Source organism: Homo sapiens, chromosome 1 (assembly GCF_000001405.40).
Source record: "Homo sapiens chromosome 1, GRCh38.p14 Primary Assembly".
Lineage (NCBI taxonomy): Eukaryota > Metazoa > Chordata > Mammalia > Primates > Hominidae > Homo > Homo sapiens.
In genome coordinates, this window is record NC_000001.11 from 38,584,009 (window position 1) to 38,656,097 (window position 72,089).

Genomic DNA, 72,089 nt, shown 5'->3' on the forward strand with positions numbered 1-72,089 from the left:
GGTGCTCATTAAATATTTGCCAAATGAACAAAATGAATCACCTCATACATTCCCATTCACAATAACCCTTTCTTGTGTTAATTTCTACAAAAGAGTCTCATGAGGATGAGTCTCATGAAGTCTCAAGAGTCTCATGAAGGAAGATTCATCACCAATGGCATGTTCAATAGACAAGTCATAGAGGCAAGGAAGAGGCGGGAACTCACCCTGACAGTACCTGCCCTGCTGGGCACCATCATGTACATTATTTCATTTAATCTCTACAGGAAAGCTGTGAGGCACAATTATTTCCCCCAAATTTCAAAGCTAAAAGGGCTACATAACATTAGAATTCGTTGGTTGTAAGCAACAGGAGTAATGTTTACTAACGTAGGCAAAGAGGGAATTCTCAATAGGAGGAATGAGGTCATTCACAAGATTGAAGGAAAAACTTCAAAAAAGATGGAGAGCAGAGCAGCTGCAGAGACCCAGGCCCGAGGTGCCAATGGTTCCCACTGGCATTTGACCTGCTGTCTCTCTGTTCAAGATTCAGATTCCTTCCCAAGGGAGAGTCTGATTGGCAGAGCTTGGATCATGTGACTCCCCTTAGCCAGGAGAGGTGAGGAGAACTTGATTGACAGGCTTACAAGCACCGCACAGGATGGGAGATGGGGCTGCCCAAGGGAAATGGAGATGCTATTAGCAGACAAATGAGGACAGGACAAAACAAGAGCAGGTCACTTCCAGGGCTCACAGATCACGGATCCAATGCCCTGCTTGTGCAGAAGCTCAGAGGGGCAAGTGCTCAGCCCACGGTCACACAGGGCGGACACAGGTCCAACACATAGGCCTCCTGGCCCCAGACTTGTGTGAACGTCAAGTCTCACCAGAAGTGGGTATCCAGATCCTTTTACTTCAAACAAGCCCACAAGGAACAACTCTTGCTCTCGTCATGCTTGGAGGTCTTAGCACCACTGTGGACTTTCTTCCACGGTCTCTGAATCCAGGCTCTAAAATACACCCGCTCTAAAATACACCCACTCAAAGGCTCTTCTGAACTTCTTTAACTGCTGCACTGATGGCCACTGGATCTCAAGTGAGAACTAGCATTGCCGACTTCAGGAAGTGACTGTCATAACTAATTTATTTTCATGTCTGTTGTGAAGCCCTCCTGGGGTGGTATAATCCACAGATACAAGCCTGCTTCACCTCTACTAGAAGGGTTTTAAAAATGAAATTAGACATGTTTTTGAGGCAAAATCTCTCACAGCTAACTCCCTGGTTTGGCACAAATTCTCTTAGCATTCGTGACCAAAGGAGACTCCTCCAAACCATTTCCTGTCATCTCCTCTGAGCTGTCAACTTTGATTATTCCTTTCCTGGTACTGTGCCTTGTCTTATACTAAAGGAATAATAAATACCTCCTTTCCCTTTTCTAAATCTAGGACTACCCTGGCACTTTCTATTTCCTACTTTACACAAAACTTTTCAGAAGAAGCTCAAAGGCAATGGCAGCAGTTGCAATAATAAATCACTAGGGAATGAGACCGAGGCTGTTTCTAGGCAGTGACCCAGGAACTGGCTTGTTTGTCCAACATGTGGTGAGCCTACTATGTGCCAGGCCTTCCCCTGTTCTTCCCTCACTGGGCCATTGGCAGTCAGTGTCTTCAGCCATCAGTCAACCAGAACTGCTCTCTGTGGTCCCCCATGGAAGTCCCCTTTCAGCCCTCATTCCCATTCACTTCTTAGCAACGTTTCTTCACCTTGTTCTTCTGTATCCTCCTCACCAGAGCGCAAGCTGCCTGAGGGGGGGACTTTTGTTTTGATCACCACTGACATATCTGCCTCAGAATCCAGAATAGTGCCTGGCACATAGTAGGCACTCAATAAATAGCTGTTGTATGAACAGACGGATGAACCAATGAACCAATAAATGAATGGATCCCTCGTTTCCTTGGAACTCCCTAAATCCCCACACACCAGTATCTCTGGATTCTAGCACAGTGCCTGACACATAGTAAGCGCTTTAAAAATGTGCAATATGCTTGAATAAAATTCTCCTCCCCCTTCTCACTTTGCTCCTTCCCCTCCTTCCTCAGGAATTTCTTTGTCCCTCCTCCTCCCCTTGGCCCCTTATTAAGTGTCTACAGTCCTTGGGGTTTTGTCCTTGTTCCTCTGCAATTCCCACTCTGCAGAAAATGCTCTGTGAGTGATCTCATCCACTCCCACGCTTTCAGCTTCCATCCCCACACCGATGCATGAAGCTGAAAGTAGAAAAAAAAAAAAAAAAACTAAACTAAAAACCGAAATCATTGACTTGGAAGTCCTTAGGAACCTCAAAGCTTGGCAGGTTGAAGGTGTGGCAGAATAATGGATTGAAAATTTAATTTACATTTTGTTTTCCCTGATGTAAGAGAGTCAGAGAAATGATGCGTATTTTATTCTCTGTAATTTTTCCTCACCAATTCTAAGAAAGTACCCAGGACATCTTGCCTCGGGGACGGTGGTGTTGGCTAGACTGAGGGCAAAATTAGCCTGAAGCCTGGCACTTGCCTTTGAAAACAAACTCAGCAAGATAATTCTGGGTCAGAGTTTCTCAGCCTCAGCACTGTTGGCATTTTGAGATGGATAATTTTTTGTTGTGAGGCCATCCTGTGCGTGCCTACCATCATCCCTGGCCTCCATCTCCTAGATGCTAGGAGCACCCTTCCCGCAAGTTGTAACAACCAAAAATCTCCCGGCAATGCCAAACATCCCCTGGGGATGGGGCACAGTGGAGCACGGGGTGGGTGGGTGGGTTACGGGGAGGTGGGAGTGTCGATGGGGGCGGGGCAGGGAATTATCCCTGGCTGAGAAACACTGTGCTAGATAGATCATCCACAAAAGGAGAGAACAGGGGCCCGATGGAAACTGCCAACCTTGGGAATTGGACAGCTTCCCCTACACTGGGAATGGGGGACCCATGAGATTCCAGGAACCACAGTTGGTTCCTCCTTGTTATGTGCTGGGCCACAACCAAAACACAGGTTTCCTTTCCCAGGATCCTCCTGGCTTAGCACGGTCTCTAGTCCTTCCAAGATGGCAGCAGTGTGTAGAGGGAAGGCAGTCTTGGAGCTCTCAGAGTCATTTGGGGTGCTGACTTCCTCGGTCCCGAATGCCTGCCTGCAGGCTTCTGCCTGGTTCCCTGGCTGGGTCCGTGGGCCAGTGATTTCTAGCCTCCCTCTCCACCCCAGGGCTGCTCTTGGCTGCCCCCTTGCTGTCAGGAGCCCCTACTGCAGCAAGACACAGATCAAATCTGTGGGAAGTTTGCTCCTTGTTAGGATAACGTTTGACAAACTGCTTAAAGCATCCCCCAAATCCCCTCAATGTCTTTAGTCCTCTGAGGCTGAATCTTCCAGTAAAGATGACATCCTTTTTAGATCTCTGCTCCCTCCTTGTCAGAAAGTTGTACTCTATGGGCCAGGTACCGTGGCTCATGCCTGTAATCCCAACACCTTAGGAGGACAAGGTGAGGGGATCACTTGAGCCCAGAAGTTTGAGACCAGCCTGGGCAACATAGTGGAGCCCCGTTTCTACAAAAATAAATAAATTAGCCAGGCGTAATGGTGCACTCCTGTAGTCCCAGCTACTCGGGAGACTGAGGTGGGAGGATGGCTTGAGCCCAGGAGGTAGAAGTTACAGTGACCGGTGATTGCACCACTGCACTCCAGCCTAGGTGACAGAGAGAGACCCTGTCTCAAAAAATAAATAAATAAATAAATAAAGCTGTATTCTACATAGCACCAAAGAATGAACACTGCCCAGTGAACGATGATTTCAACTCCATCTCCTCAAAATTGTCCTGCACTTTACAGAAGCTCCTGCTTCACTGAGTCCTTATAAGTGAGTGACATTTTGCAAATACATTGGACTTCCCATTGGTTCCTCCCCAACAGCCACTGGCAACTGGCCAGGCCCAGAAATCCAGATGTGTCCTCTCCATCTGCTAAGTCCTGCCAGACATATGAAGGATGCTTTCTCTTTATCCTTTTCTGTCAGGAGTGTCTGGTAATCCCACTCCTAAACAACCCTGAACATCCCTGCATTTCTGCCAAGCTCTCTAAGGCATTCCAAACTCAGGGCATGCTGTCTCCATCACTGTTGGTTTGTTTGGTGTCCTGTAATGCACGCACATTCTCATCTTCCCAAATGTCTTATGTGCAACCATAGATGGAATTACATATGGACTCTTGGACTTGGGAATAATGCCATGAATTAACATTCTCTTCTAAAATGAATTAATATTTTCCCCTAAAACATTTGTTTATAGAGAATCTTTCTAAAGTGCTCTCTCAAAAAGTCCTGTAACTCTCTTCCAGGGATTCCTTTTTTCACAGCCCATTGATGAAGAGAAAACACGTTTCTCGTTGCTTGAGGTTTCCCTATCAATTTCTCTGTACAGTCCTCAAGTTCTGGGATCGCCAAAGTCCAGTGGGTTCTTCTGCCTCGGAGACTGCCAGCTGAGGCGTGTCAGAGGTCATCCTCCTGCGTCCCAGTTTTTATGTCATGGTAAGTACCAGCAAAAGGCCTGTGTTGGTTGAGTGATGGCCTATCTCTCTCTGCCCATTGCTAATTGGGGTGCACAGAGAATGTATGCGGAGACTGGCAAGATGCTGCCGCCTGTCTATGACCCGTGAAGGAAGGCTAACCCCGGACAGAGGGGAGACCTGGTCCCACTGCATGGCTCAGTTTGTCCAGAGATGCTGTGGTAATGCCTCACCATAGCAGGTCCACAACCTCTCAACCCCACCACCCACCCTGGGAAGTTTCAAGCTCCCACAACATACCCCAGGCAGGGTCATTCTCTGCACCTGGGCCACTGACATCAGGCCCCATCAGAATTTGTAAAGGAACATGGGCTAGGTCGTGGGCATAGAATGACTGAAACAATAGTGATTTCTATGTTCAAGATACTTCTTCCTTCATTTGCCTAGACCTCTTTGAGGTTTCACTGGCCTCAGAGAGAAGGCCTGGGATTACAGGATGGTAGCTTCCATAGAAGGGCCTTGGATCACAGGCAGGTTTGAACCTATGATTTCTTGGGCCTGTCTTGCTCTGGCCTTGGGCAGAGAACCACCCCCATTACTCACACATTGTGCCCCAATCCCACCCACTGAGAGGCCCTGGGACCTGGCTGGGAATCAGGAGCCCCACCCACCCCTCCCACCGGTGGGTAGAACATGCAAGCTGTTGTGTCACTCTGAGCTCAGTCCTGGCCTGTGTTCAGGGCTCTGGGCCAAGCCTCCAGGGGTTCAGTAAGCTGCAGACTCCCCCAGGGCCCTGGGAGTGGAGCACTGTCCTGGGCATCTGCCTGGTTACTCCTCTCACCTCCACAGCTTTGGCTTCATTTACATCACCCTGAATCTTGTTCTGAAAAATCTTTTACAGTAGGAAGGAACCCAGCCAGGGGACCTCTCTGGCCAGGGGCCAAACTCCAAATCAGAGCATTCAGAAGACTCTGCTGCTCACATCCAACCTGCTTCCCCTCTGGCCTGTGGACAATGACTCCTGAGGATCAAACCCACAAGGGAGTGTATTTCTCAGCCTTGGACTGGCCTTGTTCAGGTTTTCTCCTCTCTCCCTACACCCTCCACTCCCCCAGCATAGAGGTTCTAGCTGCCCAGGGCGGGCACTACACAGATGGACTAATTGGGACTGGCACCCATGGGTGTGAAAATCGTCAACTATCTATACTGATTAATGGGTTAGTGTCAACCTGGAGAAGAGTTTAAAGACTGCCCTCAATGTCTGTTTTTAATGTCCTAAACCAGCATACACTTTCATGGGGGGCAGCATCTGTGCCAGGTGCTGTGTATAGCACATTCACAGAATCCATCTCTCTGCGGCCTGAGTAAAGACATCCAGGGCAGACAGAGCAGGAGGCCAGGAGGGGCAGCAAGGAGGCCAGGAGCTAGAATCAGGACATGAGAAGACCTTACTGGCTGGAGCAATTGGACAAAATAGAATGTTCTGGGGACCCAGGGCAAATCCTGGACTTCTGGCAACACAGTGAACGGAGCTGATACAAAAGGGCCTCCCACCTCCCACAGCCACATAGATATGAAGATTGCAAACACATAGTTGAGATTAAAAGAAAGAACTGGGATCCCCAGGCCTCTGGTAGAGACCCCAAAGCCAAAGCTATAAGCAGAAACAGAGAGTACAGTGGTCCCAGGTGTCTTGGACCTAGTGACTTGGGGGGGCTGGGATTTTAATAATCCCAGGGGCTGCACTGTGGCCTTCTGCCTGCACAAGGTAAGAGCATCAAGGGTCAAGGAAAACTATTTCCATCAGTTCAAGGAAGCATCAGACAGATTTCTAGGCCCATGGATGGAAATAAATTGTAAGTCATCTGCAAGAAATCAGAATCCTAGGTGACTCTTCCGTGTAGGTCTGAATTTATATTCCCTAGGTGGTGGAGGAGCCCCAGGCTGCCCCCCGCCCCCACATACACACCCAGAATGATCGGAAATATAAAAGACATTCCACAATCCATGAGACAATCTGAATATCCACTAACAGGAGAACTACTACATTACAGTATCCGCATACAACATTTAGAATGCATGATATATAGCTATATGTATCAACATGGATAAATTTCTTTAAAAAACACAATTTTGAGTAAAAGGAAGCAAATTGAAAAGAAGTAAAAAGGATGATGCTTGTTCTTGTTTATGTTTTCTACATGAATTTTACAATTTCCTTGCCCAGTTCCCCATTCTCCTTCTCGCCCCCACAAAAAGAGCTATTGGTTTTTTTATGAGGATAACATTAAGCTTAAAAATTAACTTAGGCCAGGTGCAGTGGATCATGCCTGTAATCCCAGCACTTAGGGAGGTAGAGGTGGGAGGATCACTTAAGCCCAGGAGTTTGAGACCAGCCTGGGCAACATAGCAAGACCCTGTTTTCCACAAGAAGAAAAAACAAAAACAAAAACAAGAAAAGAAAAAAATTAACTTAGAAAAAAATTAACTTGGGGGAAAATGAAATAGTTATGGGGTCAAATTTTCTAATTCAAGAATATAGCAGACTGCCATTTGTTCAAGATTGTTTTAGTAGCCTTCCAAGCAGTTAAAGGTAGGTTTTTTGTTAAGTTTTGCTTTGTTTTTCATATATGCCTTGGACATTTCTTGTTAAATTTATTCCTAGGTGTTTTATCTTTTTGTTAATTTTGTAGCTAAGTTTATTTCTTCCATTATATCCCGTTATATTCATATATATATAAACAACTGGTCGTTTGTATGAATATAATGAAGGATGTAATGGAAGAAACAAACTTATCTACAAAATTAAAGGATATAATGGAGGATACAAGTTCATTTCTTCCATTATATCCTCCATTACATTCATATAAACAACTGGTTGTTTATATATATATATGAAAGTTAATGATTTATTTATGTTCATCTTGTACCCTGCTACCTTTCTGAATTTTCCTATTTTTGACAGTAGTTCCAAAGTATATCTTCCAAGGTTTTTCAGATATACAATTATATCATCTGAGAATTATAACTTTATTTCTTCCTTTATAATTTTTATACTTCTCATTTCTTCCTCTTATTTAATTTCATTGGTTTCTTCCTCTAGTACAATATTAAATAATAGTTTTGAAAGTGGGAATTCTTCTCTTGTTCCTGACTTTAGCAGGAAATCTTCCAGCATTTCCCCATTATTTATGATGCTGATTTTTTAGTTGAGAAAGATTTTTTCATCTTAAGGAAATATCCATCTATTCCTATTTTATTGAGTTTTTTAAAAATAAAAAACCAATGGTTCCTTTTCATAGATCAATCATTTTAATATAACAAATAATTTAAATTGGTTTCTTAATGTTAAACCATCCTTGCATTCCTAGAATAAATTCCACTTAAGTATGATTTATTATACTTTTAAGTGCTATTAATTTTGTTGCTAATGCCTTATTTTGGATTTTAAAATTAATATTCATAAGTGAAATGAGTCTGGCATTTCCTTTTGGGTTCAGTCTTCACTGGGATTTGTCTCTGATGTATTGCTTAATGTATTAAAATAATTTGGATTTTTTCTCTTCTTTTCAATGTTCTAGAGCTGAATCATTAATATTGGAATATTGGAATTATTTGTTCTTTAATGCAGAAAAAAATTATTTGTAAAACCATTTGGCCTGGTGCCTTTTGGAAGATAGCTCTTTGACAACTTTCCCATGAATATCAGTACATTTAAAATGCTTTATGTCTTCTGGAATCATTTTGGTAAATTATATTTTCTTAGATAATTTAATAGTCATTCTAGTTTTCAAATTTGTTTTTGTAGAGTTGAACGGTTTTCATGATTAATTTTGTCTCTGTGTTAATTCTTCTTTATTATTTCTATTTTGTGTATATTTGCCTTCTGATTTTTTTTATTAGGAATAGAAACTAATCCATTTTATTGTCTTGTAAAATATTTTTTCAATTTTATTTATTCTATCCTTATTCCATTTTCTGTGTTTTCTAATTCATTACATTATTCTTGGTACTTTATTCACTTTTTCCTCTTTTTTCTTTAGGCTCATTTTGTGATTTTTTTTTTTAACTTTCCAGGTTGGATGCTTTGTTCTCATACTTGTTTACTGAATTTAAGACCAAATATTTAAAACTATGCATTTTTTCTCTGGCATTTCTAGCTTTTTCCCACTACTTCTCCGTGATACCCCCATGCAGCAGGGGCTTTTTGTTATCTGATTTTGTCGTTATTTTCTACCTAATTGAATTATGATCTGAAAATAATCTCTGTACTATATTTTTTGAGGGCAGAATTTATTGAGGGAAAAACTGCTACAGTTTTCCTTTAAGTGCCCATGGAAAATCTCTCTACATAACTCTCTGTGATATGTATATATGTGTGTGTATATACATATATATGTGTGTGTGTGCATATATGACACATACATTATACCTTGCTGATTATATTATTTAGATTATAATTTATTTATATTTACTTTTAATCCACTTAATCTGTCAAACAGAAAAAAGTAAAATCTTCTACTATTAGTATGTTTTTCTTTCTCCTTGCATTTCCCATAAGTTTTATTGTTTTTCATGTAGATTCTACTTTATTTGGTACATAGATAGTTCATAACCTTTATATCTTCATTAAAGTTAAGTACATGTAACATAAGCATAATATTATAAATATACACATAAACATATATGATTGGAATTTGAAAGTTCTCTTCTTTGTCTCATTTAATGACTTTTTTTTCCCACTGGCATTTCCAGCTTATTCCCACTACTTCTCCATGACACCCTCAAGCAGCAGGGGCTTTTTGTTCTCTGATTCTCGCTTTGTTTCATGTGAAGGTGGCAGTCCCAGCACCTAGGCCTTACCATTTCTATTACCCTAGTTTCTGACGGCTGCCAAAACAAAACACTACAAACTGGGTGACTGAAAACAACAGAAATCTAGCAGTCGCAGTTTTGGAGCTTAGAAGTCTGAAGTCAAGGTATCAGCAAGGCCATGCTCTCTCTGATGACTCTAGAGATGAATCCCTCCTTGCTCTTCCAGCTTCTGGTGTTTGCCAGTGATCCTTGGTGTTCCTTGGCTTCTAGATGCATCACTCCAGTCACATGGCTGCCTTCTCCCTGTGTTTCTCTTTATATCATCTTCCCTCAATGCATGTCTGTTTCCAATGGACTGTGGGTTAGGACTTCACCATATCTTTTTTTAGGGCACGCAATTCAACCCACAGCACCACCCCGAGTCTGCTGGGGCAAGATGACAGAATGGTTACCAGAATCTGAAGACAGGATAGCTCTGTGGAAAGGGCTTCCCTAGAAAACACTGGCTTCTCTAAAGGGATTCAGGCCAAGCAGGTGACCAAATAGGGAAGAAGCAGAGGAATAAATAACCCTACATCACTTTCTTCCCCCTCTAGTTTCTCCCAACATGTAACATTGGGAAGCAGAGGACAGAGGGTAGTCCAATGAGGCAATTCACATGGGTCAGCTTCCCCAAGGCACAGGTCAGTCTGGAGCAGGATGGACGGAGGATATGAAGGGCAAACAGAAGTTCTCCAACATACTCACAATTTCCAAGTGCTCTGGGACAACTTTTTTCTCATGCATGTTCTTTATGTGTTAGTAAGTGATCTTTTGCTCTTTTTCATAGAACATCTTTGTATTGATGACATGTCAATTCCTTTGTATTACTCATTAGGGAATTAGTTCAGTTTCCTGAAAGAATCTTTCTCCCTGGGGAAAGAGGGTCAATAAACAGGTAGGTTCAAAGCAATGTTCCAGTGGTTGTTTTCACAACACAAATATTCTTCTCTTTTTTTTTTTGAGGCAGAGTCTCGCTCTGTTGCCCAGGCTGGAGTATAGTGGCATGATCTTGGCTTGCTTGCTGCAAGCTCTGCCTCCTGAGTTGACACCATTCTCCTGCCTCAGCCTCCCGAGTAGCTGGGACCACAGGCGCCAGCCACCACACCCGGCTAATTTTTTTGTATTTTTAGTAGAGACAAGGTTTCACTGTGTTAGCCAGGATGTTCTCAACGTGTTAGCCAGGATGGTCTCGATCTCCTGACCTTGTGATCCACCCACCTTGGCCTCCCAAAGTACTGGGATTACAGGCATGAGCCACTGCGCCCAGCAAATAGTCTTATTCTCTACTGCCACAGAGACAGACTGCTTCCTGCAAATATGGCTGTCTGTGTGATTCTTCCTGTAGCTGCATCTCCTTTGCTTCTTTGAACATACTAGATCCAGAGAAACTACTATTTCCACCTCAGCTCACTGCCTTTCCTATACTCATGGTTATAAACAAGAGATCTGCACGCTGCTTTTGTACCTTAGATCGTGACATTTGCCCTCATAAAATTAATTTTTTTCAAAGACTTTTGAGATCTCCCAGCAATGAGTCTTCTTATTGCTAAGACTTCTCTGTTCAGTTTTTTGTCTCCTCTTTGTTCATCGAAATGCTGCTTGGTCTCAGCTGGATTTGGCAGCCCTTTCACATAAATTAGAGTCTGGTGATTAAAACTGCCCTGTAGTTTCAATAAAAAGTGAAATTTACAGACTTTTATTTTTCTCCTTGTTGCTTTTCAATGCTTTCCTGGAGGAAAGGGAGAGAATGTTGCTTTATACAGCCACATAAATGAAGTCTTTTCCAATTGTTAAATAGTTATGATAGATTCAAATTGCTCTTAAAAGATTATTAGACCAAATCAAATATATCTGTGAATCACATTCAGCCCATGGTATGGGGCTTCTTCATTAAGGCATAGTGGTCAGTCACAAAGCTTTGCAGATGGCCAATCCAGTAGGGTGGACTGAAAGGTGCACCACCCCCAAAAAGATATGTCCACCGGGCATCTGTGAATGTGACTTCATTTGGAAGAAGGGTCTTTGCAGGTGTAGTTAAGGATCTAGAGATGAGATCATCTTGGGTTATTCAAGTGGGCCCTAAATCCAGTGGCAAGTGTCCTTCAAAGAAGAGGAGAATACAGGCACACAGAGGAGAAAGCAACATGAAGACAGAGCACACGTGGGAGTGACACATCTATAGGACGAGAAATATTGTCAGTCACTGGAAGCCAGAAAAGGCAAGAAGCCGATACTCTCCTAGACTCTCCAGAAGGAACCAACCCTGCTGACACCTTGATCCCAGAGCTCTGGTTTCCAGAACTATGAAGGAATACACTTCTGTTGTTTGAAGCCACCCAGTTTGTGGTCATTTGTTGCAGCATTCGCAGGAAACTAACACACCCAGTTTCAATCCTGCCTTCGCCACGTTCAAGCTATGTGACCTTGAGCAAGTCTCGAGATGCAGAGGAAGGAGGCGGCTGGAAGAGCACGACTGAATTCAAATCTCTGCAGGGTTATGATGGGACAGCAGGAGTGCCTGTGTCATGTGTGGCCACAGAGGACAGGGCTAAAACCGGGATGCCAGTTTGGGCTTCAGGTAAGGGAAAGACTTTCTAAAAGTCTGAACAATGCAGACATGGAAAGGTGATCAGCTCTGAGTGACTGCAAAGACACTGTCACTGGAGATAAGCACAGAGAGATGAGACCCACCTGCAAGGTGAATATTAAGAAGACAAGTTCAATTAGCTGGGTGTGGTGGCGGGCGCCTGTAACCCCAGCCACTCGGGAGGCTGAGGCAAGAGAATTGCTTAAACCCGGGAGGCTGAGGTTGCAGTGAGCTGAGATTGTGCCATTGCACTCCAGCCTGGGCGACAGAGCAAGATCCCGTCTCAAAAAAAAAAAAAAAAAAGAAAGAAAGAAAGAAAAGAAAAGGAAAAAAAAAGAAAGAGGACAAGTACGGGGTCAGAAAGACCTAGGTTATCATCTTGGCCCTGCTGCGTGACTTTTGACAAATGACTTAAAGTTTCTGGGCCTCAGATATCTCATCTATAGTATGGGGTCGGCAGCACCCAGAGTTATCATCAGGATTACATGAGAGCTACAAGGAGAAGTGTACTTCACTACGTACCGGGTACTATGCTAAGTACCCTTTACATGCACTTACCCATTTAATGATGAATGCTCCATAAATGGTGCCTTTTAATTTGGTGGTGGTGTTTTTTCATGTCATTGTAGACTGTTCTTGACCAGGAGGTGGACTAAATGTAGGGAATCCACAAACCCCACACAAGTTGATATGTATGTGTGCTTTTCCGCAGAGTGGATCCACAGCGGTCTCCCAAGTCTCAAAGGGAGCAGTGACCCTGAAAACCACAAAATGTTGCGCAGAGGGAATTGGATTCTGCGTCCCAAGAGACTCCTTCCAACCTGGAACTGAATGACATGGAGCAGATGCTGCTGTAGCCCAATGTGTGTCCAGGACAAAATGAGTCTGGGTGTCCTGTGGGGGCGCAGGGATACCTCCCGCTACATTCTCCTCTCTGTTCTCTCCTGCCTGTGAGCTGCAGGCAAATTTCGGTGGGGGAAGCAGCGAGAGAAGAAAAAAGCAATGTGCAATTTTGATGCACAAGGGGCAATTTCTAAAGACAATTCTTGGTGACCATAAACGCCCACCACCTCCGGCGGCTCCACCTGAAACCCAAGGAGCATCATTTTCCATTCTCGCTTCTGAGATAATAAGTTGGAGAGAAGCTTCATATTTCAAATCAAAACTATTTTCCAACTAGAGGAAGAGTGGAAACTTTTCAGGCAAATTTCATATGCAGTAACACAATTTCCTCCTGTTCCACTTCTTTTTTCACCTAATACATGATAAATATTCAAGATCTCCTTGAGGGAGCATGAGCGGAGAGCGGGGAGGCATAATCGTCATGGCTGCTCAGTGGTGGCAGGCAGTGGGGTGGACCGAGGTCCCTCTCTCTCAGGGCCTGCCTGGATACCAGCCTGAGCTCCTGGCTCCCTAACCTGCCCCCAGAAGAGCCCTCACTCCATCTGGCTGATGAGAATGAGCCCTGGCGCGGGCTTGAGGGAATACTTGAAAATTTTATTATCTTTTTTTCTTTTTTCTTTTTTTTTTTTTTTTTTGAGATGGAGTCTTGCTCTGTTGCCCAGTCTAGAGTGCGGCAGCGCAATCTGGGCTCATTGCAACCTCCACCTCCCGGGTTCAAGCAATTCTCCTGCCTCAGCCTCCCAGGTAGCTGGGATTACAGGTGCGACACCATGCCCGGCGAATTTTTTGTATTTTTAGTAGAGATGGGGTTTCACCATGCTGGCCAGGCTGATCTTGAACTCCTGACCTCATGATCCACCCGCCTCAGCCTCCCAAAGTGCTGGGATTACAGGCATGAGCCACCGAGCCTGGCCGAAAATTATGTATTATCTTAATGGCTATGAACAGTGTTCACTGGGAAAATGCCTTGAAGAGGTACTTGGGATAGACGATGAGACTTAACACAGAGATTATTAGTGACTTGGGGGGGATCCCAGGCCAGGGGACAGGGATAAGGGGACACAAGAGAGGCAACCCTCACCAATGGAATCTGTGGGCTCCAGCCACATGGTAGAAGGTTGATGATAAATAAATGGTGGCCTGTGGTTGGGAGCACAGAGGGCATCTCTCTGTTAAGAGATAACAATAGCTAGCTTCTCTCTACTGGGCACTTGCCATGTGCCTAGCACTGAACTAATGCTTTACGTGCACCACCACATTTAATCCTCATAGCACTGCTATGAGGTAGGAACTATCATTATTCCCATTTTACAAAGAAACCAGAGTTCAGGGAGCTTACATAAATTGCCTGAGATCACACTGCTAACAAAGTAAAACACAAAATACCACTACACATTCTATAGAATGGTACAATTAAAAAGACTCACCATATCAAGTATTGGTAAGAACTAGAGCATCTGGAAGTCTCATATATTGCTGATGAACATATGGCGCAATCACTTTGGAAAACTGGCAGTTTCTAATAAATTTAAACACATACTTACCCTATTACTCAGAATTCCACTCCTAGGTATTTACCAAAGAAAAATTAGTGTATGTATGTCCACAAAAAGTGTGCAAGAATGCTCATAGCTGCTTTACTCATAAGAACCCCAAACTAGAAAACTCCATCAACAGGCAAGTGGATAAATACCCTGGGTGCATACACATAAGGGAAAATTGCTTAGCAATAAAAAGGAGCAAACTAATCATACTTGCAGCATGGATGCATCTCAAAATCAACACGCTGAGCAATAGAAGCCAGATGCAGAGTGAGTACCATGTATTTCCAATGGCAAGAAGCAGACTCCTGGTTGCCCCAGGCTGGGGTGGGCAGGGACCACTTGCAAAGGGCAATGAGGGTGGTGGAAATGTTCTATGTCTTAATAGTGGTGGTAGTTACATAGGTGGAGACATCTGTCAAAACCCATCTAATGAACACTCAAAATGGTTAAATTTATAACATAAATTATACCTCGGTAAGGTTGTCTTTACAAAAATCTGAAGTCCTTACACCACGGCCTGTACGTTCCAACATCCCTCCTGCCTCCACCTCTCCCTCCACTCTCCCCTTTGGCCTTCTATTCTGGCCACACCAGTCTCCTTGCTGTTCATCAAATTGTCCAGGCACATCTCCCTCTCTAGGGCTTTGTCTGTGCTGTCCCCACCACCTGCAATGCTCTCCCCACAATGTCCACGTGACTCACTCTCTCACCTCTTGCAGATCTCTGTTCAAAAGTTACCCAGCAGTGTGGTCTTCCCTGACCCCAGCCCCCGCATAAAATAACACCCACTGCATACTTCCCTGGTCCTTTACCCTGCTTTCTTCTCTATAGCACTTATCACATCCTGGCATATTATACTTGTATTCATTTACTGTCTGTCTCCCTTTCTAGAGTAAGCCCCATGAGAGCTGGAACTCTGTTTCACCGGGCAGTGCTACTTTGAGGTCTAGAACAATCCCTGGCATGTGGTAGACCCTCAGTCATTCCACAGAATGAATGAATTAAGCCCTTCCTATCCTGCTTTCCTTCCCTTTTCCCCACTGATCTTCCCTTAAAAAAAAAAAAAAGAAAAATCATTTAATACCAAAAAGATCTCTTTCAGAGATATCCCCACTCTAACACAAAACAGTCTTTTCTTCTGAAAATAACAATAATATAGAATATTTTACTTCTCAGCTTCTATCATTTGCATTTGGGGATTTCACCAATACTCAGTAATACTCCAAGAACACGGAGTGGATATTTGTCCTACGTTTGTATAACTGAAGGACATCCAAAACAAAGAACCATTTTTTCCAAGGTGACTTCTGTCTTTAACACCAGAGACTGGTAGGAACTTAAATCTGCTAGCAACTTAAAAAAAAATGCAGTGTCTCTACAATACTTTTGTTCTGCCTCACTGATCACCCTTCTACATGTATATTTATTTATTTACATAATCAGGATTATACAGCATGAAGACATACTGTTCTGTAACCCGTTTTTCTCATTTAGCAATATAGAGTAAGTATTTTCCCATGTCATTAAAAATTCTTGGAAAATGTAATTATTAATGGCTAAGGAATGTTATAATTAATAATGGCTAAGGAATGGCTAAGGTATCTAGATGTACCATAGTTTATTTAAGCACTCTCTTACTGTGGAAGATTTTGGTTGCTTCCTTTTAAAAAAAATTTCAATTATAAATAATGAATGTCATTGGGTATAAATTTTTGCCTGAATTTCTAAGTATTTCCAGAGATGGAATCCTAGCTGCAAAGGATATGGGTGGTTTTTCTGTTAAGGTTTTTAATAAGAAGTCCCAACTTGTATTTTAAGTTTTAATACATAGTTCCACTTCTGTTTTCCAGAAGAGAGACACCCATTTAAATGACTAACAACAGGATATGAGAGCACTGTAAGGTTTGACCCTTTCAAGCAGTGGGCATTACCATTTCTTAAATCTTGTCTTCTATTTCTTTGATTATTAGCAAAGTGGAATGTCTTTTCACATGCTTATTTGTATTTCATCTTCTGTGAATTATGTTACTCTCCTGTTTTGTAATTGAAGTGTTAGTATTTATCTTAGTGAATTGTCAGAGCGCTCAGTGAATAATAGGGACATTAACAAAGAATCTTTGTTTCTTTGTTTGCTTGCCTTTAATTGTGTTTATGTTGTTTCTCAAATACACATATTTTTAACTCTCTTTGTTGTTAATGTTGCTTTGTTTAGAAAGTCCTTTCTCATCCCAGAATGGGTTTAGAACCCTGCTGACTATAAGGCATAGGTCTGTTGCATAAATTCTCTCCTTCTGTCCTCCAACCATGCCATGAAGTAAGCATTATCATCCTCACTTTGTTATTTTTTACTATGTAAAAATTTCAAACATACACAGAAGAAAATAAATATATTGATTCTGGGATTTGCCTCAAGATAATGGGGGCGGGCATGAGGGTAGGGAGAGGACCAATAAGAATGACCATGAGCTGGTGATGATTGTAGTTAATGATGAGTTCATGGGGGTTCTCCCGACTTTTGCAAGGTGATGTGACCTGGTTGACACTTCAGGAGGCCAAAAGGGGAGCTATTTCCTGGCCCCTTCCCTATGACAGGCACTGCCCTGGGATCCCTGAATCATCCTACTGAACCCCACCACTAAGGGGAAGGAATCATTGGTCCCATTCTACAGATGAAGACACTGAGATTCAAGGGGATGAATTACTCAAGGTCACGTGATGGATAAGTGCAGAAACAGGATCTGAACTCAGATCATCTTGACCCAAGTTTTATGTTCCTTCTACTGGGCCAGACTATTTCTTTGGAGGCAGAAAGTTTAATGAAAGAAAAGATAGACATCTTTGACAGAGCTTGGCTTAACCACACTCCCGGGAGAGGGCTCTGATTAGAAGTTAATCCGATTTTAAAAAAATAAGAAATATAATTCTTCTTGTTTGGCTGAATTTATGGACCAAGATTCAGACCTGCTACTCATTCATTTTGTCCATCATAATCTCAGCAATCATTCTGAGCACCTGCATGAATTGGTTTAAAATTCAAAACAAAAGTAGAAACAAATTAAAAGAGTTCAATACCAGTGATGCAATCAGAGTCCCCCCACCCAAAATGGCCCTCTCACTTTGCATCACAGACATTTGGCCAAGACCTTTCTTTCTAACATAACACTTCATTCACGTCCTAGTGTTCTAGTCAACTATTGCTACAATAATGCCGCATAAGAAACAACCCCAGAATCTCCGTGGCCTACAACAGCAAGCACACACTGCTCCCCCATGGTCTGCAGGTTGGTTCTCTAGACCCCTGCCCTCAACCCCCAGGGACACTCAAATACATAAGAAATTTGCCTATATATTAAAGCCTCATAGACACACACAGATTTTGATGAAACCAAAAGTATAACATGAATTTGTAACCTTATTAACAGTACAGCTGAGGCAGGGATGGGACTGGGGACACAGTTCCCATTCCCCTGGCCGTAACTCTTTCTCTGTCTCATTCACTCAGAAACCGTGTTGGAATTTGAGAAAGTGAGAGTGTTATCATGACAGAGAGGTCCTTGAATCTGCTCTGATTTATCTTTTTTTTTTTTTTTTTTTTTTAATAAATCACTCACAGCACTGGTGCTTTATCATTCACCACAAATCACTCATGGTACAATGTCACAGTCCTACCCCCAAGAACAGTGGAATTACATGGCAGCAGGTAAGAAATGTAAGCCATTTAGTTATTGGGACAGCATATATTAGTTAAGCATCTACTATGAACTAGGCACTGGGGAGACCCTGCCCTCATGAGAACATATTCCAGTGGGGTCGGCATCAGGGAACAGGCAATAAATGAATTTTTTTTTTTTTTTTTTGAGACGGAGTTTTACTCTTGTCACCCAGGCTGGAGTGCAATGGTGCAGTCTTGGCTCACTGCAACATCCTTCTCCTGGGTTCAAGCAATTCTCCTGCCTCAACCTCCAGAGTAGCTGGGATGACAGGCACCTGCCACCATGGCCAGCTAATTTTTGTATTTTTAGTAGAGACGGAGTTTCACCATGTTGGCCGGGCTGGTCTTGAACTCCTGACCTCAGGTGATCCGCCTGCCTCGGCCTTGAATGTATTTTTAAAAGGTCATCTGATGATAAATACTCAAGTGATGGATGCCCTAAATATCCTGACTTGATCATTACACATTCTATGCATGCAACAAAATGTTATGTATACCCCATAGATATGTACAAATATAGTGTATAAAAAAATTTAATAAAAAATTAAAAGGTCATTGGAGTGGATGATAAGTGCAATAACTGCCAGGGAAATCAAGCGAGGTAGTTGGACAGAGCAGGAGGAGGCACATCAGGGTTGACTTCTGCGGGAGGTGTAATGGATTGAGTCTTGAATGGCAAGAAGTCAACCATGCACAACTGGAGCAAGTGCATTCTAGGCAAAGGGAACTGCAGGGACAAAGCCTGAAACAGGAGCAGAAACAGAAAGGAGTCTGGCATGGCTGCAGTAGAATGAAGGAGGGGAGGGGGCAGACCAGTGGGAGAGGCAGAAAGGAACACCTCACAGAGGCCCTGGGGGCCTGGAGCAGGGGTTGGGATTTTCCTCTGATATTGGAAGACCCTGGAATGTTTCCACACGGGAGTGGCATGATCAGACAGGATCTCTCTGACTGCCCCAGTGACCACCCAACAGAGCTGGCTCATCTGGCTGACTGCACAAGGTCTCTCCTCATTTTCCATGGCCCTTCCCCTGAACTGCACTTCTGGAGAAAAAAAGGAGGACCCTCCAGAGAAAAGGGGGAGCCCCTGTGGCCCAGGAAAACCAGCAGCTGTGTTGCCTTCCATGTGCAATGGAAGCTGCAGTATTTTTCCTTCCAAGCAGCACTTGTAACTTCCCAGAAAACTTCAGCACATGCAATGGGATAAACCCACATGGGTGACTCTGCTGACCACAGCGCCAGGCACTAGGGCTTGCAGTCAGGGAGAAGTAGGAGATACACAGGACCTTCAGCAGCTTTCCTGTGCCAGCTGCCCTTCAGCCAATGCTAGGCCCCAAGTGGATTCTCCCAGGTCCTGTGGCCCAAGAGGTGAAATTCCCTCCAGCATCACCACATCTTACAGATCCTGAAGAGCTGTACTTGCCACAGCCCTCAGCTATCCCAGGAGGCAGCCAGGGCAAGACTGCTTGTCCCCACTCACAAATGAGAAAACCAAGGCATAGGGAAATGAAGTTTGAGCCCAGAGTCACGGAGGTCTAAAGAACAAGGCCTGGAATTGAACCGGGCACTTCTTGCCACAAACTCAGTGCTTTGGCCTTTCTTAGTTCTTCTGCCGCAGTCAGAGGCAACCCCAGGAGAGTCTACCATGGACGAGGCATTGCTCTGAGAGCTTTACACATATGAATAGATTTTATCCTCACAAAAATCCTGTGGGGTGGATACTACTACTATCCACATGTTACAGATGAAAAAACATAGACAGAGACATTTGATACCTTGCTCAAGGTCACACAGGGCTAGAAAGTGGCACAGCCAAGATGTGAACCAGTCTTTATCACTATGCTATGCTGCACCTTACACTCATCTGTGGAAGGAAGGGAAAGGAGGGGAAGGGAGCGGGACAAAAGCGTATGAACATAGCATGCTACTTGTATATTTGTGTGTACAGCTGTCCGTGGGTGTGCATGTGTGGGTGCACCAGTGTGTATGTACACACTTGGGTGTGTGTGTAGGTCTGTCTTCACATGAGGGTTTTACCGAGTGCTTATCACCTGCTTTTTATTTTTTGTGTTTCTATGCACACCTGAGCATCAGGTGTGGTTTTGTTTTTTGTTTTGGTTTTTTGTTTTGGTTTTTTATTTTATTTATTTATTTTTTTGAGACGGAGTCTCGTACTGTCGCCCGGGCTGGAGTGCAGTGGCGTGATCTGGGCTCACTGCAACCTCCACCTCTTGGGTTCAAGTGATTCTCCTGCCTCAGCCTCCCGAGTAGCTGGGATTACAGGCATGTGCCACCATGCCCAGTTAGTTTTTTGTATTTTTAGTAGAGACAGGGTTTCACCATGTTGGCCAGGCTGGTCTTGAACTCCTGACCTCATGATTCACCCGCCTCGGCCTCCCAAAGTGCTGGGATTACAGGTGTGAGTCACCGCGCCCGGCCAGGTGTGGTTTTAGGTGTATCTTCTCGTAAGTGCAGGCATGCACACAGGCACTGGCATGCATATTTATGTACCCATGCATATGGCTGCATCCAAGCATATGAGTGAGTTTGTTAGTGTAACTGTGCCTCCCCACAAGTGCGTATTATGAGGGCAGGTATGCTTTTTCGGTGCATGTGTGTGAGTATGTGGGTGTATGTGACCTTGAGCATTCTCCTGTGCAGATGGATGTGATTTTGAGGGCAGGTGCACCTATTTATTTACGCCCTGTTGTCTACGGCTGTGCTGGTGTGCCCAGGAGTGCACATACTCTTGGGAGCTGTTCTGCTTGGCCCAACTCCAGCCAGTGCTCCACAAGAAAGACAAGGGGAGCCCCGAAATTAAAAGAGCCTCTCTGCGGGGTCAGAGTTCTGCACCATCATCACCAGAAACTCTGCAGAAAACAGGTTTTGAAAGTGGACAAGAAATTGATATGTTTGTTATCTAAATCCTGAATTATTTTCCCCCTTGCTTTGGGGTGTTTGGAAGCTGCCTGCAGCACCTTAGAGAGATGCTGTGTGCAACCCATTGCAACCTGCATGTGATCGGGTGCTGAAGGAGAGGGGAAGGTCATTTTCAGATGAGCTTCTCCAAGGATGTGACTGCCAGCAGGCTCAGGAAGTATTAGCTGCTTGCAGTCCTCCCTCAGCACTGGCCCTGCCCAGCCTGCACCTGCCTCTGCCAGCCAGCTTACAGGGGACAAGGATGCAAATAGGGAAAGTGGGGAGGAGCTGCAGAGTGGGGAGTCTGGGGAGAAGAAAGGGAGGACTTGGCCAGGGATGTGGGGCTCTGTTTCAATGGGCCTTTGGTTTATAATTCCACACGTCCTGTGTTTGTTCGGCTTCAGCTTGCATAACTCCAGAGATGGGCTACTCACTACCTCTTGAAGTCACCGGTTCCCATTAGCTATTAGGAAGTGGGGTCATTCAGCATTTCACGGCCCACTGTGTGCCCAGCAAGGCTGCCACCCTCCTGGAGCCCACTGTACTGCAGTGGACAGGCACAGCTACGTTTGTTCCATCTCATTATTCTGTCCCAAGGGCTGTCCTCAGCACCTGCACTGCAGAAGTGGGCACATCATTTCCCCTGTAACCAAAACATTCCTCTTCCTTTTACAGCTCCTCAAATGCTGGGACATGGAGTTCTGTCTCTACTTCCCTCATTCTATCCTTGCCCTGCCCCACTCACCACCTCCTCTCCAGCCCCCCTGCTTCCCAAGGGAGGCCGCTGGAGCCTGAGGCATGCACTTCCCAGTCTTGGCAAGGCTATGGGGCCCAGGCAGTTCTCAGACCCCAGGGCCCAGATGCTGAGAAGAGAGGAAGGAAAGGAATCCCTAGGTACTCTCTTGGCACAAGACAAGGTCTCTTGGAGGCTGAGCCTCTCTTACTCAGGAAGGCCCTGGAGTATTGGCCAGAGACAAAGCATGAAGTTCTCTGACAATACTAGTAAGAAGGCCACATTTTACACCAATAAAAGGACTATATCTCTGGCTAAAACAGTGATGGTGGGAGATTGAGAGAAAAAACAGAAGAGTCATAGGGAGAGAGAGACAGAGACAGATACAGAAACAGAGAGACTAGCAGAAATAAAGACAAAGAAAAATGTGCACAGAACAGAAAGAGACAGACAGAAAGATATAGAGTCAAAGAGAGAATCAAAGCAACAGTCTCGGAGAGACAAGGATGAGAGGCTCAGAGATGGGAACAGATAAAGATGGTCCTAGAGACAGGGAGAGATGCTCATCAATGGACATATCAGCCACAAAAGTGGGAAGAGGGGCCCGAGACCCAGAAATCCAGAGACACAGAGAGGGATGCCCACGTACCTCCCAGACTTCCTTTTTACTCTCTTGACTAATTTTTTTAAAAAGCAGAAGAAATAAAATGGTTTGATTTGAAGTCACTTCCAATAAAGATCCATGTGCAATAAAGGATAAGCATGAAAGGGAAAAGGCAAATCTAAACTGTTGTGGAAGAAGGAAAAAACTAATTATACCGAAGACCTAGCTGTGGTTACTTTAGTGGCCTGCAATGAACTACCTGATTTTCATGCCTCGTGTACACCCATGACCTTGATTCTGGGCTGGCCCTGTAATCTCCTTTTACCAATAGGATGTGGTGGATGTGACACTGTGCCAATTCTGAGCCTAGGCCTTAAGTCCTGGCAGTTTCTGGGAGTGTGTGTGTGTGTGTGTGTGTGTGTGTGTGTGTGTGCGCGCGCGCGCACGCACCTGAGTACACACGCTTTGGGGAAAGCCATCCACTGTCTAAGATGTTAGACTGTACTGAGGCCATCTTGCTTATGTGAAGATGCCTAAGCTAATCACCTTGAGAGATCATGTGGGGAACAAGAAACTCAGCCAACAGTGAGAACCAAGGCCCCAGATATACACCCTAAATCAAACTGCGCCACAGCCCTCAGCTGCACACACAGAGAGCAGAGGTCAACTCTCCCCACTAAGCCCTGCCCAAATGCAGAATCATGAGCAATAACAGAATTGTTGTATTTTAAGTCATTACATTTTGGGATAGTTTGTCATGTAGGAATAGATTGCTGAAATACCAGGTTACTACAGTAGCAGTAATTAAGTCTAGCAGATTCCCTAATTTCCTTTGGCTGATGGATTATGTGGGAGACTCAGAGCATCTCTTTCCCCTGAAGAATAAAAGTGATACTCAGCTCCTTAATTGTAAAATCAGCAAAAGTCCATCATTGGCAAACTGGAAAGAAAATGGTAATTCACAGACTTACCTGCTGTGGAATAGCGATGCTGCTGCTGCTAATGATCAGTGACTGACTAACGATGGGTAAAGAGAATCAGCGCTACATTTTTTATTAGCACTTACCACATGCCAGTTTATCCCATTTTATAGAAGAGAAGACAGAGGCACAGAGATGTGAAATGACCACCCAAGGTCTCACAGCCAGTCCTTGTCAGGGCCAGGATTTGAGCCCAGAACCCAAATTAGATTAGAAATCAAGCCGAACAAACAAATCCCTACCCAGGAACTACAAATTTAGGGGCCACCTCTGTATCCCAAAGGCCCTGAGGCCAAAATGCTCACCAGACATTCCTGGGAAGTGGGCAGTGGGGAGGATGGGCCAGTGCTCTCGCCCTCTCTCGGGGTGGGCTGGCTCTAGGGTGGGGTCTGTTTTTCTCTAGAGCCCCGGGCAGACGAGCACCCAGGGAAGGCCCCCCATCAGGTCCACCCCACCGTGGCCCCGTGCACTGGTCTAGCAGGGCAGCAGCCCATGCCTGCAGACTCTGTCTTGAGGCCTGGAGGAATCACTTGACTCTGAGATTGTTTCCAGGAATACTTTCGCTTCTGTTATTATACTGCCTTCCCTGACACCCCCTCCCCCCAGTACTTTTTTTTTTTACACTAAACTTTCTCTGAATTCACCTGATTTTTCCCATCTCCTTTACATTCTTTATGGCAATGGAGAAATAATCACCGCTTCTCCGGCAGGGTGATGGGAGTGTGCAATATTAACTGTAAATCAGGCAGAAATTGGTAGAAGGGGAAGGGTTTGATGAGGTGCAGAGACATTATATCATTTTAAAGCACTTTTCTGGTCTCCAGTAATCCCCATGTAAATGAAAAGGAGGCGACCGTGCCTCTCTCTCCCAGGCTGCCTTGAGGAATGCAGAGAAAATACTCCTGGAAAGCGGACCTGGGGCAGAGGAAGGTTGGCTGGGGCTGACAGGGGAGGCAGAAATGCCCAAGACGATGCCCCCAGCCCCTCCACACCAGGGCTGTGCTCACGCTGGGACTGGAATCATCCTGGCCATGCTGCGCCTTCGTGAAAGATGAGGACCCGAGGCTATGGACCGGGAGGCGTTGGTGCTATTCACCAACAGGGGGCAGGGCTGCATCAAACCATCTGCATCTTGTAGCCCGGTGGTCTCAACCCGAGTGGTACTGCCCCCAGGGGAGCGTCTGGAATGTGGGGCCTCCAGGGACTCTGTCCATTGTCAAATGTCTTGGAGGCACTGCAGAACTTGGTAGAAGCGTAACATCCTGTAATGCGCAGAAGACTCCCACATAACAAAGAATTGCCCCTCTTAAAATGCTGGTAGCTTCCCCTCCGTGCCATGCTCACACAAAGAACTTCACTTTCCTGAAGAATGACCATCTATGGAGACTTATAACTGCAGGGCCCATCGCCAGGGAAGGTTCATTCTCTCCCTGACCTCCCAGGTTCCTTTAAACTTAAGTCAGTTCATTTAGGCCTACTGGCTGCTGCTTCAGCTGAATTCAGCTACCTGCGTTTCATCCAATCTCAGGTGTTATTGATTGATTGTAAAGGAAGGCACTGTTTTATAGACTACTAAAAAAGGAAAAAATGCTGCAACTCGATGCTTTCTCATTGGTTAGATTTTTTTTTTTTTTACTTTATACTTATTGAAAGTGTTCTTTCATACTTATTTAATCATTGTATATCATGGAATGTTACAAGTGCGGTAAGTTAGCTACCATATTCCTAACCTTCCCATTCAGGGTCCAATCTTACGCATCACTTTTCAATTCAAAGTCACCAATGTCCATGTTTCTCCACGTGGAGTTGAGACAGGATAGTTCCCTTGACCCACTTCGTGGGCCAGAACTGGAGTGGCTCATTTCACTCAGCCCGCCGCTGGCCACTCCTCACAGGAGGGAACCAGAGTGTGGAAACCACAGCAACCAGCCAGTGGCTCCTCTCTGGCGGGAACAGCCTCTGTGCAGGCCCTGCAGCAGCGTCCAAGCGTGTTACAACCAATGTTCTTTCAGCTCTGCCGTCCAGGGATGGCCAAGTACCAACCAACTCAGTGGAGGGTCAGGGTGACAGCCCCTGCCCTCTTGGCACCCGGGTTCTTGTCTGGCGTCCAGGAAGAATCAGGTCACACAAACTGTTTGAAAGGTGATGGATGTGGACGACTTTATTGAGCAGTGGGTGGCTCTCAGCGGAAAGGGAAGCTGGAAAGGGGATAGGAAAGTGATCTTTCCCTGAAGCCACACCATCTGAAGTCATCAGCATCTATCCATAGTCTCCGATGCTCAGTTGCTTTTATGCTCACCGCTCAGCCGCTTGTATCCTCAACGCTCAGCTGCTTGTATTGCTCTCAGAGCTTTTATGGGCACAGGATAGGGGTGGGGCAGGACAAATGGGCAACGTGTGGGTGGAAAACCGCGGTCAACTATTTTCACTTAGGGCCGGGGTTCTATGTTTAAGGGTGGAGTTTAGCTGGGAGCCCAGCCCTTCTGCATAGAATCATCATTAGTGACATCAAGAGTGGAGATGATGCTGCGTTTCTTCAAAGAGGGCTCCACTCCTGTCTCTGGGATTTTCTTCTGAGCTGTTGATACCCATTTTACATTTGTGGTGCTGGCTGTTCCTTTTTTATTTTTACTGATACATAATGGATGTACATATTTTCAGGGTACATGTGATAACTTGATATATTCATATAATGCGTAAAAATCAAATCAGGGGTAACTGGGATATCTATCACCTAAATATTTATCTTTTCTTTATGCTAGGAACTTCCAATTATTCTCTTATTCCTACCTTTTTTTTTTTTTTTTTTTTTTTTTGAGACAGGGTCTCACCTTTTTACCAAGGCTGGAGTTCAGTGGCTGGATCTCAGCTCACTGCAGCCTTGACCTCCTGGGCTCAAGTGATCCTCCCACCTCTAAGTAGCTTGGACTACAGGCACACGCCACCATGCCCGGCTCATTTGTTTCTTTTTTAAGTAGAGATGGGGTTTCGCCATGTTGGCCAGGCTGGTCTCCAACTCCTGATCTCAGATGATCTGCCCGCCTCAACCTCCTCCCAAAGTGCTGGGATTACAGGCGTGAGCCACCATGACTGGCCACTAGCTTTTTCTTGATCTTCCCAGAATGTGTCAACAAAAAGTTTCAGACAATAAACAAAACTTATTTCCTTTTCCAAATGGTCATCAAATATTTTGTTGATGGGCCTTCAGGGGCCTGCCTGCTGGCATCTGACCAGGTCTCCCAGCATAACTGCATCACCACATCAGTGAAGGGAAGGCGCAGCCTCTGGGGGCCGTGTCACTACCCCTGTCTGAATAGCAGCAATTGTAAGATGATAAGATGGATCCTGATTATAGAGATGCTAAAATGGGAAGAAGTGTATACCTCAGAATCTACAAAATACATTAGAATATTAGTTGGTCTTTATGGATAGATGCCCAGAGCTCCAACAGAGACACCTTAGCACTGAAACAAAGACTGCTTGAGAGGCCCGGGAAGGTTTTTCAGACAAAGATGTACTTTAGACAGACAAATAAATGGAAAGAGGTTTCCAGGCAGCAAGAATTTGTACAAAGCAGTATAAATATAGAATTTTAGGAAGAGAGAGAAGTCCAGTGCGCCTGGATCATGAGGTACATTGGGTAGAAATGTGGCAGGAACTGGGTTGGACTCCAGGGTCTGTAATTTCATATCTGTGTGACCTTGGATGGTTTATCACTCTCAGCCTTAGTTACCTGAACATCAAACAGAGAGGTCTTCAGCCTCAGAACTCCCAGGGCACCAAGCAGTACAATTTGAAAAACAGTTCTAAAGGCATGAGGATTAACAAAGGATCTCAAAACATGAAGTGCACATGGTCAGATATGTGTTTTAATAATAATGACAACAATAGGAACCACTGATGCAATACCTACTATTTGCTAAGCCCTTTGTAATTATTAATAGAAGCTACTGTGTATTATTTGCCAGACACGGTGATAAACATTTGCCTTCAGTATTTCATTTGGTCCCCACAACATCTCTCCGATGCTGCTTTTTATTATCTCCATCTCATAGAGAATGAAAGTGACACTCAACTCGATGATCAGACTTGCCCTAAGTTCCACTGACATCGGTGGCAGAACCAGGACCAGAACCTAGACTGCTGACATTGAGACCTGGTTGCCATGACTCCCTGAGTAACTGAAACTCCTGGAAAGTTGCAGAGGTTCCCTTGCACAGCATATTCTACAGACTTCCCTGGGAGAAGCCTTGTCTCTCCAAGCACAAAGAACGGCTGGAATCAAAATTCCATGTGCATCCTAATTTCTGTGCATAATATTTTAAATGACAAATCAGGCTGCAATCAGAAAGCCCCTAACCAAAATTCAAGCCATATGCAAACAAGCTGTGGTCAACATCCACACGGGAGGATCAGCTCAGGGAGCCAAGTCTCAGTGGGAGGGTCTCTAAACTGGGGGTCCCCCGGGAACGCAGCCTAAGGGACTAGAGGCAGGCGCCTGATTTCTCTGCCAACTGCCTGCAATTACAGCAATTCTCTCAGTGCTGCAGACTCCCAGGGAAGAGTCATCTGCCGTTTGCTTAAACTGATTAGGAATTACTTTCCCTGTGTCAGAGTCATCCCTGAATCTCAGCAGTATGCAGAGTTGCTGTCCAGGCTTCCAAATCAACACGGATCTTCAAGATTCCAGGATCATCTCAGCTGCCCTCAGTAGTCTGGGGATTTTTGTTTCTGCTCTTTTCCTGTCTTACCAGGTTTTGTGCCTAGCGTGCTACCTAAGTAACAGCAGTGTCCACTCCCTTCAGGCCTCACCTGGGGGAACTTCTGAAAATACAATTCAGAAGCTTCTCCCCACTCCCATTCAGGGGTCATGTGGTCCTTCCAGAGCTTGGGTGGGCCTGGACAGTGCTAGGAGGTGGCCACTCTGTGGCCAAGGACTGGCCTCCCATGAGATGGGCCATCCTGTCCCCTGAGCTGCCCCTGGCCAGAAGAGTATAATGGTTTCTCTATTGTGCCCAGCTCCTGGACACCAACAAGGTGCTCCTCAGCATCCTTCTCCTGGAAGTTTCTTGTCTTTATTGATGTATTTAGTCAGGTTTGGGGTTTTTTTGTTGTTTGTTTGTTTGTTTGTTTTGAGACAGAGTCTTCCTCTGTCACCCAGGCTGGAGTGCCGTGGCGCGATCTCGGCTCACTGCAACCTCTGTCTCCCAGGCTCAAGCAATTCTTGTGCCTCAGCCTCCTGAGTAGCTGGCTAATTTTTGTATTTTTAGTAGAGACAGGATTTCACTATGTTGGCCAGGCTGGTCTCAAACTCCTGGTCTCAAGTAGATCTGCCCACCTTGGTATCCCAAAGTGCTGGGATTACAGGCGTGAGCCACCACTCCCGGCCATATTAGTCAGTTTTTCGTCTCTTAACAAATAACCTCAAAATCTTTGTGGCTTACCGCAACACACATTTATTTTCAAAGTTATAGGTCAACAGGTTGACCTAGGTTTGGCTGGTCCAGATGAGTTCATGTGGACCAGAGTGGCCCCAGGTATTGGGCTAGGCTCAGGTCTCCTCCACACACACATTCATTCTGGGGCCCAGGCTGCAGGCGCTGTGGATTCCAGGAGCATGTCCTGTCCACAGCAGATCACAGGGGCACAAGAAGGCTAAGGAGACACAGTGATGCATCCTAGAGTCTCAGCACAGACTGGCAGCATCACTACTACCCACGTTCCACTGGCCGAAGCAAGTCATCTGACCCAGTTCGTTATCAGTATATACCAGCAGAGAAGTCTACACCACCCAGTGTGGTTGCAGGAACTGCAAAGTCACATGATAAAGAGCATGGATGTGTAATCCCAATATAGGAAGGCAGTAAAGAATCGGAGCAACAAGACAATGTAATGTGGGTTCTTAATGGGACATGGTTACTAACATCTGACACCGTATCAGCAGGATAACCCGATAACCTGAGATGAGGCAGTGAAGCTGGACCCTGTGGCTGTTACTGTGCAAACACATTGGGGGCTGCCTTGACAAAGGGGCGTGGGGCTGCAGTCCCTTCCAGAGAGCACCTGTGTGAACCTACTATGACCCTGAGACATCCCTGGAATCACTGACACAGCAGGAAACATGGAAAAAAGAAAACCACTTGGATATCTAGATTTACAGGACCAGGACAGCAGGGCTGTTCCCCCAGCATCTTGACTTGTCTTGGAGAACCAAGTCTTCTAAGAGGCAGGCTCAGCGCCCTCATCAGCCAGAGCCAGAACCGCATTGAGCTCAAAAAGGACTCCTGTGACTCGGGGTCCCAAGGGGCATGCCCACCCCACTGCAGGGATCTGCAGACTCCCGAGTCTTGGCTCAGAGACGTTCCACATCAGGGCTGGAAGAGTGTGTGCAGGGCATCTAGTCAGGTCCCCTTGTGTGCAGATAGGGAAACTGAGGCCCAAGAATGAAAGACACCACCGACAGTCAGCGGCAGGGCTCCTTGTCTCCTACATTCATGCTTCCTCCAATACCCCAGGGAACCTGATGGCCCCCAGGACCTCTCATTCTCTCCTCCCTTTCATTACCCATTCCCCTACTGACCTTGCTTCTGCCTTGACTTGGGCTCTTCAAGAATTCTGGTGGAAGCTGCAGCGCTGGCTGTTACATTTCTACTTGAGAGGAGCGGCATTTTCCCAGGGAGGATGAGTTGACAGCGGAACCAGGGGCAGGAGCTTGGCCAAGAAAGCCGCGGCCTTCACAAGGCTGGGCTGGGCGGATGGAGAAGCGGCTGGGTTTCAGCATCCAATTAGCACCCCCTGTTCTTAGAGCTGTTGGAGCCGGCTGCTGAGCAGCTGGAAGGGAGCAGGCCAGCCAGCTGGGCTGGTCAGTTGGTGAATGAGCACTAATTGGGTGTCAGGCACGCCAGGCCCCATGGCTCCCCTCCCCTCCCCACCAAACACTGGAAGACCACCACAGAGAGCTCAGGGGTGGAAAGCAGCTAATTGGCCTGGCCTGCCCAGCAAGCCCTTTCTCCACAGATGCCCTGTCACTCTGCTTTCTTTGTCTTTCATTTCAAGGGCTTGGGGAAAATTGCCCATGTGCTCTGAGAAGTTTGCTGTAAACCTCAGAACCGGAGGGGAGCTTGTTTTAAAAGAGGCTCTTAGCAGAGACATTTGGGCTCATTTCCCACAGTGGCCCCCATGCTCCTGGCTGTGGAGAACTGTGGGGACAAGCCTCCTGCACACTCCCTCACACTCCTGCTTGTCCATATTTTTAGACAAGAACAAGCTAAGGAAATGCTTTCTGTTGCCTTTTGCCTGCCAATTTCACTGTTCACTTAGGGAGAGAAAAAAAAAACTATTAATACTACTTAATTTTTTCCCGTACTTAACTAGAAGAAATCACACTTACCCTAGAGGAAGCAGGCATGAATTTGAACATGAGCATCGAAACAAACACAGATAACAGGACCCTGACTCTAAGTACCCCCAACACAAAATGTATTGAACTTAGGGAAGCAACGAAGGCTGGAATGTATTTAACAGGTGTGGCTGGGATGATATTTTGAGATACAAGTCTATCCAACCTGTATTTTTTCTCCCCTATATTTTCCCTTCTCACCCCACCATCCCCAAAGAGGAAGTCAGCATTCTGCTCATTGCCTCAGGGGAAAGACGCAGCAGGGCAAAAACCAGAAATAGCCTGGAAATCTCTCTGGCTTTTGTGTTCCAAAAGCCTGAGCCCTTGGGGGAAGGGGATTTCTCAGGCTTTGACTAGTGTCTTGGCCAGAAGCAGGGGGAGAGCTGAGCTTCACTCTCTGACCCCTTCTCAGAGGAGCAGATAGAAATTTCGCCAGCTAGGGGAGGGAGGAGAGAGAGACAGAAAGGCGTAGAGCAGACTTGTTCTCATCAGCACCTCTGGGAGGGTCACCCAGGCAGATGGAACTGTGAACAGTCCAACATGGCCCTGAGGCAGTAGAAAGCCACCAGGCCATATAGGAAGCCACAGAAGAGAGTGCTATGGGAACCCATGGCCAAGGCAAGAGGTTATTCCCCCACTCTCCCTCTCTCTGCCTAGGAGCCTCGAATTGCAACTCTTCCCTGGGTGCCTGGGTGGGTGGGTTCTCTAAGGAAGGTTAAGGTTTATTCCCCACCCCCCGCCACCCCACCACCAAACTCTATGAAATGAGGATTCAGAGCAAAATATTCAATTTAGTATTAGTACAAACTTTTAAGGCAATATGCCTTACACACATGGATGTGTAGACACCTCATCTCTGGCCTTAAGACATTTTTTATATCACCTTCACAGACAGGCCTTCCTTGACCACCCTGTCTAAAATAATCCTCTCTCTCCATTCAGTCCCTATCCTCTTCATAGCACTGATAATTTTCTGACATTACATTGTATATCTGAGTGTTTATTTAGTCATTGTCCATCCTCATGAGGGTAGGGATGTTGTCTGTTTTGTTCACTGTTTTACCTATACCTAGGAGAAGGCCTAGCACAGAGCAGTGTCAATATTTAGGTGTTGAATTAATGAACGCATTGTCTGCTCAATGGTGGCACCTGCTGGCAAATGGGATATTGCTGCTCAGCTCTACCAAACATTGTCACTGCTTCACCTAAAGGAGGATGGAGGACTTTTCTAAATATTGTAAGTGATAGGGTTTGGAAACTCCAGGCAAAGGGAAAATTTTTCTGGACCTAAGATACATACTAAAGAGGGCCCCTGGGGATTGTGGTAGAAGAGAGGTAAGAGTAGAGCATGGGTCTAGTGAAGAAAAAGGAAATATAAAATTAAGATTAGGCCTTTGACTCTCAGACCATAGCCATCAAGTATCACATTTTGTAGGGTGGTCACCCTGCTTCTGTTTCATTATCTTATTCTTCCTCTTTTATTCCAATTCACTTGCCTCAATTGTTTTTTTAATTTGAACACCAGGTGGGGAGAGAGGTGAGGTGAGGAGAGAGGTCGGTTGCAAGAGAAGTATAAGGCCCACTGCAGATGAGCTTGAGATCAGGCTAAGGAGATAGGACAGGATGAGTGTGTCTTGACCACCTCCAGCATCTACAGAGGAATTTGAGGCTTACAAAGTCCTTTTCCATATATTTCCTTATTAGATCTCCCTATGACCCATCCTGGCAGGCGGGGTAGTAATTCACAAGCCCCATTTTATAGATGAGGAAACTGGAGCTCAATGAAGAAAGTAATTCATCCAAAGTCCTCCATAAAGAATCCTCGCAGTATCAGGATCCATATCCAAATCTTTTCTTGCTTTACACATTCTGGTATTTAATATAGAGGTCTCAGCCATGGAAGAGCAAAAACTCTCACTGGAGAAACAAAGTATACAAGTAGGAAACAAACAGGAGACCAGAGCACCAGAATTCACAGGAATCTGAAAGCCCAGAGGCAGAGGATCTAACTCTACTCTCTGCAAAAGTTTTCACTACAGTTACCTTACCACAAATGATGACACTTTACTACTGGAATTTAGATAAAGTGGGAACTTTGACATTCTCTATTTGGGGTCAGAAAGTCAGATCCTCCCCATCACACCCTGTTCTTTGTAAGAGGAAACCACTGACTGCACCCCTGGGAATGTTTGCCCCAATTCACTATCAAACTGCTTGCAATTATCAAACCGTGCTCCCTTGAGTTGACCTTTAGCTGGGGAACAGCTATATTTAGAGAAAACCAGCCCTTTGTAATTACCCCCACTCAGATTACTTAAAGGTCAGCGGCAGATGTGACAGTATGATCCGTGGGAAGGGCTGTTTCCAGGATCCCTGGATAATTATTCAAACCAGACAATAATTAGCAAACATTTTCTGCAAATGAATCTATCCCTGTTTTTCAGCCCCAGAAGGGAGCCCAGAAGTCTCTCTGGGCCAAAGTTGCCCCTTGCTATGGTTTGAATGTGTCCCTCAAAAGTTTATGTGTTGGAAACTTAATTGCCATTGTTATAGCATTAAAAGATGGAGCCTTTAAGAGCTGATTAGGCCACAAGGGCTCCTCCACTCTCAGGAAGGGATTAATGCCATTGTCTGGTTATCTTCAGATTTGGTTTCTGGTGGAAAGGATGAGTTCAGCCTGATTCTTCTCTTGAGCTCACTTGCTTTCACCTTCTCACCTTCTGCCATGAGATGAGCCTTGCCAGATGCCAGCACCATGATCTTTGACTTCCCAACCTCCAGGACAGTCAGCCAAATAAAATCTTATAAATTACTCAGTCTGTGGCATCCTGTTACAGCAGCAAAAAACAGACTAAGATACCCACTCTAGATATAACAACAGCAATTCTTTCATGTATATGCCTTTACAGTTTACTAAGAACTTCATATCCCACCTTACTTCCCACATCAGTGTTGTGAGACACGCTTTCCTACTTCATATTCAATGTTCATACAATGTTCATACAATGAACATAGAATGTTCAATGTTAATGTTCATACATTACAATGTTCTCATTCCAGATAAGAACACTGAGGCTCTGAGAGGTTAAGTAGACTTGCCCAGAGTCACACTGTGGAACCAAGACTTAAACCCAGGTCTTCTGACTCCAAATCTCTTGCTTTTCCTAGGAAAATCACTCATTCTGCAAACATTTATTGAGTGCATACTATGTCCCTGACCTTGTAGTGGGCTGTGGAAAAAAAAGAAAGACCTCGACATTGTTCCAGGTGTTCAAAAACTCAGGATTAATAGGGGAGCGAAGAGGGGCAGGAGAGACACAAACCAGTGGAACACTAGAAGCAGCAGCACCTCTAGTGAGTGTTCATGAACTCCCCTGCTAGAATCTTGGGCATCAGAAGTTAGGAGTCAATTTATTTGAAGAGATTAAGGAGGTTTGTGGTGCAAGTTAGCCAGAAACAGTGGAGGGATTGGGAAGGGAAAAAAACATAAAAATGAAGTCAGCCAATAACCTCGAATAGCACATTTAAAAGTACCTAAGTAATGAAATGGTACATGTCACCTGATCCCAACGTGAAGAGGAATTGGGGCTATGAATGACATCTCCTCAAGAATAATTTTCTGAGGCCAGGCACGGTGGCTCACGCCTGTAATCCCAGCACTTTGGGAGGCCAAGGAGGGTGGATCACCTGAGGTCAGGAGTTCGAGACCAGCCTGACCAACTGGAGAAACCCCGTCTCTACTAAAAATACAAAATTAGCCGGGCGTGATGGTACATGCCTGTAATCCCAGCTACTCGGGGGGGCTGAGGCAGGAGAATCACTTGAACCCGGGAGGCAGAGGTTGCGGTGAGCCAAGATCATGTCATTGCACTCCAGCCTGGGCAACAAGAGTGAAACTCCATCTCAAAAAAAAAAAAATAATTTTCTTGGTTTGGGCAGGGATGGTCTTTAAGCCCCACTTTCCCTTCATCCAGAAACTCCATTTATATCTGATTTACATTTTCAGTTTCCATTAAATAAAGGAGTCTATAATTTTTAAAAATATAAGAACTACTGGTTTACTCATAGGTACGGTGGTTTAAGATATTTATAAAGTGACATGAATATTGATTGACTTCACAATGTCTTATTTAAAGTGCAAAAAAGGAAAGTAGTCATTGATAGTATCTTTAAAAGAAATTCATCTGAACTGGCCAATCATCAGATTCTAACAAGATAAAATAATGATTAAAAATAATAATGTTAATAATAATTAGCATGTATTTAGAAAGTACTATATGTTAGGGACTCCTCAAAGTACTTTAGAGGAATTAATTCATTTGATTGTCCCCATAACGCTGTGAGGCAGGTACAGAGCATTCACAAGAGGTGATTCACACGGGGTCATGCACTAAGGTTAAGCAGCACCAACTAACTGCACAAAGGAGGGCTGGATCTGCAGAGAAACTGTAGATAATAATGAAAGGAAAGGAGTTCTGATAGACCCCATGCATCATCTCAGTTGGCAGAGTGATAATGCCACCAAATAAGTAGGAATTGGGATGACTCTAACATCCAGTTGTGACTCCCTGGCTGTTTGAGCTTGAGAACGGTGGGCAGATAGGAGCAGATCAAGTGACTGCAAAGTCCCCTTCGAAGTCAGAGTTTCTGTAGTTTCCATTTAGAGATGGAGGGTCTTCTGAACAACCCAGGCTTTGAGCACACAGGACATACAAGGAGGGTTGGGGTTGCAACAGCTTCATCATAATCACCAATTGAACCTCCACTGGGAAGAAATGAATAGTTCATGCAAATGAGAGCTTGAGATTTGCTCATACTAGGCTTGAGAGAGAAACAGAAGGAGAAAATGGCAAAGTTTGAATAAACTCTTAGGATAAATTCCACCATAAAGATATTGTATAACTCTTTAGGGAAGATAGTTATCCAACATTTCAGAAGCACTCAGTTGTCTACAAACAGTATTTATGTTTCCATTTATTATATCAATCTTCATGATTCTATTCATTAGTGCAAATCCCTGCAGACCTGCCCTGGCTCCATGCCTTCAGTCAGCTTGTCTTTACTCAGCTGCCTCCTGGTGTCAGACACTACGCTGGGCTCTAGAGGATGCAGTGGTAAAATAAAAGCATGGAACACTCATTTTAGATTGGCACTGACCAATACCGTAACTACTAGCCAATGTGGCTATTTAAATTCAGATTTTAATTAGTTAAAAGCAAGTAAAATTGGCCAGGTGCAGTGGCTCACATCTGTAATCCCAGCACTTTGGGAGGCCGAGGCGGGTGGATCACCTGAGGTCGAGAGTTCAAGACCAGCCTGACCAATGTGGAGAAACCCCGTCTCTACTAAAAGTACAAAATTAGCCGGGCGTGGTGGTACGTGCCTGTAATCCCAGCTACTCAGGAGGCTGAGGCAGGAGAATCACTTGAACCTGGGAGGCGGAGGTTGCGGTGAGCTGAAATCGCACCATTGCACTCCAGCCTGGGCAACAAGAGTGAAACTCCATCTCAAAAAAAAAAAAAAAGGAAATAAAATTTAAAATTCAGTTCCTGGGCCGGGCATAATGGCTCACGCCTATAATCTCAGCACTTTGGGAGGCCAAGGCAGTCAGATCACTTGAGCTCAGGAGTTGGAGACCAGTCGGGACAACAAGACGAAACCCTGTCTCTACCAAAACTATAAAAAATTAGCCGGGCGTGGTGGCACATGCCTGTTATCCCAGCTACCTGGGGGGCTGAGGCAGGAGAATCGCTTGAGCCTGGGAGGTCAAGGTTGCAGTGAGCTGAGATCGTGCCACTACACTACAGCCTGGGTGACAAAGTGAGACCTTGCCTCAAAAAAAAAAAAAAAATTCAGTTCCTTTCTCACACAAGCCACATTTCAACATTTCAAGTGCTCAATATGTGGACAGCAGTGTATCCTGCAAAAGACAGTGCAGATATAGAACATTTCTCTAATGTTCTTGCCCAGAGTTTCTAATGTTAATAATAATTAACATAATTAATAACACAACATTAACATAAATAATAACATAATAATTAACATCTAACAGAAGGTTCTGTTAGAAGGTGCTGCTAGATGAAGCAATGCCTGCACTGGGTGGAGGTAAGCCTGCTTTAGTTACTAGCTATTCTGTACAGTAATGGTTGCCTATCTTTTGAAATATTTGATAATTCCAGATTTTTAGCCAATTCATACTGGCTCAGCTCAGGTTAGTCTGAATATGTGCAGTAGAATAGTTCTTAGATTCATTTGGATACCATGAGCTTGGTTGAAAAGGAGGTTTTTGGTGGGGGGTGCATAATGTATGGACACAATCAGGTGACAACGTGCAGTACATCTGCTCACTGGAGCCCATATTGCAGTGCAGGTATGCATGAGCTCACGTATACTCACACACACCTGCACACACACACACACACATGCATTCACGCCTGAAAATATCTGCTCACTTAGTTGCACACATATAGACAATTAAACATGCACATACACATTCATTAACACACTCAGACACATACGCCTTTACACATATGTGATATGAGATATGCAATCACATCCAGCTCTTACAGATCACACACACACACACACACACACACAGGTTTACACCAATGCATCAATGCATTCTGCATTGCTGCTGGGTTGTCACACATGATTGAGTTGGCTACAGTTAAGTTCTGTGGCTTTTTGCTATCCTGATATAATACAGAAACAGATGGGCCAATCTTTCTTGCATTTTCCAGATTCAAGATAAATGCTTGGGAGCTCCACGATAACCCTGTCCTTGGGATCCATCCATTCATTCAGTGTTCAGCAAACATTGATTGAGGGCCTAGAAATCGACAAAATCACAGAGGAGTTTTGGTAACTAAACCACAAAAACTCCATGATGAGTATCAGACTCAGAAAGGGAAGAGTGTCATCCTACAGAACAGAGAAGCCAGCAGTCCCTTGCCTGGGACCAAAATTACAAGCAGTGACCCCATCACCACCCCCCTCTAGGTGTCCCTGCCAAGGATATGGGGCTGTAGTTGAATCTGGGAGGAGAGAAGGGGATTACATGTCTAGGTTAGGCCAGATGATGTGGATTAGAGAAGTTCAGAGGTAGAAAAGTCCACCAGCCTCTCCTAACTTCCTCCCTTATCTCACCTGCATCTCTGATCTCTCATGCTCAGCTCTTGCCATCGGCAGATCATACTCAAGTCTCCCCATTTTAAAAAATACCTCACTTGATTCTATAACTCCCCTTCCTAACTTACAGCTACTGTCTATATCCTCTTAGTCACAGCAAAACTCTTCCAAAGAATTGTCTACACTTACTGCCTTTACTTCCTCAACCCAATGGATTCTTGAATCCACCACAATATGACTTCTGACCCCTCCTCAACTCCATGAAACCACTCTCCCGGAGTCACCGGTGGTCCCCGCCCTGCCAAGTCTGATAGACACCTTTCATCCCCTATCTTAGCAGACGACTGTGCTACGCTTCACATCAGTCAGTCCCTTCTGATTCTCAAATTCTGCTATATGCCAAGCACCACGGGGGATATTATTATGTGTGAGCCTCAGGTGCTGCTGTCAGGAAACTCACGGTTTCACTCACTTCACTGGTAAGACCCTCTGTTACGTCATCTGGCAAGAAGGGGTCCAGCAAGCCCTCTACATTGCAGCTGAACCCCAAAGTTTACCCTTGCCTCCCTGGGGCATTGAGTCAAGGGCAGTGGAAGAAATAACTGATAGATCTGGGGAGGGTAGTTAGGATGACCTAGAGTCTGATAGGTCCTTGTTCTGGATTGAATTATATTGAAAAGATAGGCTGAAGTCCTAGGATACCGGTACTTCAAAACATGGCCTCTATTTGCAAAGAAGATGGTTGTAGATGTAATTCGTTAAGATGAGATCGTACCGGAGCAGAATGGGCCCTTAATCCACTATGACTGTGTCCATATAAGATTGAAGACACAGGAGAGGATACAAGTGATGATGCAGACAAAGATTGAAGTTATGCAGCTGCAAGCCAAGTATTGCCGGCAGCACTGGCAGTTAAGAGAAAGGTGTAGAACAGATCCTTTCCTAGAGCCTTGGGTGAGCATGGCCCTTCCAGTGCCTGAGTTTTGTACTTCTAGCCTCCCAAACCATGTGACAACGAATGGCTGTTGTTTGAAACCACCCAGTTTGTGGCGCTTTGTTATGGTAGCCCTAGGAAACTGAGACAGTCCTGCTGTCCATTTTTTGGAAACTGAGCTAATTCCAGTGAGGATCCACCTGGGGCAATCTTCACCGGGATTTGCCTGAGGCCCTCAGCCCCTGAGCCAATATTTTGAGGCAGCAGAACACGGAAATGCATGAGTGGCAGAATTGGTGAGACCCGAATTCAAGGCCTGGCTCCGAGGTGACTCTGAGCACCTTAGCTACTTAACCCTCTGAAACCCAGTCTCCTCACCTATACAGCAGGATTCTCATGGGAAATTAACAGATTGCTATGTGTAATCTCATCTGCCTTTGACTAGAAAATAAGGTCACATTAACTTCTAATGACTGAGTTATGGTGGCTCCAAGTGTTACCAGCTCCACTTACAGAAATGAGTCTCCCCAAAGAGTCCCCCCATTTTTTTCTAGGAGTTGCCAAAAGGAACTTCACATATTTCCACAAAACCAGACAGCTTCTCCCATCGTTTGCCACCAGCCCGTTCTTCCTCTCCCACCTCAGTTCCTTCTTGTCTGTGTCCCTACCCCCCCCCCCACCCACCATGAAGCCAGCTGGGGAAGAGCAGGAAAGGCAGCCGGCAGCTGCCTCCAGCCAACAGCTCCCTCAGGGTCAGCCTTGGAAACCTCACTCTCAGTCACCCTTCCTTGGGCAGCCTGCATGAAGTGACTGAGCCAGGTGGGGACACCAAGGCCTGACCATTTCCACCAGATACAGACACTGATGAACGAGTTGCTCCGAAGCTCCCCATGCAGTGGGCCGAGGCTGTGCTGGGCTTGCCTCATGGTTCAGCCTCTTCCTCCAGCCAGTCCCGCTTATGCGCCCTGCCCTCTGGAGGTGTGGATCCCTAGCAACACCTTGTGCCCCAAACTCCTCAGCCTCTGCTTCTGGAGAATGCACCCTACACCGACCCTCATAAGGTGGCCTTTGTCTATTTCAACAAGGCAGTTCTGGAGATTTGCAAAGCCACCAACCTTCATGTTCCAGGCAGAGGTGGGGAGAGATCCTCCTCCAAAGCAGCTGTGCCATGCCTTGAGCCTCACAAATTCTCCCTGGATTCCTGTCCATTTCTGTCCAGGATTTTTTTTGTCTAGATTCTTACCAGGTGTCCCATGAAAAAGAGTTTGTGGCCTTGTCTCCTGACCATAACAACCAAACCCAGGCCATGTAGTGGGGCAGATGGGAAGCAATGCATATCATCCCCTCCAGCTTCCTCCCCTAGAACAGCCCTTGCTTCCTTTGCTATAAAACAAAAGCTGCCATGCAAATCAATGGTTATGAAGCAGACCCGGAGTGGGAGGGAGGTGGGTGGAGAGGAACTGGGGGAGGAACAGGAGTAGGCCCTATTCCACATGTAAAACACCTAGCCCAGTGCCTGGTCCACAGCGAGTGTCCAATAAATGATAGCTATTATCGTCATTATTATTATTATGAACCATGAAGCTATCATCAGTAGTTGGTCTGCTGGCAGCGGGAGTCAGTGCGGGCTGGGCTGCTCCCTGCTCCAGATCACTAACCCGGGCTAAGTGGTGGTAATTATGACTTTGAGGAATACTGGTAACAGTGCCAAGTTCCAGAATAGCTACAGCCGTGAGCAGAGAGGCCTCTGGCTCAGCTCCGGGCTTCAGGCTGAGTAAGAATTAGTGCAATTGGCCATGCTGCAAGGTGAGAACAGTACAGGGACATCACAGGCAGATTGTCCCTCCTGGTACTTATGAGCAGAGAGCCCCTTATGGACACACAGTGGGGAAGGAGCTGAGTGCCCACATGCAGAAGGACAACAAGGTTCCAAGTCTGTCACGGCGGCCCCAGTCCCCAGCAGCCTGAGCCCCACGGAAGCCCTTCTGTGGCTCATTAAAGACTTCCACGTGGGCCTTGCTCCATAGGAAACCACAGATCTTTCTGCAGCCTGGTCAGACCCTGGTCTGGGGCTGCATTCTACTGGCAATTACTTTGCCAGGAAAGCACCACTGCCTGACAGGGATTCTTGGGAGTCGCTCAGGCCTGCCTATACAGGGTTACGAGGAGCTCAGCAGCAGGTGAGACTTGGCGCCTAAGGAATTGGTGCCTTCCTTTTTAGAAAAACTGATCCCCCTACAGGCCCCCAAATTTGCTCCTGTCTTATCCTTAATAGCCAATGGAAAAGTTGGCAGGTCCAGTGCAAGTCTCAGCCTATCAAGAGTTCTTGTTATTCCTGCAATTCCCTATGCCTCCTTTCATCCCTGCAGCTGAAAGTCACAGGTGCCACAGGACAGGACAAAGAAGAGCAGGGGTCCAGGCCATCTGGCACCCGACCTCTATCCCCCCATCTATTCATCACTCATCAGCTCCCTCCAACTGGACAGTGAAGGTGTGGCTCTTTCCCCAGATTCCTCCTAGTCAGGGGGTCTGAACTGCTGCAGAATGCTTTTACTCAGAGTGTGAAGTGAGGGTCCATTTCCTTGTGATAAAACAATAGGGCCTTTTGTGCCAGCCTCCAAATCCACTCCCTGGGGATCCAAGCACACTGAACCCTAGTGCACTTCTGGCCTCCAAGCTTTTGGCACACGCTGCTCCTTCTTCCTGGAAGGCCCTTCTCCCCAGTCCACCTGTGAACTCCCAGCCATTGGTTAAAGACCATCTCAAGTGTCAATCCCTCTTTACAACTTTTCCTGACTTCTCTCCCCCATCCTATCCCACCCCTGCTACCTGCTGACTTAATCATCACTCTCTCCCTGGGGATTTAATCACCTCTGCCCTTGAGCTTCCTCCTAACTTTGCAATGCACTCTCTCTCCACTCTGACCTGCTCCACAGTGGGGACCATGACCGTTTCATCTCTGTACCCCCACCAGTTGGCAATTGGAAGGCATTGCTCAGCATTCATTGCAATGATGGTAAATAAACAAAGATAGAAGGAAAGGAGAGATGAAGGTGGGGGAAGAAAGGACTCAGAAGAAACTGGAAAAAAGAGAAAGAGGGAGGAGAGAAGGAGGAAAGAAGGGAAGGAAAGAGGAAGAAAGAGATGGGGAGAGAGCTAGAGAGGGAGAAACGGGGAAAGGAGTGGACCTCATGAACCGGCTTTTTTGCATCTTCCATGGGAATCTATTTGTGCCAGGTGTTGCTCCTGAAAACCTAAGAATCCCTGCCTGGGGAGACACCCAGGAGGCAGTACAGGTCACAAGTGGGAGCACCGTACCATAAAGCATGCACCTAGAGAAGGCGCTGTTGTATCAAGGGGCCCCTAAGCCAACCCTGATGCACCCACGTGCCAGGCTCCAGCAAAACCCCTGGGTTTGAGCTCCACTTAGTCTCTGTGCTCTACTCGATATTCCAGTCTTCTCTCCTTCAGCCCTGACCCTGACCCTTGAACAAGCACTCCTCTGGCCTTCAAAAGCATCCTGCCTTTCTTTAATCTTCTAACTTGCATTAAAACCCCATGGAACATTCTCTTAGTTCTGGCTCCCTCCCTGATTCCCCAGTCACGCTGATCTTAGGATATAAAAATTGTAAATGTGGCTGTAATGTAAACGATTTCAAACTGATTGCTAAGTCACTGTTTCCTATACTGTCTACATGCACTAAAGTGAGACTCATGACTTATTTTCAGACAATGGAAGTAAGAAATTGTGACCTAAGCCTGGACCCTCATTATAAAATGTGAGCTAGATGGAAAAATCAAGTGCTTTTTCTATTTACTCATAAGTTTCTAGAGTCATGTTTCTCCAATGTGCCAGGTCATCAGAGCTAAAGGAATTACGGTATGTGTACAGGTCTTGTCCCTTGGTTCACAGTTCTGGTCCACTAGTTGGATGCTGGGAGCAGCCCCACATCACAGACCCCACACACTTTGAAAATCTGCAGGCTTTTTCACAGTCAGCATCTTGAGCCTGAGTATACACCCAGCAGGACCTCCCGGAGATGGATCCTGTTCCCCTGTCCTGCACATAGGCCACCAGGGGCATAGCAAACTCCTATGGCATCAATGAATGAATGAAGAAATAAATGGAGGAGTGAATGAATGAATGAATGAATGTGTGTGAACAAGTAAGTAAATGAATGAGTTACTGAATAAATAATGAGTGAATCAGGGACTGGGGAAGACATACTGAGCACCAGAACACAGTGCAGTTGTCCAGGGGGCGTGATTACAAGACCAGCCTTTGGAAAGCTGCACTCACTGTCTTTGTAAGCCCTTTGTTTTTCCTTTACAAGTAGGATCTGCCCTTTGGAAAGACATTTAAAGTTTAGAATGAGAGACAAGCACATTGTCCCTTTCTCTTGAATGTAAACCAGTCAAGACTTTATTATCATTTTCTTTGTTTATTTTGGAGATGGAGTCTCACTCTGTCACCCAGGCTGGAGTGCCGTGGCGTAATCTCGGCTCACTGCAACCTCCACCTCCTGAGTTCAAGCGATTCTCCCGCCTCTCAGCCTCCCGAGTAGCTGGGACTGCCGGCGTGCACCACCACGCCCGGCTAATTTTTGTATTTTTAGTAGAGACAGGGTTTCACCATATTGGCCAGGCTGATCTTGAACTCCTGACCTCAAGAGATCCATCACCTCGGCCTCCCAAAGTACTGAGATTACAGGCATGAGCCACCGTGCCTGGCCAGATCATTTTCTATTTTAAACCTTCAAGAACAACTTCATATTTGAAGACCAGGACGGTTTGCAGCCAAGGTATCCAGTGAAGACTTGGGGTCCTGAGGAGGTAGTGAGCTCCCCATTAACATGGTCTATAAGCAGGCATTGGGTATGTTGAAGATGACCCACTCCTCTGATAGGCATGGTCCCTTTCTTTTTTTGAGACAGAGTTTTGCTCTGTTGCCCAGGCTGGAGTGCAGTGGCGCCATCTCGGCTCACTGCAACCTCTGCCTCCCGGGTTCAAGTGATTCAAGTGATTCTCCTCCTGAGTAGCTGGGATTACAGGCACCAGCCACCACGCTGGGCTAATTTTTATAGAGACAGAGTTTCACTATATTGGCCAGGCTTGTCTTGAACTCCTGATCTCAGGTGATCCACCCGCCTCAGCCTCCCAAAGTGCTGGGATTACAGGTGTGAGGCACCACATTGGCCATGGTCCCTTTCACATCTGAGTTTCTAAGTGCTCCATGTAAGAGGAAAATCATTACCCAGGTCCTTTCCTCTAGCTTTTCCCTTTGGGTGACACTCAGTACCTGGCTTTGTTTTATTTTGTTGTTGCTTTGTTTTGTTTTTTTGTTTGTTTCTTTCTTTGTTTGTTTTAGGGAAAAAGGCATTCAATAAATGGTGGCTATATGCCATTCATCTGTAAAATGACAGGCTGGATCCCTAAATCCATGAATTCCATACCACCTCCTCATGGTACTTATCATAGTTGCAGTTTTACATTTACATGTGAGAATGCTTGATTAAAGTCTGGTTGGTTAACAGCATGAATTAAATTCATCTCTATCTCTTCTATACTGTCTACTTCTATACTGTGTGACCTTGGGCAACTTACTTAACTTCTCTGTGCCTCAATTTCCTCACCTGTAAAAAGGATAATAGTAGCTACCTTATGGGATTGTTGTGAGTGTTAATTGAAATAATTCAACAAATGCAGTTTGAACAGTGTGTGGCACATAGAGGTAACAAAGGCTTTCATTATTTTAATAGTTTATTTTTTAGGAAAAACTATAGAGTCACAATAATTTTTCCTCGGAATTTGGTAAATATTTTCCACTATGTTTGAGCACAATTTGAAGATAAATCGGACAATAGTCCAATCCTCTTTTCTTGTTGGTTTTTCTGACTCTTCCTTTTAGGATAGTCTTCCAAGTTCTAAGCTTCCTTTAATGTTTTCTCCCAACCCTTGGTGAATATTTTTATTTGAAGATGTATAGTTTTTCAACTCAAGGACAGGACATTTTCTTTTAGTGTTTCTTTTATTATAATTTCACCTCGATAAAGTCCCCTCCTTCTGGGACTTCCTTTATATGGAGGTAGCCTCTCTGGATCTGGCCCTCATGCTATTTTGCTTACATTTCCCTGATCTCTCTAAAATTCTTTTCTTTTCCCTCAGCATTTTTGTTGCACCTCCTCATACCTTCTTCTGAGTTTTGGGAGAATTTCTCAAGTAAGTTTACTGATTATTCAGGTTGGTTTTTGAAGTATCCATTCTGCTATATATGGCCTCTATGGGGTGCTTTAATTTGAAAATCATGCCTTTCCTTTCTAAGACTTCTTTATTGTTTTCAGATTGATCTTTTTTGTTTTAATACTTTAAGTTCTATGGTACATGTGCACAATGTGCAGGTTTGATACATAGGTATACATGTGCCAAATTGGTTTGCTGCACCTATCAACTCATCATTTACATTAGGTATTTCTCCTAATGCTATCCCTCCCCCAGCCCCCCACCCCAACAGGCCCCAGTGTGTGATGGTCCCCGCCCTATGTCCAAGTGATCTCATTGTTCAGTTCCCACCTGTGAGTGAGAACATGCAGTGTTTGGTTTTCTGTCCTTGTGATAGTTTGCTGACAATGATGGTTTCCAGCTTCATCCATGTCCCTGCAAAGGACATGAACTCATCCTTTTTTATGGCTGCATAGTATTCCATAGTATATATGTGCCACATTTTCTTAATCCAGTCTATCATTGATGGACATTTGGATTGTTTCCAAGTCTTTGCTATTGTGAATAGTGCCACAATAAACATACATGTGCATGTGTCTTTATAGTAGCATGATTTATAATCCTGTGGGTATATACCCAGTAATGGGATTGCTGGGTCAAATGGTAATTCTAGTTCTAGATCCTTGAGGTATCACTACACTGTCTTCCACGATGGTTGAACCAATTTACACTTCCACCAACAGTGTAAAAGCTTTCCTATTTCTCCACATCCTCTCCAGCATCTGTTGTTTCCTGACTTTTTAATGATTGCCATTCTAACTGGCATGAGATGGATCTCATTGTGGTTTTGATTTGCATTTCTCTGATGACCAACGATGATGAGCATTTTTTCATGTCTGTTGGCTGCATAGATGTCTTCTTTTGAGAAATGTCTGTTCATATCCTTTGCCCACTTTTTGACGGGGTTGTTTGTTTTTTTCTTGTAAATTTGTTTGAGTTCTTTGTAGATTCTGGATTTAGCCCTTTGTCAGATGGGTAGATTGCAAAAATTTTCTCCCATTATGTAGGTTGCCTATTCACTCTGATGGTAGTTTCTTTTGCCATGCAGAACCTCTTTAGTTTAATTAAATCCCATTTGTCTATTTTGGCTTTTGTTGCTATTGCTTTTGGTGTTTTAGTCATGAAGTCCTTGCCCATGCCTATGTCCTGAATGGTATTGCCTAGGTTTTCTTCTAGGGATTTTATGGTTTTAGGTCTAACACTTAAGTCTTTAATCCATCTTGAATTAATTTTTATATAAGGTGTAAGGAAGGGATCGAGTTTCAGCTTTCTACATGTGGCTAGCCAGTTTTCCCAGAACCATTTATTAAATAGGGAATCCTTTCCCCGTTGCTTGTTTTTGTCAGGTTTGTCAAAGATCAGGTTGTAAATGCGTGGCATTATTTCTGAGACCTCTGCTCTGTTTCATTGGTCTATATATCTGTTTTGGTACCAGTACCATGCTGTTTTGGTTACTATAGCCTTGTAGTATAGTTTGAAGTCAGGTAGTATGATGCCTCCAGCTTTGTTCTTTTTGCTTAGGATTGTCTTGACAATGCGGGCTCTTTTTTGGTTCCATCTGAACTTTAAAGTAGTTTTTTCCAATTCTGGGAAGAAAGTCATTGGTAGCTTGATGGGGATGGCATTGAATCTATAAATTATCTTGGGCAGTACGGCCATTTTCATGGTATTGATTCTTCCTATCCATGAGCATGGAATGTTCTTCCATTTGTTTGTGTCCTCTTCTATTTTGTTGAACAGTGGTTTGTAGTTCTCCTTGAAGAGGTCCTTCACATCCCTTGTAAGTTGGATTCCTAGGTATTTTATTCTCTTTGTAGCAATTGTGAATGGGAGTTCACTCATGATTTGGCTCTCTGTTTGTCTATTAATGGTATATAGGAATGCTTGTGATTTTTGCACATTGATTTTGTATGCTGAGACTATGCTGAAGTTACTTATCAGCTTAAGGAGATTTTGGGCTGAGATGATGGGGTTTTCTAAATAAACAATCATATCATCTGCAAACAGGGACAATTTGACTTCCCTATTTCCTAATTGAATACTCTTTATTTCTTTCTTTTGCCTGATTGCCCTGGCCAGAACTTCCAACACCATGTTGAATAGGAGTGGTGAGAGAGGGCATACTTGTCTTGTGCCAGTTTTCAAGGGGAATGCTTCCAGTTTTTGCCCATTCAGTATGATATTGGCTGTGGGTTTGTCATAAATAGCTCTTATTATTTTGAGATATGTTCTATCAATACCTAGGTTATTGAGAGTTTTTAGCATGAAGGGCTGTTGAATTTTGTCAAAGACTTTTTCTGCATCTATTGAGATAATCATGTGGTTTTTGTCATTGGTTCTGTTTATGTGATGGATTGTGTTTATTGCTTTGCATATGTTGAACCAGCCTTGCATCCCAGGGATGAAGCCCACTTGATCATAGTGGATAAGCTTTTTGATGTGCTGCTGGATTTGGTTTTCCAGTATTTTATTGAGGATTTTTGCATTGATGTTCATCAGGGATATTGGTCTAAAATTCTCTTTTTTTGTTGTGTCTCTGCCAGGCTTTAGTATCAGGATGATGTTGGCCTCATAAAATGAGTTAGGGAGGATTCCCTCTTTTTCTATTGATTGGAATCATTTCAGAAGGAATGGTACCAGCTCCTCTTTGTACCTCTGGTAGAATTTGGCTGTGAATCCGTCTCGTCCTGGACTTCTTTTGGTTGGTAGGCTATTAATTCTTGCCTCAATTTCAGAGCCTGTTATTGGTCTATTCAGAGATTCAGCTTCTTCCTGATTTAGTCTTGGGAGAGTGTATGTGTCCAGGAATTTATCCATTTCTTCTAGATTTTCTAGTTTATTTGTGTAGAGGTGTTTAGAGTATTCTCTGATGGTAGTTTGTATTTCTCTGGGATCAGTGGTGATTTCCCCTTTATCATTTTTTATTGTGTCTATTTGATTCTCCTCTCTTTTCTTCTTTATTAGTCTTGCTAGCAATTTATCAATTTTGTTGATCTTTTCAAAAAACCACCTCCTGGATTCATTGATTTTTTGAAGGTTTTTTTTCTGTCTCTATCTCTTTCAATTCTGCTCTGATCTTACTTATTTCTTGCCTTCTGCTAGCTTTTGAATGTGTTTGCTCTTGCTTCTCTTGTTCTTTTAATTGTGATGTTAGTGTGTCAATTTTAGATTTTTCCTGCTTTCTCTTGTGGGCATTTAGTGCTATAAATTTCCCTCTACACACTGCTTTAAATGTGTCCCAGAGATTCTAGTACATTGTGTCTTTGTTCTCATTGGTTTCAAAGAACATCTTTATTTCTGCCTTCATTTCGTTATTTACCCAGTAGTCATTCAGGAGCAGGTTGTTCAGTTTCCATGTAGTTGACCGGTTTTGAGTGAGTTTCTTAATCCTGAGTTCTAATTTGATTGCACCATAGTCTGAGAGACAGTTTGTTACAATTTCTATTCTTTTACATTTGCTGAGGAGTGCTTTACTTCCAATTATGTGGTCAATTTTAGAATAAGTGTGTTGTGGTGCTGAGAAGAATGTGTATTCTGTTGGTTTGGGGTGGAGAGTTCCATAGATGTCTATTAGGTCTGCTTGGTGCAGAGCTGAGTCCAGGTCCTGGATATCCTTGTTAACTTTCTGTGTCGTTGATCTGTCTAATATTGACAGTTGGGTGTTAAAGTCTCCCATTATTATTGTGTGGGAGTCTAAGTCTCTTTGTAGGTCTCTAAGGACTTGCTTTATGAATCTGGGTGCTCTTATATTGGGTGCATATATATTTAGGATTGTTAGCTCTTCTTGTTGAATTGATCCCTTTACCATTATGTAATGGCCTTCTTTGTCTCTTTTGATCTTCACTGGCTTAAAGTCTGTTTTATCAGAGACTAGGATTGCAACCCCTCCTTTTTTTTTTTTTTTTTTTTTTGCTTTCTAGTTGCTTCATAGATCTTCCTACATCCCTTTATTTTGAACCTATGTGTGTCTTTGCACGTGAGATGGGTCTCCTGAATACAGCACACTGATGGGTCTTGACTCTTTATCCAGTTTGCCAGTCTGTGTCTTTTAATTGGGGCATTTAGCTCATTTACACTTAAGGTTAATATTGTTATGTATGAATTTGATCCTGTCATTATGATGTTTGCTGGTTATTTTGCCCATTAATTGATGCAGTTTCTTCATAGCATTGATGGTGTTTACAATTTGGCATGCTTTTGCTGTGGCTGGTACCAGTTGTTTCTTTCCATGTTTAGTGCTTCCTTCAAAGCTCTTGTGAGGCAGGCCTGGTGGTGACAAAATTTCTCAGCATTTTCTTGTCTGTAAAAGATTTTATTTCTCCTTCACTTATGAAGCTTAGTTTGGCTGGATATGAAATTCTGGGTTGAATATTCTTTTCTTTAAAAATGTTCGATATTGGCCCCCACTCTATTCTGGATAGAGAAACTAGGGTTTCTGCCGAGAGATCTGCTGTTAGTCTGATGGGCTTCCCTTTGCGGGTAACCCGACCTTTCTCTCTGGCTGCCCTTAACACTTTTTTCTTCATTTGAACCTTGGTGAATCTGACAATTATGTGTCTTGGGGTTGCTCTTCTCAAGGAGTATCTTTGTGGTGTTCTCTGTATTTCCTGAATTTGAATGTTGGCCTGCCTTGCTAGGTTGGGGAAGTTCTCTTGGATAACATCCTGAAGAGTGTTTTCCAGCTTGGTTCCATTCTCCCCATCACTTTCAAGTACACCAATCAAATGTAGATTTGGTCTTTTCACATAGTCCCATATTCCTTGGAGGCTTTGATCATTTCTTTTTATTCTCTTTTCTCTAAACTTCTCTTCTCACTTTATTTCATTAATTTGATCTTCAATCACTGACATCTTTTCTTCCACTTGATCAAATTGGCTATTGAAGCTTATACATGCATCACAAAGTTCTCGTGCCATGTTTTTCAGCTCCATCAGGTCATTTAAGGTCTTCTCTACACTGTTTATTCTAGTTAGCCATTCATCTAATCTTTTTTCTTTTTTCCAAGGTTTTTAGCTTCCTTGCAATGGGTTCTAACATCCTCCTTTAGCTTGGAGAAGTTTGTTATTACCGACCTTCTGAAGCCTACATCTGTCAACTTGTCAAAGTCATTCTCTGTCTAGCTTTGTTCCATTGCTGGCGAGGAGCTGTGATCCTTTGGAGGACAAGAGGTGCTCTGGTTTTTAGAATTTTCAGCTTTTCTGCTCTGGTTTCTTCCCATCTTTGTGGTTTTATCTACCTTTGGTCTTTGATGTTGGTGACCTAGAGATGGGGTTTTGGTGTAGATTACCTTTTTGTTGATGTTGATGCTATTCCTTTCTGTTTGTTAGTTTTCCTTCTGTCAGGACCCTCAGTTGCAGGTCTGTTGGAGTTTGCTGGAGGTCTACTCCAGACCCTGTTTGCCTGGGTATCACCAGCGGAGGCTGCAGGACAGCAAATATTGCAGAACAGCAAATTTGATTTAAATTGCTGCCTGATCCTTCCTCTGGAAGCTTCGTCCCAGAGGGGCAGCCACCTATATGAGGTGTCTGTTGGCCCCTACTGGGAGGTGTCTCCCAGTTAGGCTACACAGGGGTCAGGGATGCACTTGAGGAGGCAGTCTGTCCATTTTCAGAGCTCAAACACCGTGCTGAAAGAACCACTGCTTTCTTCAGAGCTGTCAGACAGGGAAGTTTAAGTCTGCAGAAGTTGTCTGCTGCCTTTTGTTCAGCTATGCCCTGCCCACAGAGGTGGAGTCTAGAGGCAGTAGGTCTTGTTGAGCTGTGGTGGGCTCTGCCCAATTCAAGCTTCCCGGCCACTTTGTTTACCTACTCAAGCCTCAGCAATGGTGGACACCCCTCCCCCAGCCAGGCTGCTGCCTTGCAGATTGATCTCAGACTGCTGCGCTAGCAGTGAGCAAGGCTCTGTGGGTGTGGGACCCACTGAGCCAGGCACAGGAGAGAATCACCTTGTCTGCTGGTTGCTAAGACCTTGGGAAAAGTGCAGTATTTGGGTGGGGAGTGTCCCGTTTTTCCAGGTGGTCTGTCACAGCTTCCCTTGGCTAGGAAAGGGAAATACTCCAACCCCTTGCACTTCCCAGGTGAGGCAACACCCCCCTCACTCCCCGCTTCAGCTTGCCCTCCATGGGCTGCACCCACTGTCCAACCAGTGCCAGTGAGATGAACCAGGTACTTCAGTTGCAAATGCAGAAATCACCCATCTTCTGCGTAGATCATGCTGGGAGCTGCAGACTGGAGCTGTTCCTATTCGGCCATCTTGGCAACTCCCCCCAAGATTGATCTTTTTAAATCAACCTTACAGCACTTCAAATCTCACTAAAAGTACAATTAAGAGGGCTTTTTAAAGTTCTTTCTTATTTCCTGAAGAAACTTTTGCTGGATATAGTTTGTGCTGTATGTTTTACATTGGTTCCTCAGTCCTTCTCTTTAAATTGCTAAGTCTTTTCATAGTGCCAGCAGCTTTTCACCATTTGCTCATACTTGTTGATGAGGTTTAGAGATGGTTTACTCTGGATAATCTGTTGGTGATTAGTAAGTCACTGTACCTTCCTCTACTACTGACTGAGGGCAGCCAGCAGTTAGGGCTTATGAATTAGAATTAGTTTCAGCTACAAGTGACAGCAAATGTAAACAGTGCTTTAAATAAGATATAACTTTATTTCTCTTTCAGGCAAAAGAAACCCAGAGGTTATCAATCTCAGGTTGATAGGATGTTTCACAGTGTCAGGGGCTCTGGCTCATTCAATCTTATTGCTCCACCTTCCTCAGCATACGGTCTTGGACTGCATGGTTCAAAATGGATGCTCAAGCTCCAGCCATCAAGTCTATATTCCAGTCAGCAGTAGGAAGATGGGGAAAGATCACACATCCTCCCTTTAAGAACCACTTTCTGGAAACGACCCTCACCATTTCTACTTATATTCTAGTGATTAGAACTCAATCCTATGACCATACCTAGCTGCCAGGGAGGCTAGACAATATTCTCTGTATTCTGGGTAGCCACTTGATCAGCTAAACGTTCTATTGCTATGAAACAAGAAGAGAATGGATGTTAGGGAACAACTTGAAATTTCTGACATGGAACTTTTCCTTTATCTGTTTCCATCTGTTCCACTCTGATCCAAGAAGAATTAGGGGCCGGGGGGCAGAGTGGGAATTGCTTCACTCAATGGATAGCAGAGAGAGCAGTCCGTGCTTGCCTCCATCTATACTCATGCTCTCCTCTTCCTTTGTTTATTGCCAAAATCTGCAGAGATTTCAGATGGGTGGGTGAGATCTCTTTGTGGTTTTCAGCACTTACATAGGATTTCCCTGTTCCTTGGTTTTATCACTTCAGCAGGAATGATGAGAAGAAATCAAATTGGAGAATTTAGTTGGTACCTTGGTTCAAGAGCCTAAACACAAATTTGACCCTAAGAGTCCTCTGTTTAAAATCCTGCCCTCAATAGCACATGAAAAGATGTCAATATCATTAGTCATTAGGGAAATGCAGATTAAAAGACAACAAGATAACACTGCAAACCCACCAGAATGGCTAAAATTACAAGGATATGAAGCTCCTGGAATTCTCATACATTGCTGGTAGGAGCTCAAAAATCTTACTACATCAGAAAAAAAGAGATTGGTACAACTTAAACATATGCTTATCATATGGCCCAGCAATTCCACTTCTAGATATTTGTCCAAGGGGAATGAAAATATGTCCACACAGAGATTTGTACATGAATATTCATAACAGCTTTATTTGTAAAACTAGAAACTAGAAAACAATCCAAATGCACTCAAATGTGCATCAATAGGCAAATAGAGAAGCCAATTGTGGAAATCCATACAATGGACTACTACTCAGCAATATAAAGGAATGAAGTACTGACACACGCAAGAACATGGACCAAAAACATTATGCTAACTTCTAAAATAAAATAAATCAATCTGTATAGTGATGAATCAGACCAGTGGCTGTCTAGGTCAGAGATGGGAGGGAATAGAGAGAAAACATAAAAGGACACGAGGGAAATCTAGGGGAGTGACAAGGGTGTTCCACATCTTAATTGTGGCAGTATTTATGCAAATGAATACATTTGTTAGAATTCATCAAACTGTATCCTTAAAACTGATGGGCCAGGTGTAGTGGCTCACACCTGGAATCCCAGCAATTTGGGAGGCCGAGATGGGTGGATCACAAGATCAGTAGATCGAGACTGTCCTGGCCAACACGGTGAAACCCCACCTCTACTAAAAATACAAAAAAATTAGCTAGATGTGGTGGCGGGCACCTGCGGTCCCAGCTACTGGGGAGGCTGAGGCAGGAGAATGGTGTGAAACTGGGAGGCAGAGCTTGCAGTGAGCCAAGATCACACCACTGAACTCCAGCCTGGGCGACAGAGCAAGACTCCATCTCAAAACAAAAGACAAAAAAACGAAAGCTGATGCATGGGTGCATTTTACTGTGTGTAACATACCTCAGTAAAGGTGATTTAAAAAACAAAAATAAAAACAACTCCTGCCCTGCTTCCTACATCCAAAAGGATAAAACTGAAACTCTCTTTATAAAAAAAAATCACAAAGGCTTTCGTGATCTGGCCCCTGCCTCCTTCTTCTCCAGCCTTCAGATCCATGTGGTCATAGTGACCTATCTACTCAAAACTCCAATCATCTATGTCTTTGGTGAGGAGAGTATTATGAGGAAGAAATCCAATATTGCTTAATAAATGCAGTTTTCTTGGCATTTCCTACCATCTTTCAGGTGCTAGGATGTATAGAAATAACACAAGTAAACCTTACTGACAAGGGAGTTGGGGCTTTTCGAAAAGGTTCTCTCTAAGTGGCCCCAGCGTTAATAGCCTAGGCATCGGTTCATCGACCCCCAGCAGAGCCTCCCTGCTGTAGCAACATGCTCCTAAATAAGTATTTTTGCCAGGACAACCCTGTTATTTTCCTGCTTGAGAACGAATTTTAAATTTTAAAGAGGAAAAAAAAAAAACCCTCAGATACCTTCAGTCATTCATTCCATACCACCCGTAATATGTCACTTTGTCTTGAAATTTTCCCCTGTATGGCTTGGCTTTAATGGGTTCAGCATTTAGTGAGCTAGGCATGGATTATGTGCGAAATGCATTAACCTCTCACATGATTGTAAAAATTGCCTTAATAAAATAGAGCTAAATCCTACTTAATAGCAATAAAACAGAAGCCACTATATTCCAGGGATGCTAATGACCTGTGAGTCATTCCTTTTTATTTTAGAAGGTTGAACATTTGGAATTTGTCCTTTTTTATGAAATTTTTAAGCTTGGGCAACTGCTGGAAAATCACACAAGTTTAAAGAAGTTTCCTGCTCACAGATACTGGAGAGCCAAGAAACTTCATCATATTTTTAAAGCTTTGTCATCCTGAGATGTGCTTTTGAGGTCATAGATGCAAATGGCAAAAGGAAAGCACTGATTATAACTAATATTTGCCTAGTGCTTTACTGCTTACAAAGCTTTTTTTTAACCTATATCCATTGATTGAGCTCGTGTAACAGACTTGTGAAGTAGGTACTATTATCTCCATTTTACAGATAAAAAATCACAACTCAGAGAGGTAAAGGAATTTGTCCAAATCCTCACAGCTAATAAAATGAAGAACTAGTATATGGATCCAGGTCCTCTTAATTCAAGTCCCATGCTATCCTTAAGTGCTGTTTTCATATTTATCTTGAATGATAATCATCTGCTTATAAATGGAAGGAAATGGTAATAAGTGCTCAATAACCTGAAAAACTGCCAAGTTTTGGCCTCTTCCCTTTCCCAATGTTAGGGCTCAAAAAATTACACCCTAAACTGTGGTGCTTTGGCATGCCGAGTACTTTGAACTAAAGGAGATTGGAAGGCCTCAGAAGCAAGTTCTCCCTGACCTTCTCCTCCTTTCCGCTCTCTTACCCCTCTTACCTCTCTTCTCCCATGAAGCAAGTAATAGAAACTGGAATTCTTCTTCCCCAAGGTGGTTTCAAGGAAGTAGAACCCCTCTGCCCCAAAGCAAGCCATAAAACCTAGACCTATTACTTTAACCTTCTCCTGCCTTTCTGTGTAGGAGCCAGCCATAAAGAAATTATCTGACCCACCTTGTCTGAGGATAGGTCATAAGACCCTCATTCCAGAGGGGTCCTACCCTGTACCTGAGTGGGAGGAATGTTACAGAGAAAGGCCAAGAAGAGTCTGAACAGACGGGCCTTGCTTGGTCTCCCTGCCCTCAGTCTACTACCATTAGGTCATTCCCTTTTGTCCAGTTGTCTCTCTACATGGCTGTGCATCCTTCATCTAATATAAGCATTAAAACGGACAGTTTTGCCTGAGTCTTTGGCTCTTCATTTTTGAAGGATCCTGTGTCACCTAAAACTTTGATTAAATAAATCTATTATGTTATTCTCTTGCTAATCTGTCCTTTGTTATAAAGGCGTATTGGCCATGACCCTTATGATGGGTAAAGAAAGATATCACACCTTTGTATTATCCCATTCACACACTGCTATAAATAACTACCTGAAACTGGGTAATTTACAAAGAAAAGAGGTTTAATTGACTCCCAGTTGCATAGGCTGTACAGGAGGCATGGCTGGGGAGGCCTCAGGAAACTTACAATCATGGTGTAAGGGCAAAAGAAGCAAGCACTTCTTCACATGGTGGCAGGAAAGAAAGAGAGAGCAAAGGGGGAAGTGCTACACACTTTCAAACAACTAGATTTCATGAAAACTCATTCACCATCACGAGAACAGCAAGGGAGAAGTCTGCCCCCATGATTCAATCACTTCCCACCAGGCTCCCCTCCTCCAACGCTGAAGATCACAATTCAACATGAGATTTGGGTGGGGACACAAAGCCAAAGCACATCATCCTTTTTTTGCCCTTATCACACCTCTTTGCCCCTACACCAGCAAAGTCAGGTTTACCATGGAAGCATTTGCTATCCCATATCAGAACCACAGTTTTCTGCCAGTCTTTGTAATAACTATGATAATCATAACAATTATTATTGCAATAACAATAACAATAGCAACAGTAATCATACTAACTGCTGTCTTCATTGAGCACTGCAACTGCTGTCATTATTAAGCACCATGGTAGGCATTATTAAGTGTCCTATATGTTTTATCCTATTTAATACTCACCATAATGAAATAGATATTATTATTATTTCCCATTTTTCAGATGAAGAAACTAAGGATGAGAGGAATTAAGAAACTTGGCCAGTCATGGAATATGGTAGATTAACTATTAAATTGACCCCAATTTCCCATCTCTCCCTGTATTCCTGCCCTTTGCAAGATGATTTAAAGACGTTCCCATAAAGACATGGAGAGATTTCCATACCTGCGAATCCAGTCTCTGACTTGCTTTAGTCAACAGGATGCAGCAAAAGTCATGATGTGCCAGTTCTGAGCTTGTGCACTTCTACTATCACTCAGAACACTGCCACTGCCATGAGAACAAATCCAGGCTTGCCTACTAGACAATAAGAAACTACATGATCTGATCTGTCTCAGCTTCAGTCATTCCAGACCACTCAGACCCTAGCTGACCTACTAGGTGACCACAGACACATGGGCAAGCCCAGCCAAGATCAGCCATGTCTGTCCCAGATCGACAGAACTCTCCAGCCAACCCACGGACTAATGAGAAATCATAAATTGCTTTCTTAAGCCACGAGGTTTTGAGGTAGAGTGATGGTTAATTTAATGTGTCAACTTAACTGGCTAAGGGATGCCCAGATATCTGCTTAAACACTATTTATGGGTGTGTCTGTGAGGGTGTTTTCAGAAGAGATTAGCTTTTGAATCAGTACACTGAGCAAAGATCACCCTCATCAAGGTGTGTGAACATCATTCAATCTGTTTATGGCCCAAATAGAACAAAAAAGGCAAAGAAAGTAAAATTCCCTCTCTTCTTAAGCTAGACATCTATCTTCTCCTGCCTTCAGACATGAGAGCTCCTGGTTCTTGGGTCTTCAGCCTTCAAGGCTTACACCAGAGGCTCCCTGGTTCTCAGGTTGTTAGACTAGGACTGAATTATATTACTGGTTTTCCTGGTGCTCCAGCTTGCTGATGGCATATTGTGAGACCTCTGCCTCCACAATCATGTGAGGCAATTCCTATAATAAATCTCCTCATATGTCTATCTATCTATCAATCTATCTATCTAATTATCTATCTATCATCTATCTATCCTATTGGTTCTGTTTCTCTGGAGAACCCTGACTTATACTGGTGGCTCGTTACACAGCAATAGCTAACTGTTACAAGGTGAAACTGAAACAAGAGAGTTCCCTTATCCCCCTCACAGGATGTGTGACAGGGGTGTGGCTTGATCCTTCAGTTGCCCCAGTGCTCAAACCCCTAGGGGAAGCATGCAGACAGGCAGGTGCAGAGGCTGTGGGGAGCACTTTTGGGATCCAGCCCCATAGCAGTGTCTAGGGGTGGGTGTCTGTGACTCCCAAAGCCCAAGTGGGTGTGTGTTACAGTGTGCTCTTTCAGCTTTGCTGTCTGCAGACACCTTGTGTTAATTAGCTCAATAGACCCTCTGCCTTATCGCAAGGGCAGAGGGCCAGTGTGACAGCTTTCTGTACCCCGAGCTCTTGCCCAGTGTACCAGAAAAATTGGATCACATGTGGGCTCAAAGGATGTGTGCAAGGTTTTATTGAGTGGTGGAGGTGGCTCTCAGCGAGACAGATGGGGAGTCGGAAGTGGGGGATGGAGTGGGAAGGTGGTCTTCCCCTGGAGTTGGGCCACCCGGCAGCTGGACTCTTCTCCTACTGCCCCTAGCCCCAACCTGACTGAACTCCCCTTGGTGTCCAGATGTCCTTCTTCTTCTCTGTTTCTCTGCCATGTCATTCCGCTGTTGCTGGTCTGCCGGTCAGCTGGTGTCTGTGCCTGCTCAACATTCTCTGCTTGTGTCTGTGCTTGCTAGGGTCTCGGGTTTATATGGGCACAGGATGGGGTGCATGGCAGGTGAGGGTGGTCTTGGAAAATGCAACATTTGGGTGCAAAAGCAGGAGTGCCTGTTCTCACTTAGGTCCATGGGCATAGGCCTGAGGGTGGAGCCCTCGCCAGGGACCCCATCCTTCTCTACCCAGCACTTTTCTGCCCCCTTCCCATATCAAAACCAGGATTTAGACCTAGGTCTTATGGGTTCCATAGCTTGAACTCTTCCTTGTACTCTGCATGGATAAGCCATATCCTTCTAAACAATCACAGCCAGCAGGATTGGGAGAAACGTCAATGTCAGCCCAGGGGAATAGGATAGGATATCTCATTCACTGATAGAATTTGGGCCACTGTCAGTTTAGGTGTAAAAATTGAAAGACTCAGATGACCTGGGTTCTGAATCCAGCTCTGCCACTAGAATCTGTAAAACCTTGACCAAGCCACTCATATATCTAGGCATCTGTGATCTTATCCACAAGAGGAAGAGGTCAAGACATATTTGCTCAGACTAATGTTTGCCAATAGCTGCAGTGTTAAGCAATGTGCTACATGCCAAGGATACAAACCTTACAAAATTCTCATCCTCAAGAAGCTCACAGTCTAATGGAGACATAAACATTGCAAACAAAAAAATTGGAAACAGATAGGTATTGTGGTAGGCAAAATAATGGTTCCCCAAAGATACCCACATCTTAATCCTGTATCCAGGAATTTGGGGATATGTTATCTTCCATGGCCAAAAGCACTTTGCAGGTGTGATTTAGTTATGGATCTTGGGATTGGAAGACAGCCCTGGATTATCTGGGTTATTGTAATCTAATGTAATCACAGGGATTCTTACAAGAGGGAGGCAGGAGGGCAAGAGTCAAATAGGGAGATTTGAAGATTCAACACTGCTGGCTTTGAAGATGAAGGAAGGGGCCACAAACCAAGGAAGACAGGCAACCTCTAGAAGCTGGAAAGGCAAAGAAATGGGTTCTTCCAAAGAGCCTCCAAAAGGAATGTGTTTCTGCCAACACTTTGATTTTAGACAAATAAGACCTATTTTGGACTTCTGACCTCTAGAACAGGAAGAGAATAACTCTGTGCTGTTTTAAGCCACTCAATTTGTAATGATTTGTTACAGCAGCCATAGAAAATGCATATACCATGCCTGGCTCAGTACCTGGCACTTAAGATGTTGCCTGGCACACAAGAGGTGACTGACTCCAAATGATTCCCTGGTGATGTTGCCAGTCTCAGGCCCTGGTGTGTTCTTGAGAAGGTCTCTTGGAATGCGCAGTCTTTGGGTCCATGGTTTCTTACAGAGAGAACTGGGGGGAAATAAGATGGGATATCTCTGGCTGGCCACCAATTCCCACCACCTCTTGGCTTCTGCTGCTCCTATCCAGCCACAAGGCTGTGCCAGGCTGCGGTAGAGGAGCATGGAGAGAACCAAGGCACAGTCTCTTCCCTCTGGAAGGGGAGCTATACAAGAGCGTGGACTATCTGAGCAAGGCCTGTAGCCTTGGGCACCGGGTGGGAATGACTCCACCTTCTCCCTTCTAGGCCAGGAGCTTTCAAACATTTGACTAAGACCACCTTTCATAGGTATGAAATACATTTCATACCACCACCCAGTACACACATCTGTGTGTATAGATGTATGTATGCATAACTAAGCGAAAGTTTCACCTAACAGCACTTGATACATTCTAGTTATTTAGTATTCTAATATGCTTTATTTGATGTAAAAATACTGGCCACAACAGAGTAAAGTGATTTCACAACCCATTGATGGGGTGCAATCTGCAGTTTAAAATCACTCTTTTAAACCATCACATCTAGGGAACCTTTTTTTTTTTTTTTTTTTAAGACTGAGTCTTGCTCTGTCGCCCAGGCTGGAGTGCAGTGGCACGATCTCAGCTCACTGCAAGCTCCACCTCCCGGGTTCACGCCATTCTCCTGCCTCAGCCTCCTGAGTAGCTGGGACTACAGGCGCCTGCCACCACACCCGGCTAATTTTTTTTGTATTTTTAGTAGAGACGGGGTTTCACCGTGGTCTGGATCTCCTGACCTCGTGATCCACCCGCCTCTGCCTCCCAAAGTGCTGGGATTACAGACGTGAGCCACCGCGCCCGGCCTAGGGAACTTTTAAAACCCTGTCAGTTGCCAGGCCCTACCTCTAGAGATTCTGATGTCACTGGTCTGGGGAGTGGGCTCAGGTGTCAGTATTTCTACAGAGCTCCTCAGGTGCTCAAAAGTGAGTCAAATGTGCCATCAAGATTGAGAAGCACAGTCTAGACCCAAACCCACCGTGAAATGAATTTGCCGACAGCAGAACTTGGGCCAGGACACTCACTTGCACAAGATATTCCACTGGAACACACTCACAGTCACACATGCATACACACACACACACACACACACTTTCCTATGGGATCAATTCCAGACTCCTTGTCAGAGCATCCAAGGCCTTTGATGAATAGACCCCAACCAACCTTTGCAGACATGTCCTCTCTACCATGCCGTGGTTCCCCTGGTTCCAACACTTCAGTCATACACAATTGTCGTCCATCAGGCCAGATCTGCTCACAGCACTGGGCTTCATACTTGTGGCTTCTCTGCTGGGAAAGCCCCTCCCGCATCACCCTCCTCGCCCCGACTCAGTTCACAGGCTCTCTTGGGAGTCTTCCTACTTCCTCGATTCTCTGTGTGCATCACTGGAATGGAACCCTCACCACTGTGCTCAGGAATTACCAATCTACCCATCTGCCTTCTTCACCTGTGCAATAACTATATATTTTTTATTTTCTGTATTCTTTTTTTTTTTTTGAGACAGAATTTTGCTCTTGTTGCCCATGCTGGGGTGCAATGGCACAATCTCAGCTCACTGCAACCTCCGCCTCCTAGGTTCAAGCGATTCTCCTGCCTCAGCCTCCTGAGTAGCTGGGATTACAGGCGCCTGCCACTACGCCCAGCTAATTTTGTATTTTTAGTAGAGATGGGGTTTCATCATGTTAGTCAGGCTGGTCTCGAACTCCTGACCTCAGGTGATCCACCTGCCTCGGCCTCCCAAAGTGCTGGGATTACAGGAGTGAGCTACCACACCTGGCCTATTTACTGTATCCTTAATGCTCTGGCATCTGTGGCCTTGTTAACTGGGGAGAGACCATTCCTTTCAGGGCTAGCAAATTGCAAGAGATGCAAACTACTCCCTTTCAAGGGAGTCTTTCACAACAAAACAACCAATCCAAAGCCCACATCCTCCAGGCACCTCCTTCAATGGGCTCTCTCAGGCTCTTATACTCCAGGCCATAATCACCCCAGGGCCAAGTACCAGACAACTCCAGACAGCCCCTACCCCCCAGAGCCCACTGAAATTATTCAAACTAGCCAATCCTAAGGCCACTTTCCCTGCTGTGCCTGTTCCTTCCCATGGAAACCACAACCAAGGCTCCCACCCCCCACCTCACTCTTTCAGCCTCCTGACAGACCCCGGTGCTCCTCGACGTGGTCCTGTGTGGTGTGGTGTGCCCCCTCCTCTTGGGACTTGTGAGTAACAAACTATCTTTTTAATGGCAATCGTTTCCTGATCTGCTGTCTCCCTATAGTTGAATAATAATAAAACCTACACTTTTAAAACAGCTCATCTGTGAGTCCTAAGGCAGGGACAACCTTCTAACCCTATCTTTCGCTGAGCACTTGCTGAGTGACAGGCACTGTGCTAAGCCTTTTACTGGTATTATTTTATTATTCTCACAACAACCTGATGAGGTAGGGACTGACCACTCCCAGTTGACAGGTGAGAAAATAAAGCCAGCAATGGACAGCGCTAGGATTCAAACATAGGTCTGTCTGGCTCCCAGGTCAACTCCAGATTACCCTCTTGGAGGAGGGGGTGTCAAACTCAGAGGCCACAACCTCAGTGACAGGGCCTCTGCAAACAGGACTGCAAGGCACAGGTATGCGGGTTTCATGAAGGCCCCTGGCCAATGGAGCAAGGAGACCAAAGGAATCAGCCTCCCAGGCTGGCCAAGGTGGGCACCTCAGGGCTGCTTCCTTCCAGAAGGGACTCCTTTTTCTAGTCTTCACTCAGGGGCCATCTAGATTAGCCCTATATCAGAACTGCAGTCCTATGATGTTTGCTAATCTAATTTCCCCATTGCGTTGTGTGGAGAGGACGCATTCTGAAGGCATCTCAGTATAAACATCAGAGGCTGTCATGGATGTGTCAAATCAAGGCCCCAAGGCTTCAGGCCCTGAGATAAATCCTGCCCCTCCTCTTTAATTAATTCTCTCATCCTCTTTATGTTTAACATAGACTGGGCCTGTTCCTCAAATTCGTTTATTTGGTTCTGCAAGAGAAGATTCCCAGAGACATGTATTTTAAACAAGTCTTAACTTTTGTCAGTGTAACATGTGATTAGCACTTTCCACTTGAGCTCTGTTATAATGCCAAGTGGCCCATGTCCCTCAAAACTGGTGTTAGGAATCATCAATGGCCTCCTGCTGAGTTCTAGGACACAGCAGAGACTTCTTGCTCCAACTGTCCTTATGTGCTGGTCACTTATTGTCCTAACAAGGAACTGGGTTTTCATTGCCCAGAGCTCTTGCTTTTCAAAAGTAATCTCTTAGCTGTTCCATAAGAATATCACTTTTACAAGAGGCATGCGCTCTCCCTCTCCCTCTCCCTCTGCCTCTGCCTCTGCCTCTGCCTCTGCCTCTGCCTCTCCCGCTCCCTCTCCCTCTTCCTCTCCCCACGGTCTCCCTCTGCCTCTCTTTCCACGGTCTCCCTCTCCCTCTCTTTCCACGGTCTCCCTCTGATGCCGAGCCGAAGCTGGACTGTACTGCTGCCATCTCGGCTCACTGCAACCTCCCTGCCTGATTCTCCTGCCTCAGCCTGCCGAGTGCCTGCGATTGCAGGCGCGCGCCACCAGGCCTGACTGGTTTTCGTATTTTTTCGGTGGAGACGGGGTTTCGCTGTGTTGGCCGGGCTGGTCTCCAGCTCCTAACCATGAGTGATCCGCCAGCCTCGGCCTCCCGAGGTGCCGGGATTGCAGAGGGAGTCTCGTTCGCTCAGTGCTCAATGGTGCCCAGGCTGGAGTGCAGTGGCGTGATCTCGGCTCGCTACAACCTCCACCTCCCAGCCGCCTGCCTTGGCCTCCCAAAGAGCCGAGATTGCAGCCTCTGCCCGGCCGCCACCCCGTCTGGGAAGTGAGGAGTGTCTCTGCCTGGCCGCCCATCGTCTGGGATGTGAGGAGCCCCTCTGCCTGGCTGCCCAGTCTGGAAAGTGAGGAGCGTCTCTGCCCGGCCGCCATCCCATCTAGGAGGTGAGGAGCGCCTCTTCCCCGCCGCCATCCCATCTAGGAAGTGAGGAGCGCCTCTGCCCGGCCGCCCATCGTCTGAGATGTGGGGAGCGCCTCTGCCCCGCCGCCCCGTCTGGGATGTGAGGAGCGCCTCTGCCCTGCCGCGACCCCGTCTGGGATGTGAGGAGCGTCTCTTCCCGGCCGCCCCGTCTGAGAAGTGAGGAGCCCCTCCGCCCGGCAGCCGCCCCGTCAGGGAGGGAGGTGGGGGTCAGCCCCCGCCAGGCCAGCCGCCCCATCCGGGAGGGAGGTGGGGGGTCAGCCCCCGCCAGGCCAGCCGCCCCATCCGGGAGGGAGGTGGGGGATCAGCCCCCGCCCAGCCAGCCGCCCCGTCCGGGAGGTGAGGGGCGCCTCTGCCCGGCCGCCCCTTCTGGGAAGTGAGGAGCCCCTCTGCCCGGCCACCACCCCGTCTGGGAGGTGTACCCAACAGCTCATTGAGAACGGGCCATGATGACAATGGCGGTTTTGTGGAATAGAAAAGGGGGAAAGGTGGGGAAAAGATTGAGAAATCAGATGGTTGCTGTGTCTGTGTAGAAAGAAGTAGACATGGGAGACTTTTCATTTTGTTCTGTACCAAGAAAAATTCTTCTGCCTTGGGATCCTGTTGATCTATGACCTTACCCCCAACCCTGTGCTCTCTGAAACATGTGCTGTGTCCACTCAGGGTTAAATGGATTAAGGGCGGTGCAAGATGTGCTTTGTTAAACAGATGCTCGAAGGCAGCATGCTCGTTAAGAGTCATCACCACTCCCTAATCTCAAGTACACAGGGACACAAACACCGTGGAGGGCCGCAGGGTCCTCTGCCTAGGAAAACCAGAGACCTTTGTGCACTTGTTTATCTGCTGACCTTCCCTCCACTATTGTCCTGTGACCCTGCCAAATCCCCCTCTGCGAGAAACACCCAAGAATGATCAATAAAAAAAAAAAAAAAAAAAGATCCAAAAAAAAAGAGACATGCCCACAGTATTACAACCATGGACAACCTCAGTGAAACTCTGGGTTATTAGCTGGAGACCTAAAGGTGGCACCAAAATGAGTATCTACGTTCAACCAAATTAATGACACTCCTCAACCTTTGACCACAGAAGCCCATGAAGTCACTAACCAATGCCATCTGCACTCCAGACACTCACAGTATAATGCATCCGCCCTTGGAGCTAGAGATCCCCACAGCCTGGTCTTGCAGCTCCAAGGCCAGCGGCCCCACGCAGAAGTCCCACCTGACCCTGCCACCAGCCCACAGCCTCTGGTCACCCTTCTATACCATCTGGCTTCAGAGGGCTGAGGGGCAGTTCACTGCCGGCCAGTTCAGCCAGGATTTGTTGGACACAAAAAGAATGGAAATGTGTATTAGAAATGAGCACTATATAAACAGTCAATAAATATAAGATCATGTTACGATCATGACTCTTGTTACACACACCCGCCCCCCCAACCCATGTTCTCGTAACTAGTTCTTGCTCTGGGTTGGGTTACAACTTGGTTTCAATCTCTGTTTACTGATTATGTGACCTTAGCTATGTTGTTTGGCCTCCCTATGCCTCAGTTTCCTAATTTGTAAATTGGAGATGAAAACAGTTCTTGTAGGATTATGAACAGTTCATAAATGCAAAGTGCCTGACACAGAGCAATACATTCACAAGCCACCTTCACACTTTCAGCCTTTGCACTTGCTGTTCCCTCTGCCCCAAAGTCCCTTCCCTCCTCTTGGCCTGGAAAAGTCCTACTTTCTTTCCAGGACCATCCTGGATGCTACCTCTTTTAGGAAATGTTCCCCATCCCCTCCAAGCTGTGACTCCCCACAGCCTGTTCTGTGCTCCACACAATCGTGCTCCCTCCTCTAGGATAGCGTTGGCCACACAGAACACTATTCTCTTACCACAGTTCCCTCACCCTAGCCATGAAGTCCTTGAAGGCAGGATTATGCCATCCATTATTGAACCTCCAGATTACAGTTCCATGCCTGGTATTAAGTAGATGCTCAATAAAGTTTGGCTGGCTTAAGTAATGAATGAGTTATGCTCATAATGAGGGAAAAGCCACAAAAACACAGAACAGTCTGACAGCCATCTAAGGCATAGTGGGGTTAAGCATCCCTTTGAGCAGTGTGAGTGGTGAGCCCTATAGCTGTGATTCTCTCTCCTACTTACGTAATTGGTTTGGGAAGAGACCCAGGAATCTGCTGGTTTGGTTTGGTTTTAGCTTGCCAGGTGATCCTAAGGGGTGGCCAGCTTTGAGAACTATTACTCTACCATCCTGCCCTAACATCAGGTCCTATGAATTCAAAGCAGGGGCAATGCCTCAGCTTACCATAGCTCCCAGGGCCCAGCCACATCACCCGAAGGGTGCTGCTACCTGCAGGAGCTGGTCCTTGGGCTCCAACTTGACAGCTGAGCATCATATGAAAGGTGACAAGGTAAGGAAAGGGAGCTAGACAGACATATGGGGTGAGGACAGGTGAAAGGCTGTGAGGTGAGGAACAGGTCCCCCATCAAGCTGAACCCCCTATCCTTTAGCACCAAAGTCAGCCTTTACTTCCTCCTGAGAAGCCTTTGCCCAGGCACCTCCATGCCCTGAAGGCTCTCTCTTCAGCTCCCCAGTAGCCCCTGCCTGCCTCTCCCCAAGCCTGCCTCTCCTGCAAGCACCCTGCCTGCATCATTCATTCCATTTCCCTTATGCCAGGCACAGTGCTGGGGCACATGGATCATCCACTGGTTGGTGAATGCCAAAGTAAAGTGAAAAGTCTGAATCATACAGAATATTTTTAAAGAAAAGCACTCTAACTGCCTTCCAATGTAAAAAGTTCTCCCAATAAGAGCTAACAGATTAGACCCAGGGAGCCCGCTTTGAGAAAGCAGGAGTGTAATTAGCACACTGTCGATGTATAAACAGCAGCCTCAAAGTAGTTGTGAATAGTTTATTTGCTGGTGTGAATTAGCATTCCCTTGCAATATTATGATAACAATGGCCTACCTTAGTTTCCTTGCACTTCTCCACCTAATCTTATTTATAATCATTAATAGTAAAAAGGAAGCCTGGTTTTCCTGGCTTCAAATCATGCCAGACTCCAAACCAGTGAGGTCTGAATTAATGAGCTTGAACTGTCTGCATTTGCCTCCTAAAGCTGTCTCAGCTCCCTCCACGGGTTTTCCTTCAAGGGCCATCTCTCAGATAACACAGCCTCCTTTCTCTTGGCAAATGCTATGAGTGCCCCCCATTTTCAGATGGGAAAGTGGAGGCACAGAAATGGACAAAATTGTCTGAGTAGCACAGGATTCAAGCCCAGGAGATCTGTCCCAGTGCCTGCATTTGTCCTCAGAGAAGCCCCAGTCCTAGAAAGTCAAACCACAGTTACCAGGGCCTGGAAGAGGAGGCCATGGGGAGTTACTGTTCTCAGCTACAGAGTTTCAATATGCAATGACAAGAAACTTCTGGAGATGAGCGGCGGGGATGGTTGCAAAACAAGGTGACTATACTTAACGCCACTGAATTGTACACTTAAAAATGGTTAGAATGGCAATTTTATGTTCTATATATTTTACCCCAATTTAAGGGGAGTTACACTTGTTTTTTTCTTTTTGTTGTCTTTTGTGTGTGTGTGTGGAGAACGGGGTCTCACTATATTGTCCAGGCAGGTCTCAAATTCCTGGCTCAAGCTATCCTCCTGCCTCTGCCTCCCTAAGAGCTGGGATTACAGGCGCGACCCATGGCGCCCGGCCTTTAGCACAATTTTTAAAGATGGCTCGGGGCAATGGCTCACACTTGTAATCCCAGCATTTTGGGAGGCCAAGGCAGGATGATTGCTTGAGCCCAGGAGTTCAAGACCAGCCTGGGCAACATGGTGAAACCTCATCTCTACAAAAAATTAACAAAATGAGCCAGGTGTGGTGGCATGCACCTGTAGTCTGAGCCACTGCAGAGGCTAAGGCAGGAGGATCGCTTGAGCCCAGGAGGTTGAAGCTGCAGTGAGCTGTGATCATGCCGCTACACTCCAGCCTAGGCAACAAAGTGAGACCCTGTCTCAAAAACAAAACAAACAAAAAGATTCAAACTTCAGTTCTGCTACTAACTGTGTTCTTTTCCACTGGAACACTACTGTTTCTTTATCTATAAAATGAGGACAAGAACTGACTTCTCAGGTTTGTTGTGGGGGTTAAATGAGATGGTGCATCTCACGTACTTAGCACAGCACTTACTATGCAGTAAGAACCCATACGGACAGCGCTATCACTGGCCTTGCTGCTGTTATTTATATTCTTTGCTCCTAACTCCTACATTTTACAGGTAAGGTAAGCAAGACCCGGAGATGTGTGAGGCAGAGCATCCTGCCTAGTGTCCCCTGACCAGTTGATGAAGGGGCAGGTGCTGGCACTGGACCTCCTGCCTCCAACAGCCCCTCTCAGTGGCTAAGCTCCCATGCTGGGTTCTGCTGTGCCGTTGGCAGACACCGTGAGTCATCAGGAAAGGCCTTTGCCCGCACACGCACACTTCTGTTCTCTTCCACTATGGAGCACGTGTTTTAAGGTACACATGCAGGTGAAACCATCAAGGTTTTCTTTTGCCTTGCTCCCCAGTTGACTCGAGAAGCTTTTCCACATGTGACACAAGTAACAGGAGATAATGTGAGCAAACGTGGCTACCCCTCTAAATCCTGTCATCAGAACCACTCAGGGGAACAGAAGGTAGTCTCCAGCCCGGTTGGCCTTTCTTTGTCGAATTCTTTTCTAATTTTTCAAGGGTAGTGAGTAGGGGTGAGAGGGGTGCTTTCTCTTTCCTACTTTCCCAAAATGTCCTCAGCAGCAGCTGCCAGGGGCCCTGTGACAGCACAAAGTGCAGATGGAGTGAAGGTCTCCCACAACTAACTGTCCCCGCCTGCCCTCTCACACCAGCACTCTGTATCCCTACCATGGTTCTCCCCTAGGGCATGACCATTTGATATCTCAGTCCTTCTGGAACCAAAACCCTTTGGATACAGTTTGAACAAAATATATAAAATAATATTGCATCATAACCCAGAGTATAAAATACATATGTAGAAGTCCATACTAAGATAAATACATGAGTGGCCAAATAAATGGGGAAGAGACAATCCTCCCCTGCAGAATTCCAAATTATTTATGTAGATACTTGGTCCTCAAGGAGGTGCAGCATTAACTCCCCAACACTTAGTATGGGCTGTATATAATGACTTCCTTCCAAAGGGTACAATATGGAAAGGGGGAATAAAGACAAACTGCACTAAAGCAACCTGACAAACACTGCCTCCGCCAAGTGATCAAGATCAACATCAGCAGTGAGGTCATGTTAATAGTGTGTACTCTTGATAAATGAGATAAACACAGCACTTTACCTCTGTGGCCTTTCTCCCTAAAACCCATAACCCTAGTCTAATAATGAAGAGAAAAAATCAGACAAATCCCAATTGAGAGATAGTCTACAAAATACCTGACTGGCACCCCTCAAAATTGTCAGGGTCATTAAAAAAAGGAAAGCCTAAGAAACTGTTATGGACTGAACGTCTGTGTCCCCACAAAATGCATATGTTGAAATCCTAACCCTTAATGTCATGGGATTAGGAGGTGGGGCCCCTGAGAGGCCATTAGGTCATGAGGGTGGAGCCCTCATGAATGAGATTAGTGACTTTATAAGAAGAGATACGAGAGCTTGCTTTCACCCTCTGCTCCTCCACCTTGCGAGGCCACAGTGAGAAGACGGCCATCTGCAAGCCTGGAAGCGAGCCCTCCCCAGACGTCTGCTGGCACCTTGATCTTGGACTTTCCAGCCTCCAGAATTGTGAGACATAGATGTGTGTTCTTTAAGTCACCCAGGCTGTCTGAACTAAGATAGAAACTGTCACAGCCAAAAAGGTCTAAGTTAGAGACATGAGTACTAAAAGCAATGTGGTATCTTCGATGGGTCCCTGGAACAGAGAAAGGACCTTCAAGGAAATCTGAATAAAGTATGGACTCCTGTTCACAATAATGTATCCATTCTGGTTGGTTCATTAATTGTGAAGATTGTACTATACTTAAGTTAGATGTTAATAATAGGAGAAAGTGAGTGTGTGGCCTGTACAGAGAAGCCCCAGGTGGGTCAGGGGGCTCTTAGGGCCTGGGTATGCCTAGGGCATAGATACTCTTTCTGTAGTATTGCACACTTTTCCTGTAAATCTAAAATTATTCTAAAATAGAAGTTTATTTAAAAACAAAAACAAAAGCAAAAAACCTCCTTGGATAATACAGAACAGAACCACTTATGTTGCATTATCTCAGAATCACGAACAATGCCAATGGGTCCTTTGTTCACCACTCTTCGAATTATTGGGTTCCTCAGGAGGCCCCAGGGACTGAATGGGCAGGCAGAGCCCACCTCCCTTCCCCTCTCAGCTCCCTTTTCATCTGCTTTATACCCTCAGCTTCTACCTTACTGCTGAAACAAAGCGTTCCTCTACTCTAAAGAGTTGACAACTACCGGTCTAGTCCAACCCCATCATTCAAGGTACAGGAGGAGGCATCCTCAGGGGATTCACCAAGTAAGGGACAGAGCTAGAGCTGGAACCTCATGTGGTGGACACCTGAGGCTGTTCTCCAGGTGTTACCCCAGCTCTCACCTGTGAGCCTGGAGCTCCTTGAGGCAGGAACAGTGCCTGGTTTGTCTGTGTCCATAGAACCCAGAAGAGCACTTGAGACAGGGAGGAGTCCCGTGGGATGAATGAATGACACTGTTCCCACCACGTGACTGTTCCAAAATGCCAGTGCTGTTCAAACCTGGAAAATTCTGCAGACATTTCAGATAAAGGCAAAATAGAGATCTCCTTGGTCTGCATCCATACTTTTAATTAAAATAGACTCTTCTATCTGTCAGTGAGCTTGTGTACTGCAGCCTGGCTTTGGAGGGACATTCATGTATCCATTGTTTCACTTTAAAAGCTTTATGGAGGCCATGCGCAGTGGCTCATGCCTGTAATCTCAGCACTTTGAGAGGCTGAGGTCAGGAGTTTGAGACCAGCCTGGCCAACATAGAGAAACCCCATCTCTACTACAAATACAAAAAAATTAGCCAGGTATGGTGGTGCGTTCCTGTAATCCCAGCTACTCAGGAGGCTGAGGCAAGAGAATTGCTTGAACTCAGGAGGCAGAGGTTGCAGTGAGCCAAGATCATGCCACTGTACTCCAGCCTGGGCAACAGAGTGAGACTCTGTCTCAAAAAAAAAAAAAAAAAAAAAAAAAAAGCTTCATGGAGCACCTCCTACACATTATTAACAATAGCAACAACAATAATTCATACAATAAGCATTCACTAAGCACCCACTATGTGTCAGGCTGAGTTCCAGACATGAGAAATACAACCCTGAGCAAGGCAGACACATTCCCGCCCTCAGACAGCTTACATTCCAGTGCCCTAGCAGAGATCCCTAACTGTTATAGATGCTTCCCATGTGCCAGGCATTGTGCTCAAAGGTTCTCATTTTGCCCTGTGAGGTAGGGATTTTTGGTTCCCTGATTTTTCAGATAGGGAAATAGAGGCCTAATTCCTTGTCCGAAGTTACTCAGTGAGCAAGTAGCTGAGCTGGGATTTGAGCCCAGGCACTCCGAATCAAGAACACATATTCTCAATTGTCATATGAAAGAGTAGTTGTGGGTCAGAGGACCTGGCTAGTGAAGCACACACACTAGGTGTCCTATGTGAAGCGCACACACTAGGTGTACTAGGCTTCAGTGGAAAATGAAGCAGCCCTTTATTACTAGCAACTGGTCATGCATCCAGCATCCCTTCCTCACTGCCCCCCCACCCACACTCATGGCTCTCTGGGAAAAGCTGAGATAAGGAGATAAGCTTTGCCAGGAGGTCTGTGCAAGGGTTTCTTACCCAGCACTCCTGAACCTAAGACGGTGAGAGCCTCAGAGTCGCCCCCGCGTGACTTACCCTCTCGGCCTCAGGCCCAAAGCTGCATCCAGGGTGGGGTGCCTGGCTGGACTAACAGGTGGAGGAGGCACAGAGCCTCTGTTCCTGCCTTTAAGATACAGACACCCACCCACTAGTACGATTTGTTCCAGAGAATATCCTTACTCTGTTCACTCCGACTATCAACATCTCCTCCCGTGGGAGGGGCATGACTAGGAGGGATTAGAGCAGGGGCAACCCCCAGGCACGAAGGGAGGTAGAGTTCTTTCTCATCTTGGAGCAGAGAGGAACTATGGGCAGGGGATGGAAGTATTTTCTTATTGCATTGTGGGCTTACCCCTGTGCTGGGCACAGGTGGTACATGGAGAAGAAGCTGGGATTCCTGTCCTAAAAGGATTCACAAGAGGGTGAAAGAGACCACAGACTTCTACATGAATAATACAGCCCAGTGGGGCTGTATGAGCTGGTTGGGTGATGGTGGAGGCTTCTCAGAGGAGGGTGAAGGCCTTGGTTCCTTCGTCTGAGCCGGGTTTTGAAGAGTGTGTTGAAGTTCTCCACACAGAGAAGAGGGGAAAAGAACCCAGGAATTAGATTCAAGGCCCCGAGCTTAGCAGCCACATGGGGTCGGGGGTTCTCAGGGGATGGGTGAGCCTGGGGCACAGAAAGTTCAGGCAGGAGTGTGAAGAGTGAGGCTGGGAAGACGGGCTGCACGTCAGACTGCAGCAGCCCTCGTGTGTGATACTAGGGAACTCGGCCTTTTTTTTCTTTTGATAAGCAAGGAACTCAAGGATAAGTTTTG

General features: G+C 45.3%; 3 annotated features.

Moving 5' to 3' along the window:
• Window positions 15,855-16,470: an enhancer, noted in NCBI's record as "OCT4-NANOG hESC enhancer chr1:39065535-39066150 (GRCh37/hg19 assembly coordinates)". NCBI's record gives its function as "activates a minimal SCP1, AML or CMV promoter by ChIP-STARR-seq in primed H9 embryonic stem cells {active_cell/tissue: H9 hESC(primed)}" and the evidence as "EXISTENCE:reporter gene assay evidence [ECO:0000049][PMID:30033119]".
• Window positions 16,471-17,086: an enhancer, noted in NCBI's record as "OCT4-NANOG hESC enhancer chr1:39066151-39066766 (GRCh37/hg19 assembly coordinates)". NCBI's record gives its function as "activates a minimal SCP1, AML or CMV promoter by ChIP-STARR-seq in primed H9 embryonic stem cells {active_cell/tissue: H9 hESC(primed)}" and the evidence as "EXISTENCE:reporter gene assay evidence [ECO:0000049][PMID:30033119]".
• Window positions 24,041-24,830: an enhancer, noted in NCBI's record as "H3K4me1 hESC enhancer chr1:39073721-39074510 (GRCh37/hg19 assembly coordinates)". NCBI's record gives its function as "activates a minimal SCP1, AML or CMV promoter by ChIP-STARR-seq in primed H9 embryonic stem cells {active_cell/tissue: H9 hESC(primed)}" and the evidence as "EXISTENCE:reporter gene assay evidence [ECO:0000049][PMID:30033119]".